We start from the raw sequence: 72,089 nt of genomic DNA on the forward strand, positions 1-72,089 counted from the left end.
AACTTTCATCAAAACAGCAAGTTAACACCTGTCCACTGATTCCCGAACCGTTGCCAAAAGGAACTAAAATGAGTTGCGATTGTTGCTTTTCATAAAGGCAGCATTTCAGAAGCAAAGCTGATGCCCTTCTGCAACGTATAACGAGACCACTGATGTGGTGTTTCAATTTCAGAAGCCTGAGAGAAATGACTGAAACTACATTAGAAGTTGCACCTTCAGTACACATTAAATACACCCTAGAAAAAGAAAACAGCCAAAGGGAGATAGGCAAAACAACTGCTAGTACTGCCCTTCAACAGCCTTTGCTGTCCCCATGGCTCTCCTCCCCTCCCTGCCTACGAGGCGAACGCTGTTGGCTGTACTCTCTTACTGATTCAACCCCAGTGTGAGTGCTGCAGTGCCGAAACATCAATATACAGCTTCCTGCTGCTAAGGCTTTGCTGAACCCACTTCCTGGGACACCTCGGTCCCTACCACCTACACACCCCCCAGGGACACGTCTCAGGAGGTCTGCATGCTTAAAGATACAGCATATACGGTCATACTTGAGTCTTTAACAAGACATGGTTTTTTAGTTGTGTCTTCAGTTTGGGTTGGTACTGTAACAATCACTTTAGTGCATTGTACTTGCTGATAAGCACTTGTGTTTCTAACACACGGACACCTCAATTGGCAAGAATCAGGGAGAATAATAGCTGTAAAATCACAGGTATCCCCACTTTTTAACATGTTAAGTAACATTTATTGAATTCCAGATTATTTAAGTATAGTTATCCTCCATTTCACTCCCTATTTATGTCTCCGATCTTCTTCTAATAGATACTTTGTCTTCTGCAACAGAAAAATATTCTGATGCACTGCTTGTATCAGTAGAGACAATGTTTGACTTAGCTCTTCAGTGTCAGAATCGCTGTCGCTTGGTATTCCTCCTGCCTCGTTTCCTGTAAGCACAGAACCTCCTGAAGATGGATCATTGCACTTGCCAGGAACAGAACAAGCTGCATTCTGAAACTGTTCATCTTCCCTCCTAGGACAGCAAGAGTTGTTTTCAGCAACAGTTTCACTTTCTTCATCTTTTACCTTTATTTCTTGTTTTGTTGCCGTAGTAAGTTGAGTGGAAGATGCATTCTCATATTTAACAGGAAGGACAATTGAACATAAAGGCTGACTACAAGAAGAATTACTATTGGCAAGTGTTTTTGCACTTTCAGTTTTCTTAGGTGAGTTCAAAGGAAAGAATGGCAATTCACATTTTGGATGACTATGTCTAGAAGCAGGCTCAGCACACTCTGAAAATACAGGTTTCCCTAGATTTAGAGGCGTTTTGTCAGGAGATTTCATTTCCTCTGTTTTTTCAGTACTGTTTCGAGACAAAAACATGGAGGAAGTCAGCGAATCAGGGGTATTTCTGACAGGACTTCCAAATGAAAATACTGGTGAAGGCAACTGAAAAGAGTTATTTCTGAAGGAAAAGACACAATTACTGGGGAGAAGGGGGGACTCTGAGACATCATTCACCCCAGCTGCAGTGTTGGTAGCCTGCAGTACTTCAGAAACAGTTGCGAAGGATTCTGAGGCATTGGGGTTTTGTTCCCATGAGACAGATGGTTTCTCTGTATCATGTTCTGCAGTTTCCTTTGCAGAAAGTGTTTTTTCTCTCATGTGAGATGACATATTTTTGTCAGATGGCTTCTCCGATTGGCTAAAAAATGAGGATAATGGTAAAGCCTTAAATGAATTGCTGACTCCTGATTCTGCAAAACAACCCCTTTCTGAATTGCCAAAGGGAAATGAAAAATCTCGCTTATCACTTTCTGCCGAGTCTAAATTAGGACTGGTTGAAGCATCGGAAACTGTTGTTTCGGTTACAGGACCATGTTTTCTAAATTTGCTTTCATCCTGGTTATCAGTTTTATCCACACGAGCACATTTTCCTAGATAAAACTGAGGGAAAACATATTTCTTGTCTTTCTTTTTAAAGGAAAACATACCTGCATCTTTAATAAATCTGGGTAATGTGTTGTTACATGCACTGAAAGCAAAAGGTGAAGCAGAGAGTCTTTCTGCAGAACCATCTAGAAGTTTTGAATCTGAAACAGCTACTGATGCTCCTGGTTTTAAGCTGGATGAAGTGCTAGAATTTGTGTCTGTTTCGCTGGAAACAATAACTGTCGATGCTTGCACTGGCAATTTTTCTTTAATTACTAGGTCTTTACAGTTTTCCGATAAGGCTGGAGTGGTTACTTCCTGGGAACTTCTCTGATGAAATAATTTTAAGTCACAATTTGTTTCAAAAAAGTTCACATTTGTGGATGGGATGCTGCAATTACTGGTTCCAGAAAAGCTTCTCTCGTCAAATCCATCTCCTCTTTGCAGGGTACCCGTTTTTACTTTAGTGTTATTTGCTTTGGTGGGTGAAGAAACAAAAGGAGTTCCTGAGGACCTATCCTTCAAAGCCTCGGCAGTTACAAATTTATACTTTTTATTTGCAGGTAAAGTTTGTATCTTGAACTCATCTGAGAGCTTCTGACGTTCCATATAGTATTTGTAACGTAACTCCTACAATTACAGCAAAGAACCCCATTAAATAAAATGGCATTTGTGGATTCAGAGGTTATAAAACTCACATACAGTCCTAAGACTGAAGAAAAGTTTTTGTATATTCTATAGCATTTACGATGTATTTTTCCATTGCTGCTAGAAGGCAATGGAACACAAGTCATTATGGAAAAAAGTTCTTTAAAAACAATTGAACAAGATGCACATGGAACCCTGATGACAAAGTAGGTTTTGAAATAGGAGAATACAGAAAACTTTATTTAAAGTCAATGTCAAAACCAGATATAACTAAAAATAGTAGCTTTTACATTAAGTGACAAACTCTCAAGTTGTTATGAAAATAACCATCTGAAACCAATTTAGGTGGTGGGGATTTTTTAGGTCATTTGGTTGTTTTTTATTACTAGATACAATAACTATATAAATTGTATTCTCAATGGGAATAGAAAACAGATGTTCCCCAAAATAAGAAAAAGAAAAATAATTCTACATTTACAGGACCTAAGCAACATTTTCATTTAATCATCTGCCATTGGTATTCTCAGAACATACATTATGTGATTCACTGCCAGCCATGCTTCACTAACTAGAATCATTCTGAACAGAACAATACTCACTCAGCCACTCACATGGAATTTCTAGTAAGTAAAAAAAACCTAGTTGTATAACTAGATCATTGGAAACAACACAAAAAAGACTGAATTCAGTTTCATGTCAAATTATCAGGAATTCAGGTAGTCTTAGAAAAGTGAGTTCTATTATCTTCAGAAAACAGAACACAGGCACATGACTTCCTCTTCAAACAGGCAATAGATAAGCTAATTTGGATTAGAAAGCTATAGGCATGACTCAAAGCCACACTTAAAGTACGTTTTTGAAGTCAATAGAAAGATTAAGTTCAGCTTTCTGAAGAAAAAAGAAAGTAAAATCCTGACAGCTTTAACAACCTGGTCAGATTTACATTCTTTAATTGGAAGGGTAACTATCTACTAAGAAAACTGAAAAAGGTTATAAAAGCTTATTTAGAAAGTTGTGTCATAACAAACAGTAACTTAGCCATACTTACAATGGATGGTCAATCATACCTCATGACTCATGTTCTGAAACGCTGACATTTCTGATATTGACATTAAGCGAGTACAGATCCTGCTACCATCTGCTAGCGCCTCCTCCTGTCCTGCTACAGGCTGAAAAATGTTTTGCAGCAGACATTATAGTTCATTTTGATAAGACAAAATAAACAAAATAGCAGAGTGTTGTAGCCCCATCGTCAATAACTTACAAGAAACGTGTTGGGTATATTCTTCTGGTCCTGCCATTGCTTTATGTTATTTTTAAATAGAGTATTTTTTGTTGAGTTCTCATTTCCTCCAGAAGGTAGATCTATTAGAAAGAATACAAGAATACTGCTGGAGAGCATACTAAGTATGGAAAATCCTGAAAGGTTCCTGTGCATCTAAACACAGATGCAAGAACAAAAGTATATTGCCCTAAGTGAAACTGCAGTACTTGCCAAAACTTGTGTGATACAAAGCAGAGCCCTGTATAAGCAGAGCCCTGTATAAGAAGTTTCCTAAATGCCTGCCTGACACAAAACCTAACATTTTCTGCTATGAGGTAAAAGCATTTAATCAGTGTGTAGTTAACATTCATATTGCACTACAACAAATGCCCATCTAGTTTAGCAACGCACTTCTGACAGTGGTTGTACAGAAAAAGTATCTCCTCCCACACAGTTCCAATAATACAGCCTAGGGAGTTTCACGAGCACATTCACAAAATGCATTTAAAAGCCCTTGATGAATTTATCATCCATTAATTTGTTCAGATGCTTTCTGAACACTTGCATTCTTCTGTCATGCAGACTCTTTATCAGCAATTAGTTCCACAGGTTGCAGGTTCCTAGAGTGACTTCCTGAGTTCTGTCCTATATTAAGTCCTTCTTCCCTACCTTTAACGATGCCTACATTAACGGGCATTAACTTCAAAGCCAAGATTTCATTAACCACAGGTTTGATATCCATCTTCTTTTGGGTATACTCTGGTGGTTTTTCATAGCTGGATGCTATATTCATCAGGTCAAGCTGGGTTTTCATTCTGGAAAAGGAAAAGACACCCAAACACTTTCCTTAAGGCTCATGTGCTAACAACTAAATTGTACATGCCCAATACCAAAAAAATTTAAGAAGAAATCACTAAGAGGGAGAAGAAATCAGAAAAATTAAGTCTTCAATAAAATATCAAGTTTCCTGATTTTTTTTTCTTGGAACTTACTACTTAACAATTATACACAACAAAAATTGCAAGAAGTAGTGCCCGTCGTTCAGCAAAAAGATAAAACACCCTCACTTCTCTTAGTGTACTATACCTGGATCTAAATTACACTCTTTCTTCAGAGGGCATTGCTAACGTTAGTCTGAGCCACAACACATTTTGAAGAACTCCATTTCCAATATTCTTTTTTAAACTCTGCTTAAAAAGTGATAAGAAACGTAAGTAAGAATCTTTAGGAAGAGGTATACAGGGTATGCACACTGCAAACACAAAAACAAAGACACTCCAGAATCTCCATGCATGCTCTTAAAGACTTCCGTAAAAGCTCCAGGCACGCTTCAGTGTTCCTGAGTTTAAATAAGATATCTAAAAAATATTGAATCACCAGGCGTCAATGAATCCCTATACTTGGTTTTCGTCAGGGAGCCAATTCAAAACATCGTTTATCTCTAATCCGAGATAGTAGATCACTAAAATTCTTGATACATTTCCTTAAATTTAGAATACGGAGCATCTAAAAATCTGAAAAAACATTATCATATTTTAATTACCAAATACCTTTTTCATTTTAAGTCGCTGTATCTGACCATATCCAAAGTAACTATTTTCTTAGTTTTTCCATCTTAAAATTACACTAGAAAACTAACGAAGCATGAAAAAAAAAATATATACCTTGTATTCAAGCCACAGGCCACCTATAAATAAAAAAAGAATTTGTAAGATGTGAATGAGTTTTCCTCCAACTTTCAAAAGGAGATTATTGCTTTATCAAAATACTTCAGAGACTGAACTCCCTGTCTTCATTTCACAGAACTATAGGAAACAAACCTGTTAACAGTTAAAAAAAAAAAAAAAAGAGCATCCAAATGTAAAAGAAATATAAGTATATCCGGGACAATGATTTATCTTGTAATCTTTTGTGTTAAAGACAAAAAGAACTCCTTCAGAGCCAAAGGCAGGCATTCAAATAATGAATCATGACCCATACGGTTATCGATTGCAGATGTTCAGATATTCGTAAACTTTCAAATGAAAGACCATCTTGTATTTCTTGGTGAGGGAAGCCTCTGCTACCTGCTTTCAAGATGCTATTACACAGAATAAAAAAAGCTGTCTCTTAGTTTTAAATCAGCCAGAAAATGGCAGCATGAAGTGCACTGTGCTGTAGCCAAGGGGCACAGCCCAAAGAATGGGTAATGAAAAGTAAAAAACTGACTGGATTATAGACTAGCTGCTTCCCTATAAAAACCTGGTGATCTCACTGAACTGAAACTTAAAACAACAGCAACAACCATGACCCACCCCACTGAAATGAGCTGTGTACTGCTATGGGGGCAGGCGGGAAGGTGCTAAGTTTAAAGCATACTAGTCACTGGAGTCAGAATGTTTCTTTCAAAAGTTGAGAATTGCTTTTACTTTGGGAAAAGTGAAATTCTTTAACATGTTGTTATCAGAAACTTAGTCAAACTAAGTACTTTCATAGCTTCTCATTTATCTGAAGGCAGCAAAAAGACCCATTGCAGAAAATGGCAATATGCTGTGATTTCTTAGGAAAACGTAAGCCTCAAAGTTGAAGAAAACACAAATTTCAGTAAAGTACTTGGCGTCATATCTACCATCTGCCTAAATTCCATACAACTGCAGCCAGAATGTTTCACGTAAACGAGATGCAAAGGTCTACACTACCTTAGGTAACACTGAAGATTGAGTTTGTGTCTTGGGTTCCTCCAGCACCTGTCTCTAAATCAGAAACAGCGTTTTGCTCTGCAGTTCCCTTAAGCACTATGAGAAAGACTTCCAGGGTCTTGTACACAGAAGCATATACACTATGTAGTACAGTATGTCAGAAGTACCTAAGCTAGCTTCAAAGAGGCTGATTTATCTCCACTGCACAGCTCAGTGCAAAGTTTACAGCAGGTTTTAAAGGCAGTTAATTGCCTTAGCTCAGGTATCCCAACATGGTACTCCACTGCGCAGCACAGACAATTATCGGTTCTGGCTCCAGTCTTTCTTCAAAAAGTATTTTTAACGTCTTACAAGTTTCAAAATGCAACGGAAGTGCTTAATACACAAAGCATTTCAAAATAAATATGAAAAAGCAAACAACTGTGAGACAACTTTGAAGGCAGCACTAGTAAATAAGTCCCTACCCAGTACCAAGGCAGCTTATTTTAACAGCTGCCAAGCAAGTGTTACAGCAACAGCTCTACAGTCAATATTAGTTTCCTTAGTTTTCAGTGACTAAAGTAAGTATCTACCAAATTCACTAAATATCACTGATAAGCTGTGAAGAAAGCTTTTCAGATTTTTCTAAAATGAAAAGCTCTTATTAAAAAAAGTATGAAGTGTTCAATAATTTTAGTCTGTATTTTTTGTTTGTTGAATTTGGTTTTTTGATCTAGTCATTACCATAATTTACAATCTAGCAGGCTCTATATGACATTTGAGGTTCATTATACAACTGACATCAAATAACAACAAAAAGGACATCACCTCCAGGAAACGTTGAGGATCACACTCATGGACCAGCTTTTCACAATCCTTCAAAAAATTCTCAATGGTCTTCTTGTGAGTTTCCTTCATTTTCTTCCAAATCTGAAATTCTTTCTCTTTTTTACTTCTTTGATTTTCAACATCTTGTAGCAATTGCCCTTTCTTCATTTCCAGAGTTTTGAAAATTTCTTCAAATTCCAGTGCAATTATCTCTGCATCATTGTTCAGCACCATCTAGAAGCACAAGAACATAAAAACAGATAAAAATGCAGTAGCAACGTCTACATGGGTGTCGCTTCCCTAAGCAACTTGAGAGCACACACATGCCACAAGAAGCACTAGCATACTCCATGTTGTGATTAACCCATCAGGAGAACAGAAACAAAGACATATATGTGTGTGTGTATATATATATATATTAAAAAAAAAAATCCAGCATCTGTAACTTACATCTGTATCATTCGATTGACTTGAGATTTCATCCACCAGCTTCTCATTTATTACTCGCATTTGTTTCAGACTGCTGAAGAAGGTTAACTGCAAGACAGTTGAAACACTTATGATGACTGTATTGAGAATTGTTCCGTACAACATATTAAACAGAGCCTGCGATTCAAAACATCACCTAGTAACACCTCATGCTTTCCTGGATCAGTACACAAACTTTCTTTTGCTGTTTCTCTCTCTCTCTAAAACTAATGTTTTTAGGCTCACCTTACAATGCATATTGCTAGAATGGCTACAGGGTTACTTTATAGTTAAAACATTGTTTCCCCTCAGCCCTTTTTTTAACCTCTCCCCTCACACACACACACACAGACACATCTATCACAATCTAATTTCTAATGCTTGTTATGCCAGTTTGACAAGCAACTGTGTGATATTTTTATATTAAAAATATTTTAAATGCCTCACACTAATAAAATAGAAAGCTATAACAGAGTTATTTCTGTTGGTTTTAAACTAAGATTATACCTGCTTTTTTCCTCCTTCACCTCAGTACAGTATCACTAAGTTTTATGTAGGCAGTCCAGTGCAAAGACTGTTTTCCTCTGCTTTCCCCAGTGACACGCAATGGTGACGTGAGAGGGAGGAAGGAAACCAGTGCAAAAGCAACTTTTGGCTTAAAGAATAGTCAGTGCTGTACTTAAACTTTTATACCTACGCTCATCATCACTGCCCTGTTCAATCTGTTTCAATCACTGCACAGCAGAACTACTCTATGACATGCCACCCTGCACACAACTTGCAGAGGGCATAAAAAGCTCACTCTACCCAAACGGTAGCTATTTTAGCAAAACCCACAACTACGGCCACTACAACCAGCTAACCAATCATTCGGCCACACAGTTGCTTTCTTCATGCAAACAGGAATGCATTTTGGGTTTACATTTATTAAATTATTATTTATCTAAACCATCGATTTCTAAATATGTAATTATCTATGGTCCAAATTACCTATACCAGCTCAGAGAGCCTACAAAAAAAAAATATCTGTGGGTGCTTTTTTTTTTGTTAGTAGCACTAACATAATCCTGAACGTGGAAAAATTGGATCCAGACATGTAGAAAACTCTTAGCATCAGTGTGGTTTTTTCAGCAAAGACTGCAAGCCTCTACACTTAAAAAACCCAACTCCTCAGGCGGTTTGGTAAGTTGAGTTCAGATCTGTTGAAACTGTAACACCGCCTGGTCCCCTGCATGTGGTGAAGCCCGAGGGCAGCAGGGCAAGACACACTCCGGTAGCCCACCAACAAATCCAGACTCCCGGTCCGAACCAGCACACACCCCACCGCCTCTCGCCTGCCCACCACATGCCGTTCTTCCTTGCGTTTCTGAGGAAAAACCACCCAGGCCCGGTGGGATCCCCTGTGGGACAGCCCAGCCTCCCAGACGGACCCCTGGCGTGGGGAAGAAGCTTACTTTTTCCTCTTGGTACACAGTGTCGATGAGGTTGACGGAGTGGAAGATGCCTTGGTGCTCCTCAGAGACGCACTGCCCGCACCCCGCCCGGCGGCACATCCGGCAGTAAAGCTGCACCGGCCGGCTCGGGTGCTTCTGGCAGCTTCCCCCGAGCGCCAGCGGGGAAAGCAGGCCAGGCCCCTGCCCCTGCTCTGCCTCCACCGCCCTGCCGATCCCCGCCGTGCCGGACCGGTAGAGCTTGACCACCTCCGCCAGGGTGGTGTTGACGGGCAGGGCGGCGGCGCCGCCGCGGGGCAGCGGGCACAGCTTCCTGCACAGCGGGCACGACACTCGGGCGCCGGCCGCGCCACCGCCAGCGCCCGGCCCCGGCCCCCCCCGGGAGAGGCGGGCCTGCCCCTGGCCCCGCTGCTGCTGCTGCTGCAGGCGGGCGGCCTCAGCCGAGGCCAGGCACTCCAGCACGCAGTCCCGGCAGAAGTTGTGCGAGCAGAGGGGCAGCGTCACCGGCTCCTCGAAGAGGGACAGGCACACGGCGCACGTCAGGCTGGCCTCCATCTGCGACGGGCGGGCGGGGCCGCCACTCCTGCCGCCCCGGGCCCGGCTGGCAGGCGGCCCGGCTGGGCGGCCCCGACTCTCCGCGCCACCGAGGGGCTGCGGGCAACGGCGAGAACACCGAGGACCCCGCGAGCTCCAATCGCCGCCTCCAACCGCCAACTTCCCAGGAAGTGGAACCCGGCAGGGGGGGAGGGGCAAGGAGAGACCCGCTGGCGATTGGGGAAAGAGTGAGATTGACACCGCCGCTTTCCAGTCAGGGCAGACGCGTGGGGTGGAGGGGGGGGTGTGGGGGGTGTGGGGGATGTGAGGGTGTGAGGGCTGCGCCGTGGGGGGCGGGGCGAGGAGGTGTCCGTGCGTGACCACCGGCGGCGTGGGGCGGGGCGGAGAGCCTTGGGGCACGCCCCCTGCCCGGCGCGTGAGCGGTTACGCCCTGGGACGCCCTCCGGGCCCTAGCGCCGCCGCCGCCATTTTGGGACGGGTTCTGGGCGGAGTTCACGCTCCGCGTGTTGCGGGGGGGCCTGGGGGCCGCGCCCTGCGGGAAGCGCGGCGTGAGCACGGCGTGAGCACGGCCGGCCTGGCGGCCTCGTTCTGCCGGCACCTGTGCGCGGAGTTACAGCGCGGTAACCCCACGGTGCCGAGGTACGGCTGTTGCTAGCGGTCTCGAACTACAGCTACAAAATCATCGTCTGTAACTTAAGTTTAGGGTTTTGTTAAAGCTGACAAATTGGGACAGTGCTCATCTCATTCTCACCTCTGTTCTTAGTTTATTTTTCCTCCCAGAGCCGTTACTGGCTTGATAATTACATTATTCACCTGAAGTATTTTGAAATGTGTCAAACTCAAGAGGGACTCAGCTGAAATTTTAAGTGTATTCTGAATCAATAGATTTGTAACATGAAGTCAGTATTTGCAAAAAAGCAAGATGCAGTGGAAATAACGTTGTTTTCGCAGGCTGAGGAGACAGGTGTAAACAGCATAAAGCAACGCATACCTGTGTATTTTTATAGTAGTGCTTTATTCAGTCATATTGAGCTGTACTTGCAGAAGGTACCTAATTAAAAAAAATCTAAAATGTCTCTGTCAAGTTGGAAACCTTGTAGCTGCAGGAGAAGAGCCAAGGGCAGTTATTTTAGTGAGTATTGCCGCGTTTTCCGTCACTTGTGTCTGTTTGCATAAGACACCGACAGGAGGTACAAATACGCAGGCTGGCAAGTCTCATGGGCAGGCTACACTCCGTGTGACCGGGGCATTTAAAAGCAGTGCCGTGTTTTCCTGAGGGTCGAGGACTCGAGGCTGGGCTCTGCCGCCTTTCCTCCTTGCGGTCACCAGATGTCGTCAGACTGCGTTTGCCCGTGTTCTGAGGAGCGCTCAGCCTCATTTGGAGGTGCAGGGTTAGCTATTACTAGTCAACTCCCGAATTGCATCGTCTGGGGCACCCTGGAAATACCTCAGTGCTCTGAGGGTCAATATTCAGTTAATGATTAAAACGAGAGAGGTGCAAATGGAATTTAATCCTCTGGAACTTCTCTGCTCAAAGGTATATAATGCTTCATCTTCCAGTGGTTTCCAGAGTGTGGCACTATACCAAGCATGGTTTAGGGTACTTGATTCTAATTTTTTATTTTGTTTCCAACGGAACAAGGGAAATACCATGAAGTATGTGGGCATTGAAATGAAAGAGAATACAAAAGCACTCCTTGGTGAGTGACTGATAATAGACTGGGGCAGATGGTTAATTTGTTGGTAACTAAAACAGTAAAGTTCAAGTGCATAAAATATGAGGTATAAGTGGGAAAGAAAAGAAAAAAATTACTTAAAGGAAAAAATCATGTGGCTAAAAGTACATAAAGCAAAACATTTTTTCTCTCCAGTATGGAAGTGAATAGGTTCTTCCAGAGCGTATTGTCTAACGTTTGGGATGTTGCGAGACTAAGCAATAAACATACACTTACATGGAGTTATTTTACTCCTTGCTTCATTAACTGATGTTAATCACAGAAACAGAAACATTAATTAGAACTAGGGATAAAATCATGTTCCTGCCAACATTTTTTCTGTCTCAAGAAAGATTTAATATTGGCAAGTGTGTAGCACTGATTTTTCTGTTCTTTTATTATGTGGAATAGGAATCTCTTACAGTTAGTGTACTGTGTATAGCTTCAACTTCTATTTAAAATAGATTTATACAGCCTTCAAAGTTCATCTTCTTCTTCCTTAATAATCTTCAGCATCACCAGCACAGATAGCAAGTAAAGCACTCTCATAATGCCCTGAAGCAAAATGCTGCAAGAAAAAATATCAAGATTTCCGTGACTGCACATTTTCTTAATTTTTCTTCTTTTGGTGTGTGTCAAGGACTAGACTGATGTTGTAAGGTTTTGTAAAATATTACAGTGTTTTCATAAGGATTCTAGGCCAAGTTTTGGTGTGTTTTTTTTTTTTTTTTTTTTTTTTTTTTTTTTAATTTAACATATGTTGGGCTTTGGTTGTTTGGGCACCTAGAAACAATCTACCTTTGAAAGGTTAGCTCAAACCTGTTTAATACTTCTCAAGTTCAATACCAAAAAATCATAAGCAATTTCTTACAGTTACTGCACGTTTTACAGCTGGATTATAGCAACATAAAAAAGGTAAAGTGTCATAGCAAGAGTCATTTTTGTACAATTAAACAGTGTCAGAGTTTTGTTTTAAGATACAGAGTACAAGAGGAATAGTTTTTCTGAAGGTTGATGCTACCTAAATGCAAGGATTATTATCTCAGTTTTTCATGAAAATGGTGTCAGCCTAACCTTGCAGGACAGTGTGAAAGAAGGTGGTATTCATTAGTTTAGAAACTATTTGTGCAAACCATTCCTCAGCATATACTGTCCTGTCCTGTTTATATCCTCCTCTTACTGTTGAGGAGGGACAAAATCACATAGAATGTGAGTGAGTTGAGAAGTCACTGCTCACTTACTAAAGTCAGCGTGAGGCACTGAAAAGATATGCTATTGGTTTTAGACTTTTTTTTTTTTTTTTAAACCAAGTGATTATATTTTTCTTGTAGGGCTTGGCACAGTCTGTGTGGGGCCAGTGCTGAATAGATGCAAATGTGCAAAAACTTACTTTAATATCATGAAAGAGTGATTTCCCATATCTCTCTTTGTATCGCTGTCGTATATTCATCAAGTCAATCTCACTCCTGGCAATAAGAATCCTTATAACTGTTTTATTGTGAAACCCGCAGTCCTAAAAAGAAAAGAGAGGAAACTTGACAGTTGAACAATATGTATTTGCCTGTCTGAATAAGCTCATATTAATGTTTAATAGATAAGGCCATTAGTTAGGCTACCCTTAAAGATATCCTAGATTTTAAAGGAGCCTAAGCATTCAAAAGTTTTATCCTACAGAATTTTCACTTGCTGAAATAATAAGATTCATATTACTGAACAACAGATTCCCCACATATCAGTGTTTTAACCATGCACTGAAACTTTTAAAAAGAAAAACCTGATGAACTGCTGTCAGTAGTCTTAGGCATTCAGTTGGTAGGTAGCTCTTGTGACTGTCATTGTGGAGTCCATTCAAAGCATACTGAAGCCAATAATCTTTTGCACAACAACTGCTGCTGAATATGAATTCAGTGAGATTTTAAACCATTGATTTACAATTTGCATAGCTTGTGTTCAGTTCTGTTTTAACTGTTTCTAAATAAATTTTCATATTTTAATTGTGTGGAGAACGGAGACATCTAGTGGCAATAAAAGTAATCAAAAGAGATTTAGGGTTGGGATGACTGATGAGCAATTTAGATTGTTTAAAGCTAAATCGTAATTTTATTGACTAGGCATTGATATTGAAGTCTTATTCTCTAAGAAACAAGTAATGAGATATGTTAAGAAGCTGCATATAGAAAGAAGATTTGATATGTGATTGATGGCTAGATTAAGATCTTTCTTATAAACTATTATGGACTATGATTTCGAGCATTAGAATCCCGAGTGGGTTTTATTATATTGCAATATAAATGGATGTGTAAAAAGCTTTTGGTATAATCTGGACATAACTTGAAAAAATAGGTGTTATTTTAAATTCTTGCATTTCTTTTGAGAATTATCTGTGTTCATTAAAACACTGAGAAAACAGAGTAAAATATTAATTAAAACAATATGCAGATGTTTATTCTTAATCAATAAGAATTTTTTCCTGCATCACATATATCATCTGAGTATAATATAGAAGAAAACTCTCTACATGATATTTCTTAAAATTAAAAATGAGGTTTTAACTTGAAAAGTGGTCTTGGTAACAGGACCTTTGAGAAACTACACTTTTCCTGATAGCTGGTATTTCCTGGTACTTTTGGCAAACATTTTTCTGTCCTGTCAGAATGCTCTTTTGACTACTCAAACAAAATACTGCCTCCTCCTCTCAGCCCCTGGGATTTCCCTTGGGTCTTTGCAGTCACTGTTGCAGGTTTAGCCAAAACAAGGGGACATCAGTAGTGGCAGAATCTGTAAGAGGATACTGGGGCCCTTGTGAAGTGTTGCTGAAAAGTTTTGTTCGGTGGCTAAGATGATACTTCACACTTTACCCATGGCTGGCTTTTATGATCATGTTCTAAAGATTACACTTAAAAGATTATACTGTATTTTTTGTATAACATAATGCCTCATTATTTTCACTAATGAATGAAAACCAAAAGAAAATATTGCCAGTGACCTCTAGTATGAAGAATTTGTAGGTGATTCTTTGCATTTACCCACATTTCTTCTTGGCACTCATTTGTTTTAGTGTGTTGGCACTTACGCACAAAGATAAAAGAATCTGCATATATACATTGAGCCCCACAAGAAAATATGACCATTTTTTTAATGTAATGTTAATTTATGATTTAATTTTTGGTGATATTTATTAAATCTCCAGAGACAAAAATTGCATTTCAAGAAAAGTGCACGTTGAGTTCTGCACAGCAGGGGGAGATACAATCCATAGAAAAGAAAGGTTTTTTGGTTTTAAAAAAAGAGATGAACAATGTTACCGTACAGATATTTTTTTAAGGAATCTAAATATTTAATCTTTCCTGTTAAATCCTAACTGTTGCTGAAATTTATATAGGCACCAACAGTTTTAAAACACTCAACCTTAAAGTTTGAGTGGACTGATTTATAAGTACTTGTTTAAGGATAATCAGGCAAACAAAACCATAGGGAAGCTGCTTTTTATGACACGTGAAGAAGAAAGACTACTTACATGAATTGCATTATAAAGCCTGTAAGCAAAGTAGGAAGGCTTGTCACGAACACAGAGAACTAGGAGAGAAGATTTGCAACAGGTAAACATAAGATTATTATAAGATAATTTCTATTGGCTTTGGGGTCCTTGAAATATAAAGCTGGTAATGCTGTCCATGACTCAGCTTAAAATTCAGCTACCAGTTTTCACAAACATAACTGTATTTATAATTGAAAAAGTCTGGTACTTATTTTGGGTGGGTACTCATTGCTGTTGCATTGAAGGGCTTATTAAATATCAGTGAATACGCTCACATGACATCTTTGTAGAAATATTATCATCCTTATTCTGTAAATGGAAAAAAGGCACATAAAGCTTGGAACTTGTTTATATACCACTGAAGTCCTGAAAACTTTGCCAGTTATTTAAGATGTGTAGAATCAGTTGGTAATGCAGTTATCATTTATCACACGAAATTTGAAGATTTGAAGAAAAGAACAGATACTAGCTCTGCTCAGTCAGGTTCTGGTGCTATTTATGTACATTTTCAGATTTACACAAAACCATGGAAAAGTAGTTTAAATACCCTTTTCTAATTATCTCTGAAAATTTAGTTACGCAGTATAGGGGTGTAAAGTGGATAAAAATATCAGAAAAATAATATTTTTACATTACCTATTGCAACTAGTAGTTCTTGAAAGTATCCATCATAACATTCATTAATGGCATCTACTATGTCTTGCCCAGAGATATTTTGGAACTCCTGGAAAACTTGGGGGGGAAAAAAAAAATCTTGCTTTATTCTAGGTGATTAATAATGATCAACTTGCCTTTTCTTTTCCTGCTTCCCCCCCAGTACTATAACTGTTGAGTTTATTTTTTACCCTGTTTGTTCTCAGTGTTTCATTATGTTTATATCCCCCAGGTAAGGCAATCTAAATGAGTAGCCTGAAACCTGGCTTCCAGGACATTCTCTCTCTGGGTTCTTCAGTATACAGTATAAAATGAATGCATGTCAAAGCCTCTGTTTCACTGGAAGCTTTAATAAATTCTCTATCTAGCAACCTCTGTTTATGAAACTGTTAAGAATGTTGTGTCATTAAGACAACTTCCTTGCTCAGCGTGGCTAAAACTGGCCAGAGATTCACATATTGTGACAAGAAGCCGTGGCGTGACATGTGTAACATGTCAGTATTCAGACATGGATGTTCTCTGGGTAATGCAGGTATCCAGATGTACACACACAAATATGCAGGACATGCTTACTCCTTTAGGAAAGGCGGAAAATTTTCAGCTCACTGCTTACTACAAAACTTATGGAGGACTACATTACAGGCAGGGCCCTCGAATCTGTTACAGAAAGGGAGTAGAGCATAAGCAGGTGTGTTACATGATATGATTATGTTAATCCTATCATCACCAGCCTTACAGAAGTCATGACAGAAGAATTTGTTGATCCATTACAGCAAAGTAGTTCTAAGCTGCTGTTAGAAGTTGGCATAAGCAATACAGCTGGCTGCACAGTGATAAACTTGTCACCAAACAGACTGTTTTTGCACTGCGGAGCAAAAGACATCTCAGAGTTGTCACCAAACAGATAGGACAGGTTTCTTTTCTACAGTGGAAGATCTGGATGATCTCATATAAATTTCTTGCAATCTGTAATTATGTCTGATTATCTATTTTAAATAAAAATGTCCCATTACGTTTCTGAGTTTATGTTTGTTACAAGAGAGCGGATGTGGACCCTGAAGTGCTCCCATCAAAAACTTCTTTGAAACTTCTGGGGAAAAGCTTCAACACAGCAATGTGTTTTCACATACAAACATTTGTTGAAAATACTCCAACTGCCTTTCCCAAGGTGTTTCAACTCATAGCAGAGAGTTACTTTGGAAAAATGAAGAAAATAGTTAAAAATCTGCCTCATCCTATTGTGTTGTGTGTAAACTCAGTGCAGCCATTGCCTATGCCTTTCTTTGGTCATGCATTCTCCTCTCTGTTATTAGGCATTCTGATGTTTGTCTGTTCTATCTGCAGCTGTCTGTAGTCGTCAGGCAAAGTTCAGTTTTGCATTACTTCCAAAATCCCATTAACATCAGTGGGAGTCTGAGAGCTCCAACAGTTCACGCTTAGGTTTCAGGCTAATACCCTGCTGCACACTGAGCTTCTTGGTATGTAAACCGTGGTTTTATTAGCAAGTCAGATTTTTCCTTTCCACTCTATGTTCAAACAGCTGAACCGCTGGCTTACCCATCCACAACTGCTGGTAGCTCTTGTTGCAGAGAATCATTTGCAGCATGTTTTTGTGTTCACCGGTTTTCCGCTGACATGCTTCCCAAAGAATCTAATACACCAGAAAAAGGAAAAAAAAAGCGAAAGATTTTAAGGAAGTCCTAAATCACTTTTCAATGTTTCTATTTGTTCTTTTTGTTGTGTTTGAGAAACTCACATCTGACTATATTTACCATTGCATCCTGAGCAGCTGTAGAAGGATCTGCATATACTTCCATCCTTGTTCCCTGGGGGAAAAAAGGGTACATTTTCTTCAGAAGTTAAATAGGAATATAAAGTTGTCTGTTTATGAAGCCATGTTTAATTTCTTGAGATAACACATGTGAGCTTTTAGATTGGATCCATGTATTCAGTAGTTGAATTTACAACTGTAGAAAATATCTTCAGTTGTGATGATATGTCTTCGTTTCCTCTAAGAAGAGGAACTCTGGAATGACAAATGGTCTTAGAGGAAAAAATGGGGGAAGTAGATAAACCTATTCCATTTTTAGTCCAATTTTAAATAGGCGGTGGTAAGGTAAAAGCTATTTCCAGTATTATGGATGTTACATTGCTTACTATAGTGTATAACTATGAGGGGAAAAAAAGGATAGGAGTGACATTTGCCGTTCACTGATTGTTTTTTATCAATATGCATATTACCGGAAGAATCTTTTCTCAATTTTTTTTTCCCCCTGCAAAAACCATAGGAGCAAGAACATTAAATAATGGAGATTTCGCTTGCTCATAAACATTGCCTAAAATTAAGATTCAAGACTAGGAAATTGTTTGACAACTTTGATACAGAAACCACAGAATAATTCCTCTCATTTTATCATACATTTAATAGCTTTTCAGTTACACAAATCCAGCTGATATGCTTTAGTAAACACGCTATGATCTGAATTATATAGTTGTTAGAAAAAGAGAAGAGCACACAACTTTTGGAATTGCTTTTTTTAACTGTAATTGTCTTGTAAGGAAACAAATCAGCCTTGGTTGCAGAACTCTTTAACAGTCTCAAGCTGCATGTAATCACTGCCTTAATGATACATGTTTGAAGCAATTTACTTTAGTTTAAAATTTAGTTATTTTACTCGATATGTGAAGGGGAGGATTAAAATTATATATTGGCTGTCAACTTTTGGAATGACTGATTTGTAGCTCCTGTTAAAAATGTTAATTTATATTTTAATTAAATCGTAAGAATTTCACGCAGTGGAATTCATGCAGTGGAAAGATCAGTTATGTGAAGAAAATTGTGCTGGAATGACTGCATAAAGTTACATACATGAGAAAATACAAGAAAAAAGTCAGACAAGCGAACAATAAAATAAGTTAGATAGTACTGTACATGAGTCAAATGCCCACTTTCCCCAGTAACATTCAACAGTTACTCTTGGTGTAGTTTGGTTGGAGAATCCCACAATATGTGTAATTATTTTTTAAATTGTAGAAAATGATCATATTTCAATTAATACCCCAAAAAAGAAATTATAATAAAAATGTTTGTCTCATACTAGAATATTAATTAGCCTGGATTTGTAACTCTGTTAATTTATTTAGGAAGGACTGTAACATATAACTTCTAATCTACCTCTGTTTAGACATGAAAACCGTAAATATCACACTATAGCAATTGGATAGTTTGCTCTCCATATGTGAAGCACATTTACATCCATCTGTAGTCAGATGTGTGTATCATCAGTCCCAAGATTTAATAGAAATTGAAGAAAAGGGTGTCTGAAGAAAGCATTAAAGGATGCGTTGGAAATGTTGCTATAGAATAATCTTCTGTAAATTGCATAGTACTAGAACTACAAAGGATATATTTTAATGAAATATCACTGAGTTTTAGTATAAGATTGTATCCAAACATGGATGATTCAACTAACAATCTTCAGAGGTATGCAGTATGACTGCGTAAGTTGGAATTCCCTGCAACATTTCTCTATCATGAGAAAAATAGCAATTAGATATTGTTAGCTAAGAAGTTGCTGATTTCAGGCCTCTTTATCAATAGCTGTGGTTTAAGAAAATAAGGACTAATAATGTAGTCTCAAATAATTTATTTTAATTTTTTTCTTTTGAAGACCAAAATGTATCCCATGGTTTTAATAAAGATGAGAAGTGTTGCTTAACCTGTAGCTCTTCATTTTTAAGCAGAGAAGAATTTTCATTATTATGGGAAAAAAATCCCACATTAGAAAAAAATATTTCCCGTTTATAGGTTCTACCTTTGAAATATCTGCTCTTTATCTCTGTACCTCAGTGAAGGCTGCTGCTGTTTCAAATCTTAGTAAGAACTTTTTCCCCAGACACACATACATAAACCCACAAATACACTTGATGTATGCTGTTGTCTTCTGGCAGTCCTTTTGTCATTATTTGTTACTCCGATTTACAAAAGATTTTTAAGATAATGAGCACAGTGACTACAATGAAAATGAGAACTCGTGACCTGACAAGGACAACCAACTTTGTTGCATAAAACTACAAAGAGGTAAAAATGCAAAAGTTGGTGCATGATAGTGACAATTCATTTGCTTGCATGCAAACGTACTGTGATTTAGCATATGCAGTAGCACAAAGAACATAATGTTTAAAACAGAAAGATTTAATACTTTCTTTCTCAGTCAAATGTGAATATATCTCAATTTTTACATAATGCCTAGAATGGATTATGAACCATATATTCTAACAATGAAACTTTAAAAATTAAAATCTCATTCGAATATGCAAGGAGATTCCTTTTGAGATGAGACAGATTGAGCAGAGGGTCAGCAGCTGAATATCCAGGGGCTTACTCAATAGGATAGTCTGTTCACCTTTGTCTCCATCTGAAAGCCAAAGTCAAAGTCAAAGTAGATGAAGGAATTCAAGTTTTCTTCTTCTTCTGCTTCACTCCCCCACCTTGTTCAAAAGTGTAGCCCTGTTGAATAGCTTTAACCACAGTCACCTTAAAATTTAAGACTTCTCAAATAGTATCAAAAATTGTTACGAATTTTTTTAGAAATGTAAGTCATATTACTTGTTTTTACAGTACCTGAGCGAGGTTCATGAGCGTATCTCTGAAGTGACCTGAAGTCTCAGAATCGATATCTTGTTGAAGATCATTATTATATTCTAGGTTAAACCAAAAATGTATAATCTGAATCACAAATTAACATACTCTGAGTAGTACTAATAAAGATTAGCAAACAAAGGATGAATAAATAGGGTGCAAATACTTGTCCACCCTTTTCTAGGGTGATTATTCCACAGTAACCCGTGCAGGGTCTACACAGACCTACCCATGGGGCTGGAAGGTCTGTCTGGGCCCTGCTGGGGGGCTCTGCCCTGCCAAGGTCCTGAGCCACTGCCCCAGACTGCCTGTTCACTGATTTGCAGGCGCAGCCCCACCACTGCTGCTGTTGTGTGGTGGTGGGACACTCGGAAATGCCCCATCAAGGCAGGTGAGTGGAGCGTCCAGCCCGAGTAAGCACTTTCTGAAGGAAAACATCTTAAAGTGTGCAAAAGTTTCTGCAAATCCCTAAATGTGTCTTCCAGGTATTTCAAATGTCATAGGCAGCAATACATCTCAAAAATACTATGATGTTTTTTCAACTTTAAACATTTTGCTTCACCCTTTTGTATATAGTTATAGGAGAGGAGGGGAAAGGGAACCAGTTGGTATTGAGAATTAATTTTTGTAATTCATTTCCTACATGTGTGCTAATACATCCAGAGCACATAGAGTACAACTGCTACTGTGCGCTCTTAAAAACATTACGCATTAAGTAGGCTTCTTTCATCTGGAAGATCTCCGTATTTGATCTTGAGGCTAATATGTCAATTAGACATTTTTCTTCTGTGTCTACTCCCTGTGTGGAAAGAGGCAAATATGAAAAGATGTTGTTAGTAGAACCCACAGCTTTTAGAAGAAAGCAATGCTGTGCTTATCAGAAGTAACAAAAGAATAGTAGTCTCTGCTGGAGCAATGCAGAGTGTACTTTTGCCTAGTCTACCTGTTTAAATGGAAAATTACTAAATTAATAGTAGAACACTGTATTTCAAATATATTCCTACTTAATCTGAATTTCAACATGTACATTAACAAGTGGAGAATGAAGCAAGACTCGTGCTGACAGAAACATAATGGGAAGAATTTTAGAGCTTTAGTAAAAATTTAGGATTTGCTGAAAGAAATCAGATGCAAAGATTGAGCATACAACCTCAGCAAGTGTTCAGGCAATCTGAAGTAGATATGAGCACAACTATTATGTTATGCTTCTATCTTCTTTTTTTTTTTTTTTTTTTAAATTTATTTAGGAATGTTACAGTCTGTAGTATCTACCGTAGAATTTGGTATTTAAGGGAAGCATCATGGCCATGCATGCTGTGCTGCAAATCACTGTATTTTCCCACAGGATTTGGATTAATTTTGTAAAGCTGAATTGATGTAAGATACGCTGCATATGCCACTTTTGATATGCACATGATAGCGTTGTAAGTATTCTGTATTTGGGCTAATGGGAGAACATGACATTGATTCTGAGCCTGGAGACACCTGTGGCCTCTTTTATACTTTGGCTAATGAATCCAGATCAAGACAGAATAGTAGAAGACATTTTTATTTGAGCCACATTTAGAAAAAAATATAACTTTGGCAATCTTGTCAATAATGTTAATAAAAGTCATGCTTCCAGTGCTACCAATGATATTTCACAATCCTTTTAATTCCAACTGTAGTTAAAGCTATATCAGTTGTTCTAAAAAGTGCATTGGTTTAAGCGTCTGAAGGACAAGAAAAAACAGTGTTCGTGTTTTTTTTTTTTTTTTTTGAGGGGATTCTCAAAATATGTAAGATGGATCACCTTGCTCAGAGTGGTATAATCTGTGTCTTATTTGTGACAGCAGACAGTAGCAAATATTCGTGGAAAGAAAAAGAAAAGAGTGTTGAGCTCTAATATGCCTTCCAGTCTTCCAGGAATTGGCAATTTAGGAATTTCCTGAGAAGGAATTTGCCAAGGATTATTATTTTCAACAGCCGATAGTGGACCTATTGAAGTCCTTTATGAACTGATTTGTGCTTTTGGCCTCCACAATGCCCTGCAGGAATGAATTTCACCATTTAATTACATGATCTTTGAAAAAATCCTTTTTTTTTTTCCCAAAAACTTCAGTTGTTTAAGGAGCACAGGCTTAGATCCTGGGAAGAAAAGAAGATATTTTCTTCAAAATGTGTAATCAGTTCAATTTGAGTGAAGTGATCATTGCTTTGTCACAGGGTAATTTGTATTTACGTAAAGACATGTTCTGCTAAAGAAGTATTGCTCTCTTCAGAGGTGGAAGCTTAGTGCATTGCACTGGCTGTTCAAATGAATTTTGTTTGTAACATACATAAATGCTTTCAGGATCAGGGCCTTACATTTCCCTGTATAACTATTTCTTCATTTACCAGGTTTACCATGGTTTGTATGGATTGTATTCGTTACATGACAAGGATATTATTTATGCTGGTTTTAGCATACCAATGAATAAACTTCATATAACACTGTATTTCTGATGACCCAGTGTATTAACTTTCTGCAGTTTATCAAGCATTTAAATATCAAAAAAATGAATTTAACATATGTTCAGTACTGTAATTAGCGACTGCGACTCTAAGCAATTCTGCATTTGACAAGTACCTTCAAGGCATGCCAGAGCTCATGGGCATCATAGGAGGCAGGTGGATACATCAAGCCAACCATAACTTCTTTGAAGTGATGAGAGAGATTCTCTTTTAGGTCCATTATTAGATCCTTGAAAAGAAAAAGCAAATGCATAGACAGGATTATTTCAGTAGTCACACTTTATGAAGACAGCTTAAAAAAAGTATTAGTGGTTTTCTCTGTAAGTGAATAAAGATGAACTAACTGTCAAAGATGAATTCTGGCTAATAGTAAGAAAAATATTCTTTTAAATAGTACCTGCTTCTTCTAACAGTATGGGTGAGATGACAATAGACACACAAGCCAGTAGACCACATAGGATTGTTGATTTTCAGTTCATTAGAATACAGAAGAAAATTCAGGGATTTAAGTGCAACTACTACTTAAAGGCTTGGAAGCCTGAATACCGTGGCAGAGCATCTGCAGCTTCCCTTGGCATATTCCCTGTGCAAATGTGTGGGAGCTAAGGATCTTTGGAAGTCAAATCCCATAGAATACAGGCAATTTTTTGTGCTGTTTTCAGTGTTACTCACTGTTAAAAAATCATCCATATTGCTCCCAGTACATAAAGATACCTGCTTTGGATTACTGGAAGGTTATGTACTTCAATTTGTGTATATATTACATTCAAATTGAATTCACTACTTTTGACAGAAGCTGGATTAATAAAAAGAAACCCCTCTCTTCCTCTGCATGTGTCTTAGTACTCACTTGCCAGGTAGCTGAGTAATGGATGAGAGTTTACTTCCCACTCTCCCCTTTCCCGGTAGCATCCTTCAAAACACTGCAAATGCCAACAGCTTGTTATATTATTGTTCTTTCTGATTAAGAGGGTACTTGTGCACTCATCTTTTTTTATGTTTTGTGTATAGCACTAGGCAGCTGTCAGATCTGTTCTGACCTAAGTCTGAATTTAAAGGAGTACCAGAAAGAGTTCCCAAGGTATAAACTGTTGTGTTTCAGAGCTGCATCTTTTTGAGGCCTGTATTTTGGTTTTGATACATGCCTGAATATAATTAAATTAGTAGCTAGAGTAGCAATGAAGGAGGACATAGACATATTAAAAATTAAATTTATGATGAAGAAATATACGCAGTCTTCAGTGAATACACATTAGATGCATTTGACAACCACTAAATCACACGTGGAATAGACAACATGCCTGTGGGAAAATGGATTAATAATACAAATGGATACTAATTAAAAAGTACTCCTGCAATCAGAACTAAGGGAAGTATTGAAAAATAAGAAAAGACAACTCTAAATTGTCATTATTAGCATTTTCTATTCATCTCTGCTATAAGAAATCCTTGAAGGCTAATTGTATGAAGGAATCTTAAAGCTTGTCTCTATGTCTGAATCATGCACCAGTTCGGGGTTTATTTTTTTTTTTTTGTCTATTTCTCCTTCTAATATGTCACACTTTACACTTGTCAAGTGAATGGGCATAGTGGCTGCCATATTGAACAGACTGAATTGAATTTAAGAGAGTGGAGGATTGGACTGACAGGTTTACCATAGATTGAAAAGGCTAAAATTGTTACTGCCTAGCTGGATGTCTCTTCTGTTTACCACTCATAAGCTGGGACTGCCGAATGGCACATTTGTCCAATGCAATATATCTGTGAATATAGATTACAGCCAGTGAAATTCTATCAGTGATGTGTGCTATAGTATCTTCTGAAGTGTAAACTGCAGCAGTTCAGGGCAAGACACATCCCATCCTGTTCAGCAGTCCCTACTGAAGATAGCAAACTTTTGAGGGCTCAGTCAAATGACTGTGTGGAGCACTGACCAGATTAGCCATTTCAGTATATCTGCTGTCACAGGTGAGACAAAAAAAGTAAGCATTCCTGTTTCTTCTCTGAACTATATTGGAGCTAATTTGTACTGAACCCCGTTTCCTCATGGCAAAAGGTGGAACTAGGTAGGTTTTTTTGGAAAGCTGTCAACAATATCTTGATATATCTTTTGCTGTAAAGTATACCCACTGCTTAACGAATTCATTTAAATTAAAATTGTGGGTGTATATACAAGATGTTTCATGAGTTTCAGAATTTTCCGTAGACCATTGCTGGAATATAAAAATAGTTTGCTTGCCTTTCCCTTCTATTATTATTCATAGCTTTAGAGATTGAAATTCTTAAAAATGAGATCTGAGGTTTTCTTTGGCTTTTTTAGTTCTAGATCTTTAGGTCTGTGGCCACTGGCTTCATAGCACTTCAGGCTGACTGAATATGATTGACAGAGGCATAAATTTAAAGGTGTGATGTGTTTTCATAGGGATTTATTTATTTGTTTATATTTTTATTTTGGATTTGAAAAGAAAATTCAGATGGATCAGTTGTGAGCAAGTCAATAATTGTTGTCTGTTAATACTAAATATGGCAAATCATAACTCCATTCCTGAAGGACATTTGGCAATTCTTTATTGAGATATCATTCGTGTTATGTCTAGGTCATCTTCATGTATCAGAGGGCAGAAATTAAAAATATAAAAATGATATGGAGCTTTTAAATGTTTTCCCTTGTTAAAATGATAGGTCCAGTTGAAACACTCTAGATAAAACATTAAAAAAACCCAGCCAGCTGCTATGGACAGAGTAGAGAAGGAGCACTGTCCAGTGATCAAGGAGATAAATGAAGACTTCAAAAGAATGGGCTTGGGTGCTTTACTATCAGAGGTACCTTTGGGTAGCTTGACATGCTTTAATGTTCTATAAGTAAAACTCGGTGGGGAATGTTGCATGGATAAACACTGAACTTGTGTGGTTTGCATGTGTAATGGTAATGGTAACCTAACAAATACCTCATAATAGATAAACACTTTTAATCATTCAGATCCACTGATTTCAATCACTGTCACAGTCTTTGGAAGGTAAGGATACCTGTGATGCAGTTATTGTTCTTTTATGGTTTATTTAAAACATCCTCATCCATTTGAGGCTGCATCTAAAATATTACAAATATTGTGTATTTGTTTTTTTATAAAAGTTCAAATAAAGCCAGTGATCTCCGATAGTGAGAACATAAAATCAACCCACTACACTGATTAAATCCAGCTCTTCTCTTTCCCGCAGTTCTAGGAGAGTAGGGTGTGTTTCAGCATATTTAGAGGTCAATGGTTGTGAGGTATTTTGGTATACAGGTGGCACAAAGGCAGCCTCTGGAAAACAGCTTGGCTACCCAAAGAAGAAAATAAACTGTTCTACTGGTTAACAGACTGGTGATGTAACAGACTTCCACATCGGCAGTTAATGTGGAGTTTTTGAATGAACCATTTCTAGTTAACTCTAATTAGGGCTGATGGCTGTGTGGTAGGATTTCTGTGAACGCACTGTCTTCATTCATGCTGATCAATTCAATGGCAAGCATGCACTGACCTTCAAGGCATTTTCCAGTGAGCTGTTGTGTTTTCAGGCTTCAGGAAAAGAAGAAAACAGGATTTTGTTTAAAATGTTTGGATGGCTTCTATTAGGGAAAGGGCGTGTCTGGCCAATTTAATCACAGCATTTTTCTTTAGCTTTCCCATAGTATCTAGTTTCATAGAGCACTTTTTGTCACTAGATTTCACAGCGATTTTACAAAAGGTGTTGCTGTTATTTTTGCTGTTATATGGCTGGGGTAACTGAGGAAAATGCAGGCATTGCAGCTTTCCCAAAGTCATTTGGTTGGCAATAGTAAACCTGGAAATACAATGAGGATATCTATCTCTGTGTATGTTTAAGAACTCGTATAACAAAAATTACCTTGTTATAAACAATAAATATGGATAAAATGCTCTTTTTTAAAAAAAAGCTAACTTTTTGTGTCTTAAAATTTTTGAAACACATTTCAAAGATTCATAAATTTAACATTAAGCAGCTCAGATGAGTATTGTGCTTAGCATATGGATGGGATTATGTGGTATGAGGTCTGAGAATGTCAGTACTTGAGATAAGAACATCAACCAGTGCATAAGGTACAACTACTTGTAACTGTTGGTATGGCGGTTTTCTTTGGTGTTTCAAGCCAATACAATATTGTTTTATTAGGTATTTGAGAGACTTGAAAAAAGTAATGGAGAAACCCCCAAAAGCACATAGAGGAAGAAATAAGTCTATCCAAGCATTCTGGTTTGGTCAGTAGAGGAGGAGAATGAACTATGGAAGAAACTTTGCATGTCCCTTTTTTTACTTTATGTGTAGCAGACATACTTCTACCGCTATATAAATGACAATTTGGAACCATCAGAGGTACTGACAGTTACATGAGCAAAGTTGTGTGCCAGTCTGTTGGTGCCAGACAGCTGCCTGCCAGGCTTTTGGTTCTAGTGACTGACCTGAGAGAAGGGCTGACCAAGAGCACTGGAGACAAGAGAGACAGAAACAGTGAAAGCACAAAATGCCTGTCATACCCTGCCATACATGTCTCTGTACGCCTCAGCAATCATAAGCCTCTGTGAATTGCAACGCTGTGTTAGGATATCAATCAACACATCTTTTTCACAACCTGTAAAGGAAACACGACACAAACTCTAAGTTAAAAAAGTGTTGTTATTTATTTACATTTGTGATTGTTCATGTTTTTTCAAGAACATTAACCTGATTTCTTGGAAAATATAAATCAACAGATTGATATCCCACTGGTATTTACTGACATTAGTTTTATTTACCGTGATTATGTACCTTTCACTTGCTGGTGTAATACCAGCAAAAAGTGAAATAGTCTGTTACTATCAGATGTGTCATCATCCCTCTCAAACTCAATGGAGTAAAGCATCAATAAAACAGATAGAGGTTTTCATCTATTCAGAGCTAGGCACAATAACAGAATTTGTGGCTGAGCCTGGGAAATCACACTCGTATGCCCTGTTGATATTGATTAAATTGTCATTTCAGGATTAGGGTTCTCTTTTATGGGGATGACAAATTATGGTCAGACCATTTGTTGAAAAACTGAAAAATATGTATTTTCAGAGGAACTGTATAAAATAAGTTATGAAGTTTTTTAAAAATGTAATATTTTAACCAATTTCCAGTGGTATTTTGTTGAAGGTTACTAGTTTGATGGCTAGAGCATACTGCTAATCTTCTATAATGAATCAGTATTTACTGCTTATGAAAAGGAAGATAATGATTAACATATGCTGAATATTATTTTATAACTTTAGATATTTTTTTCCATTCCAAAAGTTTGCTCTTGGTAATTTTAGATGGCTGAGCATTTTAATGACATTCCAACATAAATGTATCTCCAAGTGTAAATCAATTTACTTGATCACTCTTGCAGCAGAGATGAATCAGGCTGGAAAGCATGGGGATCAGCTAGCATCTGAATGGAGTAGTCCCTCAAGTTTCTACCAGTCATTGTTATGTAGGCATATATATGTGTGTGTGTATGTGTTACAGGTACACCTTCTGTACCTATAACAGCTTTGTTAGGCAGATTTTATCATATAATCTATAACTGATGGGTTTCATTTTGACAAAAATGTAATTGGACATTAATTTATTTATTTTTTAAGCTGGCAGAGGAAATCTGTATTTGCTTATTATGCACCAGGTTAATTATCTTTCTGCTGGATGATCTAGCCACAATTACACCAGCTTTTTAGCCAGACAGTGATTTAACATCAGTCTGATGTCTGATTCAAGTCCATCAAACTCACAAAATGGCAGTATTACTGAAACTCTGTGCAGAAGGATTTCTTTTCACTTTTCAGAAAATAATTATCACTAGGAATCTGTACAAGTTATATAGTCTCGACAGTAAAAATTAAGAAGGATTCAGGAAATATTAAAAACCTAAATAACTTTATTAATTTATGTGATACCACTGTTATCAGTGGGACAACATACGTGACTGAACTGCCTCACAAGAACAAATGTGTGCAAGATTTGGGGTCAGGATGTCAGGGTGTCAGTGCCTGTAAAGGCTATGGAGACTTAAACTCCTCTGAAGCAGAACTTTCTATTTTGCCAGTAGTCCCTGAAATTAGAACTTTGTCCCATATGCTTTGATAGGTAAATAAAAGTAAGGTTAATGCTCTTGTATTTACAGTATTAAATGAAGGGAATGATCTCTGCATTGTCATGTTAACAACATTGCATTAAAAGTAGTGAAGTAGTGTTTGAAGTTTAGCAAAATGTTTAAAACTTCTCATTTGTAGTGAACATAATAAAGATATTTCAGATTCCCCTTGATCAATAATACTCATTTTGGTTCATTTGACATCAAGTCTGAGTCCTTACATTTCCATTAAAGAAACTGAAAATAGAATGCAAGATTTGGTACTGTACAACCTTGTGAAAAGCCCAAGGGGAATAAAAATTCTGATACAGAAAACAATTTTAACATAAGAAAAATGTTTCAAATATTATAAAAAATAATCAATATTCTGACCCTCAACAATACCAACAATGTTCAACAGGAAAACACAAAAATCTGAACAGAGAGAAATGCTTTGGTGTACAAAAAGTTTTTTGTACGTAGACTGAAAGCAAAAATTGCTCCAGAGTGAAAGATAAAAAATACTTTAAACTTTCTACTCCATTTATTTGTATTTGTTAATGACTGATTAAAAGACTTAACACTCCCTGATAATAGTTAATAGTTGAAGTTACAATTAAAAACCTTTCCTTTGTTGGCCTTCACTGTGGTGACATAACACAGAATTCTGTGTTCTTTTTCTTATTTTCCGAAGGGAAACATTCATTACTATAAGTGTTGGTATAGATTTTAGATTAATCTTAATCATCTCTTAGTTCCTGTAACTAATACATGATTTATCTGGACATCACCAGTGTGTCTTACAGTGATACCTTGAAGAATCAACAGATACGTGGTGACACTTTTAATTTTATGAGCCTAATGAAAGCTTCTGAAAAAAAAAAAAAAAAAAAAAAAAAAGTGTTAGGATCAGTCAAGATACTCACTGATTCCCTGTAGGGCTCCTCCTAGCAACTGGGCATCCATAATAGGGTTAAAATTTGGAGCGGGAAAAATCGTTCCTTGTATCTGCTAAAGGAGAAAGCAGCCTTTAATTGAGGTGTTTTACTTCTATAACACTGCATATATAATTCTGTTGAAAACCAACAATCATAACATTAAATTGTTTTTGCTTCATGGGGAACACGATGAGAAGTTTTTAATTTATGAAACAGAACTTTAACTTGCAGTAAGACCTAGGAAGACAGACCATACTTGAGGAAGTTGCCCCTAGCATGAATTAAGCCTAAAAAGAACCCCCCCAAAAACCTAATTAATTTTCTTTTGCATTAAAATGTAACCACATTTTTATGTCTATCTCTTTCCCAACCTTTTTCTGAAAATATTATTTTATCTTTCAAAGTTAATCCATGATATCCCTGATAGTCTTCAATATCTATTTCTCATGGTGTTGCTAATTTGAAAGGACTAGTGAGAAAATGATGAAAGAGATACATAGGTTGCTTACAAACCTAATGATTTTTTAAAGAAATTATGCTGCTAAGTGTGAGATAGCTTTCTGATCTGTAGAAGGCAACACTGTTTTTTTTTGAGTTTCTTTGTAGCTGATTAGATTACTGTCAGTTCATTCTCAGTGATACTTTATTGCATGTATTTTTTCTTATTCTTTTTAAGAAATCTGTGAATAATAAACAGAACTGATGTACTCATTTTAATAGTACAGAAGAAAATAACAGGTTGAAAGCTACTTAGCTGTGTCCTCTGGTTAACCTCTTTAGTTCCTCTGAGGATTCTACCTACTTTTCCAGAAGTACAAAATATAAAGGTTGTCTATTATGATGATTCCTGGTCTCAGTCAATATATCTGATTAAAATGACATTTTAAACTTGAAATTTACATTTCAAGGAAAAAAATGGGATATATTTTATAAATAAAAACATGGTATTTTTATGAATACCTCCTAGAATCAGGAGTTACACTGATTACACTAATTAATTTGTTTGTTTGCTTGCTTTACATATACTTGAAAGCATTTTATATGTTGTGCCTTCAGCAGTAATGACATACACATACAGATTTTGTGTATGGCTGCATGCTTCCATGGCTTACAATTTTAGCAAGTAGTGGATATTTTAGATGAGAAGGAAGACAAAATTTTTCAATATGTTTGATCATTACTTTAGACCTGCGAAGAAAAGGAGAGGCAACAAATTGTCAGTGGCTAAGTCAGGAAAAGAATGCATGGTCAGAAAATTAAGATTTTTGATGGAGTTACTTTAAAAAGTACTAATAGGGCAACATGCCTTTACTCCAAAAAGAAAGTACTCACCAGTAGAAAAATATCCTTCCACAGTTTGTTCATCATTTAAATACAAGGTCCTACTTTTACAACTGACCATAAAATACATGGTACGTTTTTACTCATTAAAACAATCAGGAAAATAATGAGAAAAAAAATCTTTTGGAGATGTGGAGGTAATTACTGGCCAAAGAGAAGACAATGAGACCATGGCAATCTTTGTAGTTTGGTACATGTTTTTGTATCTAAAATGAATTGCAGACTCATCCTTAAGATATGCTCTGTCCCATCTTCCTTTGTCAGTGTGGGAGTTGTCTGTGTACCCTGGGCCTCACTCGTTGCTTGACATGTCTCTGGGGTAGGGCTCTGCAGATATTAGCCTCAGAAATTGAGACTTTGTATCCTCATGACATCCTAGTTACTGCCAGTACACATACTTCTTCAAACGTCGTCCACCAGAAGTTTCCTAGGCATGTGCCGTTTGCAGTAGTGCGGAGTTCGAGTGCCGTTTGGGCAGGCGCTAGATGAGGCTCCATTTTTCCCCCCTTGCTAGCTTGTCAGATAATGCTGACCTTAGTTCAATCATTCTCCGCAGCTCAGGAGACAGAAATGCTGGAGCTCTGTGGACAGTCTGCTGGACAAACCACCCCAAAGCTTACTAATAAACAAAATCACTATGGTAAGAAGTTCCAGAAGACACTGTTAGAATGCAGAAGCAAAAATACATATTGATATGTGCTATGAGGTAGGAAAAAATAAAATTTAGCTTTCTGGCTCTGTAATTCATGCTTCCTAAAATGTCTGCCACATAAAAAAGCTCATCAATCTTGAGAGGAAAAACAAAACATATCCAAATCCAACGCATCATCAAATATTCTGTGAGGGTTGCCAAAACAGATTTTGATGCAAATAATAATAAAGAATAGTGGGATGCAAATAGATGCAAGTAACAGATACAAGATTCAAAGACTTTGAACCTGCATTTTAAACCAAAGGTAGAAATCATAAGCATGTCTGGCATTCAGTTTAAGTGCTCTGTGAGCCTGTCGTAGCCCTCGCTGGTCAGAAGGGTGGCGGTGGGTAGGAAAGGAAATGCAGGACATGTGCATTTATTCAAATCTATTTTAAAATACCAGTGCTGGCTCTTCATCTCTGCATCAGCTTTGAACAGGTTCAATTCCCATAAAGATTTGTTATCTCAAGGTATTTCCTTTCACACATTCAGGTTTGTGTCTCCACCACCCTGAAGGTGGTGAGACACTGGAACAGGTTGCCTAAGGAAGTTGTGGATGCTTCATCCCTGGCAGTAATCAAGGCCGGGCTGGATGGAACCTTGAGCAACTTGGTCCAGTGGGAGGTGTCCCTGCCATGGCAGGGGGGTTGGAAGTAGATGATCTTTGAGCTCCCTTCCAGCCCAAACCATTCTATAATTCTATGAAATATGTCAAAATAACACTCACCTTGAAAAAGCTAGGACTCTGCTTCCACAGCCTAGGCCCCAGGGTGCAAAATCATGTTCCCCCCCTCAAATTATACAACAGTTTGCATGCCTAAACAAGCCTAGGAAATGCACACCTAGCAGCAGTGTTCATTACTGCACAAACTGAGGGAGCAGAGCAGTAGAGGCATTTGGTAACTGAATGAAATTACAACAGATTGAATTTTGATCAAGGAGCAGGCAACTACATGGGAATAGGTTGTTCCTTCCTATTGTCTTTGGTTAGAGAATTTCTTCTGCCCTCTTTAGAAGCAGGGCGTTTTCAGGGTTGTTTGAACACCTGAGTGTAGTTACATGTACTACTATTTTGCTTCATTCCTTTCCATTGAAGTCAGCTGTGACTGACCAATAAACCCCTGTAATAGAAGAAGGCTCAGAGGCGCTGGGCAATGGCATTGTGCCTGTGAGGCTCAGGGAATAATGTGGGTTGTGACTGACCACAACTGTTGTGAAGAAAGCTGATTTTATCTCAACACAAAGGGGACTGAGGGCAGACTTCCTTTTACATAAACAGTTATCAACAGTTGGGTGGAGGAATTGGTTGTGTAAATGTTTACACATTTTGTCATTAAAAGGGTGTGAATATCTCCCTGAGTTAGCCAGACCAGCAGGAGGGGAGTGAATAAGTATCTCAGCCCAACACAAAGTATAAATACAAAACAAGGAGCAAAATAATTTGGAAGAGAGCAGTGGGCTTCACCTGGCTTCAACTCCACGTATTCCTTCCTGGTGACTGGGGGTGGCCATCATTGTAACAGAGAGCATATAATAGACACCAGTATTGGGGATCTCATCAACATTTCTTTTCTGTTTTCAGTACATTTTGTACTACTCTGCTAGATTGAAAATCCTGTGTAAAATCTTCAGATAAGTAAATTTGATATTATACATTAAAACTTCTATGGGTGGAATATCTAAAAGAAACTGGTGAGAGAGTATTTGACTCTCACATCAGAACAGCCAGTTTTGAGTCTATGGCCATTTCTGTTTTGCTTACACATCTTTTTCTCCCGTAAGGTCTGGAAAGCATAGGGAGATTAATGCTATGATCTTGTGACTTTTCTTCCACTTGCCTTAAGATGGTCACTACAGGGATGCTAAGTCCTTCCTCTATTGAGATTTTTCTTACTTCATGTTTATTTTTAAAAATACATTTAACTCTTCCAAATATTCACCAGAAGATCCTGAACATCAAGGGAAAATTATGTGAAAGAAAAAGCTATGTACATAGAGAAGAAAGAAACCTTTAAATGTCCAACAGGGGTCTGAGTAATTCAAGCAACAGCTCCCCATTGATCAGGATGAATTATCAGGAAGGCCAGAACACTGGTACTATCATCAGATTCCAACAGATTTGAGGAGTGATCACACTCCTTCTGAAGATTAGTTGAAAATATTTTACAGGACCAGAGACACATCATACATTAAAGTGAATAAAATCCTGCGGAATCACTACTGCTTCCTCTGCAAAATAGAAAACATGAAGTAGCAACTGCTTTGAGACAGAGCATCTAGAATTACTGTGACCATCTTAAAAAAAAAAAGAGGGGGAGGGCAGAACCCAATCTCTGCTTTTATCAGAAGCCACCCTAGATAGAAACAATGTAAAAAAATTACCTATGTGCCCAAAAGCAGCAGTAGTAAACTGTGACGAAAATGAGCACAGAGCATGTTATGCACATTGAGCACTAGACCGCTACAGAATAAAGACCAAAGAATTCAGGAGAATGTGATCAGCAGAACAGTGGCTTAAGGGCAGGGGGGAAGGCCAGGATTCCACTAACAGCATCTTCCCCTTTCTTAAGAAATAGTTTGACAATCAAAGTAATTATTGTTTAATTGTAATCCAGTACTTCTAGGTTATGACTTATAATGTTAATAGTTAAATTCCAGCCTTTCATCTACAGACTGAATAAGTTTCTTTGATTTGTAAAAAGCAGGCTGTTTCAAAGTTAAACTTTTCTGGTCAGAACTCTAAATGTTAATTCAGCTTTAGTCTGCTGAAATTGGCTTTATCAGTGAAACTTCAAATAGGAAAATCTACTAAAATACCCAAATACACCTATATATACTTAATAATTAAGCTATTTTAAGACACACACCAGCTTTATATTACAGAGTCAGGGACTATTTCCATTGTCTGGATGGAAGGCAGACGAGGCGCTTACTGCTTTCTCTGATGCTGGGTTTAATATACCTGAGTTTCCCTCTGTAGGAAAGTCACATTTTAATGATTTATCTGTAACCACCTACTGTATACTTAATACTAAAATTCAAGGCAATATTCTCTCTTCAGACTAAACCCAAGTATGCTCTGTGTCTGCCTTCTTCAGATAAAAGTGATTCAGAGTTCAATGGAGAACAAACCTGAAGATGAGAGAGCTTTTGGGGGACCCAACAGCAGCTCTGTGGTAGCTATGGGAAAAGCATCAAGAACATGGAGCCAAGCTCTTTACAGAGGTGCATGAAGAATGAAAGACAACAGTCATACAACAAAGCAGGGAGTGTTCTGGCTGGATGTGAAGAAGACATTTTTTACTGTGAGGATAAGCAAGAGTAGAAGAAGTTGCCTGAAGAGGTTGTGGAGTCTCTGTTCTCAGAAGTTTTAGAAACTGAACTGGGCAAATCTCTAGCCACTGTGGTCTGAATTGGGTGTTGACCCTGTTTTGATAAGGAGGCTGGGCTAGATGACCTACCAGTCCTCCATTCAATCTAATCATTCTATAACATTTTCAAAGCCAAAAATTAACAGGAATTTCTCCAATAACATTTTAAAAATAAGTAAACATTATCAAAACCCCGTTGGTCTCAGTTACATGGGATAGAGTGACAAAGAAACTTGCATTATGCTCTGGGTTCAATCCTGTAAGGTGTACACTAATTCCAGGCATATACTTCGAAGAATTCTAAACTTTTTGCAGGATCAGGCACAAAACTGGCCATTTGCGTTGGTGATCACTGGTGTCCACTGTACAAAATGTGACTATTTGAGTTATCATGCTGGTAAGAATTCATGTGCAGTTTATTAATGCATTTTCATTTTCTGAAAGGGAGACTAGTGAAGGTATAATGAGCATGGAGCCTAGGAGATTTACCTGTTAGGAGGGACAGACTTTGATACTTGCACATAAAACAAAGTTGTTTTTTATGGCTATTAAGTGAGCCTAAATATAGTGTCTACATAGAAGCTACAGCAAGCCAGTTTATCTTTCACAAATCAATCACATAAAAAATATTTCTTCCCTAGATGGGTTTTATTTATAATAATCTAGGGTGTATCACATAGTGAGTAAGGTGTTCACTATTTCACTAGCATCTGAGTGCAGTTACGCCTTTCCAAAGGGACATTAGCATACATTGAAACTGCAGCGCTGAACTTCTAAGTGTCTGAAACCAGATCAGAGTCAGCACAGACAGCTCATTATTCAGCTCTTTCATGGTAAATACAGTCATTCATTTAAAAAAAAAAAAAAAAAAAAAAAAAAGGGAAGGAGTTTTCTAAATGTTGCCTTAAGGAAATACTGATCTAAAAATCATAAAGAAGAAATATGGGCTAGGTCCTTGGTTGGTGTGAATGTACATATCTTTGTCAAAGTCAGTAAAGCTTTGTTTTACACAAGATGGTGATTAACTCCTCTCACCCTGATATCCTTCAAATATCCTCTTTACTAATATACTGCATGTTCCCACAATCTTCATAATGAAACTTGTGAAAACTCATGCATTTTTCTGTGGCTCTTCCCAGATTTGCATATGTTTAGATATATTCATTAGGTACAGTGGACAGGATATAGTAACACTAAACTTTTCCTTCAAGTTGTCTGCACTCAGAAATATCCATCCTCACAAGTGCATACATAGGTGTTTTGCTGCCTATACAACGTCACATTGAATTACTTGGTTTGGGTGCAAGAATGTGGATTTTGTGGATATTAGGACAGTGTGTTGTTTTGAAATACATTTGTTTTGTGATATAAGTTGTTCTGCGAGTACTGCAGCTAGTACAACTGGTTTCTTCCAGATTGTTTTGACTCTGTAGTCCTACTTACTTCCTCTAGCGACAACCGCAGTAGTTAATTTTCCCTCCTTGTTCCTTGAATCTCCATCTACTTTCACAACCCATCAGGTCCTTTCCAAGTCAACCACTGGCTAAGTAAAAGATGGTTTGTCCTGTGACTGTCTCCAAAGTATACGTATACTGCTTGGCTAATGCTAGGCCAATAGAATAAATGACTGTTGACTTTCAGCTGCTGTATTTTTTGAAAAAGAATTTGTTTCCCTCACTTCTGTTGATCAGTGTTTTCACAAAACTTCTGGAGAGATTGCCATTCTTCTGCCAAATATGATATAAATTCACTACCAGGTTCAAAGTAACTGGTAGGGACAGATGGATGGACAAATACACAGAAATACGGCCAAATTTTCTGAAGAATCCAGGGGGGAAATGCCTGGTATGGTTACTGAAAGAACATGAAGAATTCCACAATTTAAAAGGCTGTTTCAATTTTGATACCAACATGCTAGCACCTTGCATCTCATATGCACCATTTTGCTGGAATACTCTTTGCAACCATAGTATTCACCATGGCAGGGCTTTCTGCATTAGAAAGAAACTGCTTTCAAGGAGCAGCTGAGGAGAGTTATTTCTGAGAGCAATTTTGCCTTTTTAAAGGTTGGTTTAGACCAGATGCTGTATGTGAGCATGCAGAAATGGTTTGCATACTGTCTTTCTTCTGCAGCATCCTAACAAAAAGGATCTCTATTATTCAGAAGGAAGAAAATCAACAATATTTTGCTTTTTTCCCAGCAAGTATCCAAGCACCTAAAGGTAAGGCCAACAAATCTCCAGAGGTGATTCAGTAATTTATGACTTTAAGGATTTTGATCCTCTATCTGAGGTCAAGATACCTCATCTACAAAAACAGAGATCTGTTTCTACAGAGGTGGTCTATGTGGGCACTTTATACATACCTCTGTGTGTTTGCACATGTGCATTTAGCTCTTTTGAAAGGAACTGATTCCCCAGCAGCTGGGCAGATAGAGCAGGTTTGTGTGGTGTTAGAGGAATGAGTCAAAGCAACAAAAGAGATTGGAAAGGGACTGTAAAATCTGTAGTAAGTCTGAAAAATGATACTTGCACTCTACCTTCCTTCTGTGCGAGAGCAAGGAAGTTACAGCTTTTCCTGACCAAAGCCATAAGCAGTTCAATAAAAGTATCAGTAAAAGCTGAGGCTGCTTTTATCAAATTATGATGTGTAAAGTTCAGCCAATTCAGTCTTGTGATGGAAAAAGCAATCTAAAGTATGAACAACCTTCTAATAATATTTGTTCAGTAAGTCATTCTGCTGATAACAAACAAAGTCAGACTCCTTAGTCTGAATGTCTCCCGTAGGGAATATCTACTAAAATAAGATGCTTGCTTTATTAGCTAACTACATGCTGTGAGCTAGCTATACTTCTGCAAAGATATCTTTTGTGTGCAACTTTATTAAATAAAAAAATTGTGAGTATTTTTATTTACTTTGAGTTTGTTTTGTGTGTTACACTTCATTTGAATAATATATGATACAGTAATGGAAGGGGTACTTTTAAACATAGAGAATTCTTTCTCCAAAGCCTCCCATCTTTCCATTTCTAAAAGAAGTAGAGGGAATAGAGATGGTATTCACACCATTTATTTTGGAGTATTTTGGTGCAATTCAGAGGGTCAAAATTAAGAACTTAAGTTCCCTCTCTGCTCAAGCAGTCCTAAAGGCTGACTAATGGGGAATGATTACATTAAATTAAGCCTAAAATAGCTAGTGTAAACTTCTCCCACAGTTGAGAATTAATGTGCAATCTATTGGATTTTTTTGATAATACTATGGAACTGTTGCAATATTGTCACAAATATAATAATTACCAATTGTAATGACTTAAAAGCAAAATGATTTCTTCTATAAGTTATTTTATAATGTAGTACCAGCAATATCAGGCAGCATAATATATGCAGATGCAATGTTGATGTTTTAAATACAATTGGTCTCAACAAATCAGCAGAAGAAAAGAAACTGAACATCCTGATTTCTTGAACTGAAATTGATCTACTAGCTTTGTCAGATGGAGTTATTCTTCCTGTCTTCCTTTAATTATCAGGAATAAATTAATAATATATTAATTAAAAGAGAAAATAAGAAACAGGGAAGAAAATCCCTTCTCAATTCTTAACTGGTCTAGTAAAGAATGCAAGATCCCCCCCAAAAAACTAAACACATTAGTAAAACCTGTTCAATACCTATTACTTTAGAAAAACAAATATGTGCAATATAAATTTATAGGAAAAAATACTTTACTGATGAGATTAGAATAATCAGTACAATCATACTTTCAAATAAAATAAATAAGGAAAAAATGTTCAGCCTTTAGAAAATTCTGTATCAATCGGTAAATTTATTTGGAATGCACATGCAAAAAGCATTTGAGAGGAATGAATCATTATTCTTATTAATAATAATTAAAAGAATGTGAAAGTCCTTAGTGAACATAATTATCAGTATGCCAGCTGCAGAAAGCAATTTCATATTTTGCTGTCATGAAAAAATAACTGAAGTAGCTTTCAGAATGGAGATTTAAAATTGCAGTATGAACTTTTATTTTCTCGAAGAGCGCTAATGAAAACGTTTAATACATGCTACAATTTATTGATGGGGTACAATAATTAATAGCTTTTTCTGTGTTATGGCCCTTGTAGAGGCAGCATTTCTTTGCTTTAAAATATTTTTCACATTGTGAACTATAGCAAATGTTTCTAAATGATAAAGCTATTGAGTTACTTTATGCACTTACAGACCGTCTTGTGAAAATATAAGCCCACTAAAATAGTGCCATGAATTGGTATCTTCTGAACAATTCATATTTTTATTTTTAATACAATTAGGTGATAGTATGCTATTTTGTGTCTTGTGTAACAGCTAAGTGCAAGTGTACAAAACTCACAAAGAGAATCTTGTAAAGGACAAAAGAAAAATTATTTTGTCTTGAAAGGTCTAAAATTATGAGTGAGGAACTGATAATTCTTTATATTTTAATCTTCAATTCAGACACTTCATATATACTGTAAGTAACCCCAGAATTAGACCCAAATCACAGATAAGTTAACTTCACCTGAGATTAATTTCTACCAGTGGAGGGAAATGGGTCCCAACGTGTGCGACTACAACTCAAAACCAATGAAAAGTTTTGAAAGATTTCAGAGAACAGATCATTATACTTACATAATCTCCACAATACATTTTGATACAAGTCTTCAAGGTCCTTTGAGATGAAAACAGCAGCTTTCCTGGAATAAAACTAACAGTTCAGTAAACTAAATTATTATAGTTAACTATAATTTTGTTTTGGAGAACTGATGGAAACCATCCAATTAAACTGGTGCCAAGCACATTAGGTTCCAAGGTAGCAACGAAGCAGGAACACTGCTTGATACTCTACGTCCTCAGGTTTTATAGATTCACCGTATACTTAGTCATTAATCATATATGAATAAGTATGATTATGCCATAAGTAAACAGAGTAATTAGCACTACACCCTCTGTTCTGCTGTGTTGATTTTAAGAATCAGAATTCAGCTAGTCACAGAATGAAATACTCACCTACAGAAGGTGCTTGTGTTAATGATTTACTTTTCAGATTGAGCCTGGTCTAGCTCCTTTTTTCCCTTGTGCTGAAATTGCTCAGCTCATCACTTGTTCTAATAAGTATTTGTACCGGCCATGTGTAGGAGGATGCTTTATAGTCCTTACGTGTTACCTGGAGTAATGAAGGCAGATCCTTGGGCCTCAGTGGAATTGTGTAGATGAGGGTCTTTTCACGCAAGTTACAATTTGCAAAATCCTGCAAAGAGCTGATCAAAAATCCACATTGTTCTATTCAAAGACATGTATAGAATCTGAACTATCCAACTGACAGCAAAATCAGATTTTTCATAGCTACTACCATGTATTTTTCCTGTTAATGATAACCATTATTGTGATAAACTGTTGAGAAAATACAAAGTTTTCTCAAAAAAAAAAAAAAAAAAAAAAAAAAAAAAAAAAAAAGGAATATAAAATAGAGGTGGAGAATCAGTTTGTGTATCCTCTAGTACAACCTGAATGGAAGGCATAGGCTACCATTATCCTGATTCGGTATCAGTATAGAGAGGTAATTTTTCTGCAATAGTTGGACAGGAATAGTAGCTCAAACTTGGAATTAAATTACTTCAAATTTCTTTGGTTTTCTTAATGTATCTATCACATACTTTGTAGTACTTATTGAAAGCTGTATGTTTTTTCTTACAATTGAGGATGACTTTGGAAAGAATCAAAAAGATACTTTATTTTGTAGCCTTAATTTCTTAGCAGCTCTTCTAATGCTTAAAACCTGTCTCCAGGGTGTAAATAAGTAGACAAAAATTGTTATATATGAAATAATAATACTGGGCATATAATGTAAAGAAAGCACTTAACTGATTACTGAAGCAGATTTTGATTTTAATGAATATTTCTGAGAAAAGCTGTGAGAAGGTCTAGAGAAACTGGGAGACAAAGTGTTCAGCAGAAGAGGATTTTTCAACCTCCTTTTCCCTGTGAATGTCCTTTGGCTGTCCTTTCGTGTTATCTCCCCTCCAAGGCAAGAGGCAGGGCTGACAACAAGGAAATGCAAAATATATTTGTCAATGCAATGCTCAGCAAAATGGACCCAATGTTTGTGTGCCATAGTGAACATGTTAAACCTAATCTCACCTTTACATTTTCTTCAAGACTCAGTAGGTCAGAGGTGTGAATCGTTTCTAGGGGAGGAGCTTATCCTATCTTTTGGGAGAAAACCAAAGAAGTTGTGTTGCAAGTGGTTTTGGCAATCTCACAATCAAAAAAAATATGGACTACTTGGAGACACTGCAGAAGACATCAGACATAATTACTTATACAGAAAAACAAGAAACAGTTTGTTTAGACTAAAGAAAAGTGAAGGAGACTTTAACAGTTCAACAGAGTAGAAGATATTGCAAGGGGAACTGAAAAAAATAATTTATGCTGTTCAAGTGGACTGGACAGATGAAAGGGTCTTTTTCTGTTTCTCCCTGTATTTAATCTTTGCAACCTCACCCAGTTATAGGGTGAGATTCTTATTAGTGTTCTGGGCAGGTAGTTGCTTTCCTTCCTCTTTTTTCTTGCTAAAAAGTTCCCTGTTTCTGTTCCTTCTTAATATTCTCCTCTCTCACTTTGTTACTTTCCTTTCTGGAGAGACTTAATTCTTTTCTGTAGAAGTGAAGAGAGGTCAGTTCGTCTTCTTCAGGTCCTTCCAGACAGTGGAACTTCTCACCTGTGCTAAATGTTCTTCCTCAAACTTCCCCTGTCCTGCTCATTGATGTGCTTAGTTTTAAACATTGCAACTGATTATTTCCATGTTGTTCTAATGGAAATCTTGACTAAAAATAATGAGACATCATTAATTTCTAATTAGACATCCATATACTTCTAAGAAAGAATGCTTTGATTGAAATGAGAAGTAAAAATGAGTTAATATGAAATCATTCTATTTGTTTTCCCTGAAAATTAGGTTCTAGGATATCAGTTACGTATAAATTAAGAACCAAATTCACATGACTGGTATAGTAAACTTCAGTTATTGCTCTGGAGTCTCTTCAGATAACTGAAATGAGGACGCTAAGAAACATATTTGTACTGCTGTTTTTGTCCAGTATTACTGCAGTGGCAAGCAGTAATTGTGTTAAAAGCATGGGACTTTTTACTCTGTGCTGCCGAGCATATGGTTTATGTGGTGGAAAATCTGAATATAACTGGAGCTAGTAGAATTGCTACCCCTCACCAGAGTAGAGAATGCATGAGCACACGACGGAGGTCAAGAAGTAGTTCTGGAAAGGTAATCTCTAGCTCTAGTGTAAAAGTAGCAGTCTTGTCTGTTTGAAAAATGTGGCAATGGGAATTACACTCACTACAGGAGCTTACAATTGTGTAGAATCTTACTCACCATGATTAAATGAATTATTTGCTGGTAAATACCTTAACACAGTGAATCTCTGTAGGATCTATGAATCAAATTTAACTTTCACAACTCCCAAGTCTTTATTTATATTACAAAAGAAATTTGGGTACTTATCTACCTGTCAATTCCCCTTAGGGTTGCCAGAGCCAAGTTCTGCCCTCTTTCTGAGAAGAGCTCTGAGCACAATATGTATATGTCGGAGGTAGTACCAAATACTGAGGACTGTGGAGCTGGTAATCTGTGCCTTGGAAGGGTGACTGCCAGCTGTCAGTTGGGATATAGCCTGTGACAGAAGGCTGACCACATGAAGCGATGGAGGCTCTTAAAGAAGAGAACAGGGTTTGAATGAGACAGTGGGTAATGAAAGGTGTAGTGGGCATAGCTTTCTAGAAACAGCAGGAGCATTATTACTTAGTGAGCGCAAAATTCTGTTTTAACCATTGTGTCAATGTAATTTAGAATTGCAGTTTCTGGTGGTTTCATCAATAGAAGGAGGTGAAAAAAGTCTTGAGCCTACAGAGCACTTCTCAGCCCCAAGCGTCCCTGTTTTGGACACCGGGTGATGATGCTAGGCTTGCACTGATGTTTTTGCCTTTCTGGAATTGCCCTAGCTCAGAGTCCTGTGCTGTAAAGTACTCTTACGTGGTAAAATAATTGTAATGAAGTAGTAGTTGCCCAGGGTTCTACTTTGGCAACAGCTAATAGATTCTTCCTTAAAATATTCGCATACTGGCCACCCAATACAAAACACCAACACATTTGTGGCAAAGCTTTAATCCTCCAAATTACCAACTTTACCCCTATTGGAGATGCCTTCATTTTTAAGTATCAGTTGATAGAGTATTTAAAGCTAGAGTAGGTAGAGAACACCTTTCTTTAATTTCTCCAAGTGCTTACTGTTTCCTGCAAAAAATTGCAGGCTTTTTCCACATTACAAACCGTAAAGCCCCACAGCGCACGTTTTGTGACATCCTTTTGTGCCATCACAAGCCATGAGATAGCTGCAAGTCTCCTGAGCTGGGGGGTAGAGCCAACCCCATTGTAGCCACCATTTGCACTTTTGGCATTCCAGAGGGAGCTGCTGAAAGTGGAGGTCCAATGGATCTTCTCTTTCCTCTTCCCTTTTCCTTCTTCCCAACCTGCCATGCCAATACAGAGATAAGGCCAACAAGCATGTTCAGCCCTTTGAATCTCAGATGATGTGCTACAGGGAAGATTTATTTGAAAGGAGTTAGGTATTGCATCAGCAGCTTCTTAGGCAATATTTATTCTCTGGGGCAGATGTGCTCCCTAGCATCCCTGGTCTTCCTGGTCCCCTGATTGTCCGTACTGGGTGGGTACTCATTTAAACTGAAGGAGCTGAAGGAGCAAAAGATGTTTGATTTTTGTTCCATTATGAAGCTGGGAGCTGGGCATGGACATGAGAATTTGTGAGATGTCAATGTTACACAGGCTCAGCTGCCTAAAGTGGCAACCAGGTAGCTAAGACTTTTTGTAGTTTGGGCTCTGAAGTTTATGGAGTAAATCACAAGTTAGACTTTGGAAAGTTCAATATTTTTTTTATTTTAAATAGACATTTTAATCTACAAAAGGTCCTGTGTGGTATTACATGTGGACGAGCCATGCAAGGCTGGGAAGGGAAAGGAACTGAAGGGAAGTTAAAGAACTGAAAAGAGGCTCCAGATTTTTATGACTTGTAAACGCAGAGAGGATCTAGATGACATCTCTTGGGACAAGCGTAGTTTGTCTAAGAAAGAACAATCTTTCAGCATATCAAAAGCACAGATCCCTGATTTCAGAGAAAGTACTAAAATTAATGAAGAAGAAGAATTTAAAGAAATTTCACATACACATGAAATAATCTGTTTCTATGAGAAGTCATTAAAGACTTTTTGAGTGCCATGGTAGTTTGTGTGCACTAGATTGCAGTTCTGGTGGATGAGATCCCCCTCTAGCTCTACTGCCTCACAACACGCCCCCCATTTGGTCCCTCGAATGTTTTCTTTCTATTTGCTCCTCTGAAATGTGCAAGCTTCATTTAATCTACTGTTAGGCAAGGGTGGGTGAACATGAATATATATAGTTGTCAGTGTATTTATGATTTTAGACTATTTTTCTGGATAGATATTTTGTTTTTAATGGGATGAATATAGAAATTTCTTTTGTGCTTTTTATCTTACACTATAGACTCTTTCTGCCACTGTAATTGCAGTCATTTATAGCGTTTTAATAGCTCTTTCACGTTTAAACTCTTTAGGTTATTTTTAAAACTATGGCAGATATGTACCCCTGGTTTCCTAGGGTTCTGATTGCTTTGTTTGGGGAACTGCTTGGAGCATGCTGTTCTCAACAAGAAGTCTTGGTTTCTTCTCACAAAAGAATATATCGTTATGTATTATTTAGATGTATTACTTAGATATGTTTTCCTAATTTCATGCTATGTTCTCCTATAAAATTATTCTTGTTTTATGGTACAGTGCTAGTGTTTGTGGTAACTTGTGTGTTTTAAGGGTGCGAAAACTTTCTACAAATTTGTATTTAGGAATGCAAGCAGTTGATGTGAATTCATTTTAAGGAAGATGTCACACTCTTTGGACTTCACTTCTGCTGACAAGTTTACACGTGTTTCAAAAGTTCCTATAACTGTTTTCCTAAACCTTGAGAAAGTATTAAAGCAAACATCTGTATGCATGTGGTATTTTTAACACCTGTGTTAATGAAGGACTCAACACTTACATCCTCAAAGCTTGGTAGCTAAATGAAAAATTACTATGTTTCCAGCCAAGAAAAACTTTTCATTAAAAACCTATTAAAGCTGTATAGAAGTATTTCAGCAGAACTTCTGACACTTTTGGAATGGCTGTGTTTAAATCACCATGGATGCATTTTTAAAAGTTGCACAGTTTAAATATAAAATCGGAATGAATGCACTAAAAAAACCCACAACAATGACAGTGGCTAACCTAATACTGCAAGAAAATTCACATTATTTCAAAATATTTTTCTTTAACTACCATGGAAGGAATTTTTCACTATAACAAAATTTCCCAATTATTTGCTTAAAAAAAAAGGAAAAGGAGGCAGCGAAGCATAATTAGTAGAGTTAGCGTGTAACTATGTAGCTTTAATGGCAATGTGTGAAAGCCAGTAGGATAAGTATCTGACCTTGGTATTGTTTTCCTACAGACGTTTCACTTTCTCTGTGTGAACCTTTCTGGGAAGCAGATAGTCTATGCCAAACAAGAAAAATGCATATTTCTTGAGTCTCATTACCACGGCAACAGGTAACTGGTATTAAGAATTATTTCACTTATAAACTGAGCTGATTTTTATCCTTCTTCACAGAAGATGTGTTGTTTACAGAAGTTAGTTTAAAATGTTTAGTCACGGACAGCACGGTAAGCTGTGCAATGCAGATGGAGGGAAATGTCATTGTAATTGTTTTTACTATTTTAAATACAATACATATTTATCAAACAAATGCGTAGCACTTATATTGCCTCAGAGGCTGAGTATACAATAAAACCATTCTGCTTTGTATAATTTATTATTCCTTTATTTGGAAGTTGGCCTTTTTTTTGTCGTTTTGCATTTGATAGTTTATGTCTAATCCTGTTTCCCTTGTTTATTTCTCAACTATTTTATTTCCCAAGATCACAGTGAAACTGAGCAAATGATTAATGAGTGAAAAGGATAGACATTCAAATGAGCAAATTAAAGGCAAGATCTTTTCACAACTGTAGTTATTTACAGGTTGTATCTCATGCTGAGCTGTACTCTGCATATTTTACCACTGTTTAGTAAATTATCCTGAAATTTGGGAAAGTTTTTATAAACTTCAGGCTTTGTTGAAGCTTAAAGGGTTGTTTACTTGAGTAAAAACTGTGTGATTAACTTCATAATTCCTGTTTCCTATCAATGTCTCGCTTCAGAGAAGTATCTACTAACTGTTCATGTCTGTAGCACCTTATACTCAATGATTATGTTTAACATTTTGATTTATTGTATGTTGTCCCCAGAAAACTAATGCTATTTTCCAAATGAAGGACATAGTGATTAAGTGATTTTTATAATGTCACCTAGGAAGCTGGTAGCAGAGCTGGCAGCAGGTGTCAAGGCTTTCAGACCTTTTAGTAAAACCACTGTCCAACGGTTAGCACAGATTCCCATTTACAGGAAGACTCAGAAATGCTGGTCTAGTGAAAACAGTCTTGTATGGTGATGAGTTGACTGAAGTATATCCCATTAAGGCTGTCTCAGGGGAATGAAACTAATGATCAGGCATAAACACCACATAGTCTAGTTTGTGTAAACTAGACTAGCTTTGATTTGTTTCTGAGTGGGAGGGCTTATTAACTCAGGCTGAACACAGCGCCAACATCTCTGTACTGCTTTCGGGATATGCAGTTATACATACCCACTGTGGGTATGTGCTATGTTGGGGATCTCTGTGCCACACTCTGTTGTTTTTTTTGTCTAGCTGTGGTTCAAATGACTGTCTGCCGTCCATTCAAGTAGGTGTACACATGTCTACGCTTAAGTCCTATGGTGGCATCTCTCTGAATTACACTTCATGTATACTAATGTAAACAGCAGAATACATGTGAGGTTCTTAAAAATATGATTGCCATGGAAATTGAAATTAACTATGTTGTGAAAAAGCAGATGAAAGGACTTGCATAGGAATTTAAAAAGAAGTTTAGTAAATAGAACTGTATTTTGAGGCATGAGGAGCCCTTGCAAGGGTCCATATAATAAAAGGCATTGTATGTGCTTCTTTCACCCTTAAATTGCATGAAAATGCTTTCTTTTAACTCTGCTCTAGGAGTACTTCTCTTAACAATTTCTCTCTAGTCATTTCTCTTTGATAGCTCAGAAGGCTAAACTAATTAGCATTTATAAGAAAAAACCTAAGCTTTAAATATGTTCACCATAGGAAGGAAATATTTATATTGACTAAGACAGACTTCTGCTGACCTAGAAAAATTGACTGTAGTGCAGCACTATAGGAGCTATTTCTTTATTTTGACTTTTAAAAATTAATGTCAGGCTGTTCGAAAGGTGGTTGGGCAGGAGAATAAGGGTATTTTGTGGAGAGAATTAATTCATGTCTGAGGCAAGTGTAAACTTACAGAATATAGTAGAGCTACGGTATATTCAGGGAGTTACATGGTGAGGTAGTGGAAATATGGGTGAGTGGAAATGAGTCCTCCTGAGAGTTGTTTTCTTACGCTTAAACAGAATTTTCTGAATACTACTTAAAACATTCTCCTGCATGTTTTGCATAGTGTTCAAAAATGCCTGGTTTTATTAATTTCAACAACCACTTTTTCAAGAGAGTCATAACAGAGGAAGAAGGTATTCCTTTGAGAAAACAGACACAGAAAGGAAAAAAAAAGAAGGTGCCATAAACTACATAGTTATCCCAGTAGTAAGGTTCCTAAAGCTGCTGCCTAAAATGTGATTGCAGAATGAAAAGGAAACAGTCACCAAATTTCTTCAGTACTAATTTGCTTAGACGGCAGAAATGTTTCACGGCATTCTTGGTACAATGGTGTTCCAGTTTAAAATTAATATGGTTCTCTGGAAATAGAGCTATATAAAGATGAACTCTCAGTTCTGATTAACCCAATATTTTTTTACTAACTTTATTAGTTTTATGGCAGATAAATCATATAGACAGGTAATTTATCCAAAAACATTTTCAAAATAAATCAAATAATTATACACATAGAATTTACTGCAAGCACTTCAAGAATTTGATACATTTTATGAAGAACATTTAAGGATTACTTTATTTATACAATACAATGCTCACTATGCACCCATAGACAGCACATTACTTTTTTAATGAAATATATATAAATAAAGTAGAAAATATTGTGAATTTAGGCCATTTGTTAAGCCCAACTGTGTTTGGATGATGTAGCTGTAGCTTTCTACATTGATGCCTGGTTGAAATATAAGCCCCGTCATGTGTTGTAAGTTATACCAAACCCAGCATATACAAGGAATCAGTGGTTATAGACCACTGATTTACACAGATGCTTGTAGAAAACATAGTGAATGTATGATTTCTTGTATGCTAAGCTGTCAAATTACAGCACTGTTTCCATTATGCAAGCACTTGATCTTGCAGAGGATGGAACATTTCTCTACTGCATGCTTGTACTGATAATGGATGTTGCTCAACTCCCATGCAAGCTCTCAGAAAGAAGCAAAGTGGCTGTGGGTGTGTACGTGGGGCAACTACAATTTATCTGGAGAGCATAGCTTATTTGTGAGCGTTTGTTTATTTGGAGGAACTTTTGCTTGTTGTAATGACATGCCTAAATCCGTTAGCACGTTTCCTACCATAAAGACTGAGAAATACAATTAGCAAGTTGTTTACAGCAGAGCTGCAACTGCTGTGACTAACATGTTATTGATAGGGTGAATCAACTTCTGTGAAAATTGTTTTCCAAAGATGAGTTTAATAAAGGTTTTATATGATGCTATAACTTAGCCTTGATTAGGTACAATGTAACACTCAATATTATTGCTTCACTGTCAAATTACTTCACATAAAAGTGACATGATATTTTGCCTACATTATTCCAGACATTTAAGCCTGTTCTTACCACTTTTGATCCTGAGCAGTTCTGCTAGCCTTAGAGCCTAGAAGCTGCTTGATGCTAAGCACTATTGAAATTGCATTTATTTGGATTCCTGAATCTGAAGGAAGGAATGATAATAACTTCTGTACTTAAGGTAGAGCAATTTTCTGCTTGGGAGTGAAGTCAAAAGGACATAAGTGAAATGTGGTGCATGTGGCAGAATAAAGAGTAAAATTAATACTGCCTCTTTAATAGCCTAACACCAGTTGTCTGTTTTTGAAAATCTTTGCCAATGCTGATAGTCACAACTCATGCATAAACAGGAGCTGATTTTATCTGTCTTGTGCATTTTGTGTGTGTGTGGGTTCTCCTTGTCGCCCTAGTAACCGGAGTAAAGTTGGCACTAGCATATGCACCTTAATCTGAAAAAATGATATTATTTATGTCTACAATGCCTAAAGTGGAAAGCTTAGAGACATAGCTGATAACATAAGCCTAGTTTTCTAAAGTTGGCCATAAAAATTAAGTCATCTTAAACCCCTCCCCAGTGTTGAGAACGTGGCTCTTTTTTGTTATAATTTGGGGTTATGATTTCTATATTTTGGTCATAATTTTCAGCATTGTGAGAAAGAATTGATAAAACCTCCAAAAAGACTTTGGGATGCCTGGTTTGTTTTCTTAGATATGCAATCAATGGGCTGGGGCCCTATGGGAAAGTTAACTTGCCTATCTGTGCCTCCATAGTCCCTCTGTAAGTGATTTCTCAAAAATGATACCTTTTATAAAGTTACTTAGATGCTGTTCATGAAAAGCACTAAGTAAGAACCGATATGCACATATGGCTTTGTCTTGTGTGCAATGTATTATCCTGTGAGTATAAATAACTTACAAAGCAGGAGGCAGGAAGGACTACGGTAGGCTGAAAATAAACAGTATGAACTCGATTTCCAATATCTCCATGGCAAAGAAGATGAAAGTCCTGTTTCTTTTATTGTTGCGAGACAAAGGAAAACTCCATTTATGATCAGTCTGATCTCCATATTGAAAGATCACCATTAATTTTCATACACATTCAAAGGCAATGTAACTTCCAGTCTACAGAATTTATGTACATCCAAACAAAATTTTCCTTGTCCTCTGTATATATCTTATTTTTAAGCCTGAGGATGTATAAAACCATACAGATTTTTCATTGTGTAGAAACTTGTCAGCTTGGATTATGCTTCCTTCTCATTGTTTCCAAGCTCATTACATTTACCAAACCAGCTTATATCTCCCTGCAATATTTAGGTACTCAAATGAACATCTCTCCACAGAGAGCAGCCATTGCTACATGATGCTGGAAAAACCCATTTGTCAGATCTATTTAATCAATATTTTATAGTTGTTTATTTACATTTACTCTCTTTTAAGAGTTTTTTAAAAAAACACACAAATCCTTTTGTTTCTCTATCAATAAGAGACCTACCCCATAACAGTCTTTGCCTTTTGTTGACATTGTGCAAAATCTCTGATTAACATTCCCATCAGTAAGCTCAGCAACATTCAGTCCAAGTTCTGCAAAATCTGTCACCAAAACTCTGGTCAGTGAACCTTTTTTCTCTATTCTGCTTTTTTGTCTTTTCTATTGCATACTGCTTCAAAATGTTGTACAGATGACTCATGTAAACATTGCAGCCATTTGCCTTGAATACTACAGTCTAGGTCTTTGATTCAATATCCATGCTCTGACATTTTCCTTGTCACTGACTGATCGACTGAAAATTTCAGAGAAGAAGCTATAATTTGAATGCAGCCTTGTGTTTACACTCATGAGAGCTGCTTATCTTTGAACCTTAACTACCCAAAACTTTGATTACAGATGTCTCCGTGTTTCTCTGGCCCTAGCATAAGAGTCATGCATTAACTTCCTTTGGCAAAGTACAAAGCCAAGCAGGACACAAAGGACTATCTTTGTATCCTTCAACAATACTCCTGCTTTTCACATACAGTGGGATTAGTTGTTCTGGTCGAAGATGAAACAAATTGTGAGAAGACTGAGAGCCTCTGGACCGTTGTGCCAGTGGCTAAGGTTGGAGCTGATAGCAACAAGTGTAGACACAGGAATGTTACTGGCTGAATGAATCTGCTGCAGTACTACCAAGCAGAAGCATTCAGAAACATTCAGCTGGTATAAATATTGTTAGATTTTAGAAGAACAAAACTAAGCTAGTATTAATCTTGGTTTTGGCAGTTCCTCTAACATATAAGGACTGAGAATGAAATTTTGAGCTACGTGAGGGCTTTGAATAAATCACATTGCTGTTGAGGTGCTTGCCTTAGCCACTTTCCCAGGTGCCCTTGCATAATAGGTATGATGCTCTGCAAGTGGAACCGAACAATGAGGAGGATGATGGCTCATCTAGCTTGGATGTGTGACTGGTGTTAAGTTGGCCTAAGTCCTGTCTCAAGACTGCTTCCATAAAGAAAAAAAGATGGATCATTGTTGTAGGAGACTACCTTCTGAAGGGAACAGAAGGCCCAACATGCAGGCTGGACCTGCTTCTTTGGGAAGCCTGCTGCCTGTCTGGGGCTGGGGTTAAAGGTGTGAAGACAATGCTTCCTAACCTGGTATGGCCCTCAGATTATTATGCATTATTTGTTTTTCAGGTAGGCAGTGATGAAGTTGCAACAAGAAGTCCAAGGGCAATCAAGGTCCTTAGGATGAGTGGTTAAGGGATCAGGAGCACAATTGGTAGTGGTCTCCTCTATCCTTCCAGTTGCAGAGAATGATGGGGGAAGAAACAGGAAGAGCCAGAAGATCAATACCTGGCTCTGAGCCTGGTGTCACCAGCAGAATTTTGGGTTTTTTGATCCTGAGCCAGTTTACATGACACTAGGCCTGCTGGCAACAGGCAGGGTACACCTGTCTCAAAGGAGGAAAAGGATCTTTGCACAGGACTTATTGACAGAGCTTTAGTCTAGATTTGAAGTGGGAAAGGGATAAAACCAGGGTCACTAGAGGTAAACATGGTAGCAGCATGCCAGTATTTGAGGGGTGGTGTGCTAGCGAGGTCCTTTGGTCTGCCATCTCAGTGGAGGTGGGGGATGGAGATCCACATGGCAGCAAAGACACGAGAGTTATTGATGTGTCAGAAACCACGGAAGCAGCTGAAGATGGTCACATAGAAACTAGGGCTTCTTTCCCCCAAAATGTCATGGAATCAGTAGCCCAACTGAAGTGCATTTACCCTAATGCACACAACACAATTAACAAACAGGAGGAGCTGGAAGCCGTTGTGCAGCAGGAAATCTATGATACTTTTCAGTTAAGTCTCCTCTAACTAATGGCACTTTCTGAAACAGAAGCATGTTTTTCCAGACAGTGACTGCTCCTGGCAGTGCTAAGGCCTGATGTTTATAGTTTGTACCAAGGGATGGTGTGCAGAGAGGCCCGTGCTTGTACTTGTTCTTATAGCGACCAAGGTCACTGCTAAACCTTTACTCCGTGTTGGGGTGCCGGGAGTGAAAAGGGTCACAAGGATGAAAAAGGTCACATCTGCAGGGAGGAGCAAACTGGACAGGTGACCCAAACCTGACCAACAGAATATTCCATCCCCTATACGTCATATTCAGTATAAAGCTGAGAGATCACGAGGGTCAATTCTTCGATGGCCGATGTCTGAGGAGGACTCTGTCTGTTCTTCTGACGTCGATCCCAATCCCTGCATCCCTGAATCCAGTGCCTGAGTCCAGCTCCTGCATCCCGTCCCTGTCTGCTGCTGAGTCCAGCCTGGGACTGCCCCAGTGGCAGCCCTGCAGCGTGATGGTGACGTATCATCATCAGGGTGGGGGGAGTTTGGTTCGGTATTGATTTTGTGTTTATTTGTACATATTGTATATATTTCATTATTTCCTTATTCTTATTATTATCTTTTTTAAATTGTTATTATTTCATTAAAGCTGTTTTTAGTTTTATTTTCCAAACGGTAAAGTCTCTCTCTCCCTTGTTCTCTCTCCTTTTCCCTTTTGGGAGGGGAGAGGGGTTAATAGAGAGCGTCTGTCATTTGTTAGTGACCGGCCCAGCCTCAAACCGTGACAAGTACTTAATCCCTTCTTTGCCTCAGTCTAATATCAAGACCAGTTGTTGTTAGGGTATCCATCCCCCTGAGCTGGAAGACAGAGAAGAGGTGCAGAATGAAGCCCCCATAATCCAAGTGGAAATGTTTAGTGACCTGCTACACCACTTAGACACACAAAGTCTGTGGGGCCAGATGGAATCTACTCAAGGGTACCGAGGGAGCTGGCGGATGTGCTCACCAAGTTACTTTCCATCACTTACCAGCAGTCCTGGCTAAATGGGGAGGTCCCAGTTGGTTGGAGGTTAGGTAATGTGATGCCCATCTACAAGAAGGGCAGGAAGGGGGATCTGAGAAATTAGACGCCTGTCGGTCTGCCCTCGGTGCCGGGGAAGGTTATGGAGCAGATCATCTTGAGTGTTGTCATGTGGCATGTACAGGACAACCAGGTGATCAGGCCCAGTCAGCATGGGTTTATGAAAGGCAGGTCCTGCTTGACTAGCCTGATCTCCTTTTATTGCAAGGCGACCCAGTTAGATGAGGGAAAGGCTGTAGATGTTGTCTACCCAAACTTTAGTAAAGCCATTGACACTGTTTCCCACAGCATTCTTCTGGAGAAACTGGCTGCTTGTGGCTTGGATGGGTATACACTTTGCTGGGTAAAAACCTGGCTGGATGGCCAGGCCCAAAGAGTTGTAGTGAATGGAGTTCAATCCAGTTGGCGGCTGATCACAAGTGGTGTTCCCCAGGGCTCAGTATTGGGGCCAGTTCCGTTAGACATCTTTATCAACGACCTGGATAACGGGACTGAGTGTTTCCTCAATAAGTTTGCAAATGACACCAAGTTGGGCGGGAGTGTTGATCTGCTCAAGGGTAGGAAGGGTCTGCAGAGGGATCTGGACAGGCTGGATTGATGGGCCGAGGCCAATTGTATGAGGTTCATCAAGGCCAAGTGCTGGGTCCTGCACCTGGATAACAACAACCCCATGCAACGCTACAGGCCTGGGGATTAGTGGCTGGAAAGCTGCCCAGGAGAAAAGGACCTGGGGGTACTGGTCGACAGCCTGCTGAACGTAAGCCAGCAGTGTGCCCAGCATCCTGGCCTGTATCAGAAATAGTGTGGCCAGCACGAGTGATTGTCCCCCTGTACTTGGCACTGGTGAGGCCGCACCTCCAATACTGTGTTTGGTTTTGAGCCCCTCACTGCAAGAAAGTCATTGAAGCACTGGAGAGTGTCCAAAGAAGGGCAACGAAGCTGGTGAAGGGCCTGGAGAACAGGTCTTATGAGGAGCGGCTTGGGGAACTGGGGTTGTTTAGCTTGGAGAAAAGGAGGCTGAGGGGAGACCTTATCGCTCGCTACAGCAACCTGAAAGGAGGCTATAGCAAGGTGGGTGTCGATCTCTTCTCCCAAGTAACAAGCGATAGGACAGGAGGAAATAGCCTCAAGTAGTGCCAGGGGAGGTTTAGATCAGACATTAGGAAGAATTTCTTTACTGAAAGCGTTGTCAAGCATTGGAACAGGTTGCCCAGGGAAGTGGTTGAGTCACCATCCCTGGAAGTATTTAAAAGATGTGCAGATGTGGTGCTTTGGGACATGGTTTAGTGGTGGACTCGGTAATGTTAGGTTCACAGTCGGACTTGATGACCTTAAAGGTCTTTTCCACCCTAAATAATTTTATGATTCTCTGATGGTGACGGAAACATAGCAGAACAGGTAATATAGCTTTGAAAGTTATTTGGGAAGAAGTCACGGAGCAGAAAATGTAGTGTGGGCAATTAAAATTCACTTCATACTTACATGGTAATTGAAAAAGACCTACATGGTAGGTGTAGGGCAGCACAGTGAAAAAATGAATTCATTTTTGTTTTGCTGAACCAGCACTTCAGTTATCATTTTACTTAACCATATTTCTGAATATTTTAGGTGCTGCCTGTTGGATCGTATAAACTGTTAATTCTGGCAAAGAAGGGTTTGACACAAATGTTAATAATCCCACGAGGAAACCATTTGAAAAAAAATGTTGATTGATCTTAATTAACAATTTACAGTTGGTCTTTACCTACCAGCATAATGGATTTGATCTTCCTAAGTCTTATATTAGGCACCATGGCTCCTTATGACTCCTCCTGATGTGTATCGTAAGAAAAAAGTAACTGAAGATGTTAGGAATTCTGTGAAACAGGCTGCTGATAGAGAATCACATTTCCTGAAGTCCTCCTGTCATAGAGGATCCACTAACTTTCCTCTAAGATTTAAAAATTGCTGACTCTTCTGCTGATTTTTTTTCAGGCTAACATCTGTTCTCTTGATTCTGGCTTTTGAATAGGTATTTCTTCTCAGGACATTCACATTTCTAAACTGCTCAACAGAGAGTCACTTCTGTTTCCTTGTAAGGAAGGCTACAGACATGAGGTAGAGATGGCAATCCTGTTCCATATAGAGTTGAAGCCAGGTTATTAATAAAAAAAGTCAGTATCTGGGCAATCTTTCTTCTTTCACTAATGATTCACAGGTTTTTCAAGAAATGATGTTGGATAGACATCTGTATTGTATCAGAACTTCAGAAGGAAAAAAATGTGTTTAAACAAACACCACTGAAGGTAGTCTATAGCCAAGGCTGCTACTTACACCCAGCTTACCTGGTGCCATTGAAGTGACCTGTGCCTGCCTGGCACAGCTCTTAACTTGCCTTGGTGGGAGGAATACCTGTGTTTGATAACGCTTCTCCTTGTAAGTGCGGTAAGTGCACTGAACATTAATATGACATCGACTGGTTATCATATGGTGTGAGCTTCTCTCGCTCCCCTCCTCCCTCTCATTAGGAGAACATTTTTTCAAAAAGATGTAGCAGGCGTTATGTACCTTCAGCCAGGCGTTCACATCGCTACGGCTCCCCATTCGGATTGGTGCATTTGGGCATCTTTAGCTGGCGCAGAAAAGCCCTGTGTGTGGCATATATATACAGCTCAAAAGTGTAAAGCAGTCTGAGTCAAGGTGATGCAGCTGTGTTTTGTCAGAGGTGGGCCTTGAATTTGTTAAGCAGCTAACCACCAGGTTGAGAAGTGGTGGGGAGCTGACAGCAAGGGTTGCAAGAGAGGAGTTACAGCACAGACCCTTCTATGCTCTCAGCCTAGTCTGGATGTGGGATAATCCAACAGCAATCTAGTATGTCTAATGCTGTTTGAGAAGTAGCGTATAGTCTATTAATCAGATCACTGAGAATAAATTATGTTATTAGACGAGGTTTAACCGTGAAAGAAGGGTTTTATTTTATCCTATTCATTAAAGGATGAAAACTTTTCTGTGGTGAAAATGGGTATGGAAGGATAGCACACACAATCATATTTCAGAATATATTTTTCAAATATATTTGTTTGCTTTAATTTGGTTTTAGTTGTTATTTATTTACTTCAGTGTTTTCCTCTTCAGGAGGATGACAGCCTAAATGCACCATTATAACCAAGGCTGACATTGCTTGTGAAATTCTCCTCATCTTCCCTGTTTCTTTGCCAAAGAACTTTCTGCTGATCTTCCACTCCCTTTACCTGGCAGGGTGTGAGAAATGCAGAGAAAAAACGTCTTTGTGAGTCCTGCTATCTCTTGGTCAGTTTGGAAATCATGAGCTTCCTTTCCAACACTTAAAGGATTTTTATTTTGTTTCCCCCAGCAATGATTAGGCAAAGGGTAATCACAGGATGACAGAATTTTACTATTCAGTTGTTAGTTCATCCCCTCATGGTGAAAACTTAATTACCTCTTCTGCTGTGTCTCAATTAGCATGCATCTTTCAGCTTACCTGGCTTCTTCTGTCACAACTCTCTGAAGATACAAGGGTAAAACTTCATAATCCCTTTACCTGACTCACTTATTCTTCTATAAGCTTCTTAAAAAGACAAGTATGTTGTCACAGATAATTAAACAGGGAAAGATGGTGTTGAAATCCATGTACAATTAACTTCACTGTGGCCCTTTCTGAGGACCCTGTCATGGTAACAGATTTGGTCCTAAACAAAAGACAAAGTTAGCTCAAAGCCATTTGCTTCAAGTAAGCACTTACAGAACTGTACATATCACTTCTTCGAGGATTAATTTAGGTACTCAGTTTCATAGAATTCTTTCAGTATTGGATTACAAGTATAACATATGCATCTACAATGCATGAATAAATAGCTTACATGAATTTCTCGTTTTTATATTACACACTGCCCCATACCTTAGACTGGACACTTCTTTCTTTGATGTTGGGCACTCTTGGGTTTTCAAGGCTCCTGTTAAAAATTGTTGATATTTAAAATCTTCAATATGTGTTTCTGATCAAGGTTTAAATGTATACGTAAGACTTTATGGGGTTTTGCTCCCTGTCTTGTTCCTCTGAAATGTTGGTTAGCATCAAATTTATGCAGGGTTCAGTGTGGAAATACTGTCAATCCCCAGCACAGAGCAGCTGTGCAGCCACACCTATTCTGTTTGGTGTTACCAGGAATACAGAGAAGAGAACCTGCCTCTGAAGAGGTGATACTGACCAGCCCCTAACTTTCTCTTGGCAAGGGGAACATGAGCTCAGGGCAAATTTTTCTCCTTGCAAATTCTAGAGAACAAGCAGAAGAGTAGTTCTTTTTTTTTTTTTTTTTTTTTTAAAGTTAGTATTTTAAGTGCAGTGATTGAGACTAGACAGCAAAGTAGTCATGTTGTAGCTTCGTAAAATCCAGCTATATGCAAACATTGAAGAAGAGGTGCCACGTAGGAAGAAGTGAGTGAAAACTGCTCTAAGTACTTCACTGTATTTAATCCAGTACATTACTGAGGGCAGCATTGTTTTAAAAGAAGGTTTGTGCTAGGAATTGTCTGCATTGGAATTGTAAATAATTTTTTAATTTTTGTCACTTGCCTACTTCTAACTTGATTAATACTGAAATTGCTCGTTTCTCACTGCAGTTTTAGAATATGTGGCAGGTGAGTTTAGGTCCATTTTCATTTACCACAACACTTTCGAAATAAGCAAAATGAGTGTCTTTGAATAATTACTGATGCAAATTCAAACTGTTTTTAAGATTACTATAAAATACTCAGGGAAGGAGGGAGGGAGGTAAGGAGGGAGGATATAGTCAGCCAGGTAAATTTAGATAAATTCTACAGGAGAGATATGATGGCACATGACTCTTGCTGTCTACCATTGACTGAAATGTGACTGAATGTTTCGCTTTCAAACAAGACCTCTTGTTTCTCTCCCTATAAGCTCTTAGAGGGAAATCATGTTTACAGTTTGCAAGATCACCTTAATTTCCATGACAACTACTTTGGAAGTCAAATGTACAGGATTAGTAATTCTTACAATGTCAAGCAAAAGAAGAACAGAAAGAAAATATTGTTTATGAAAGATAAGTGACTTTAAAGATTTTTCATAAACAACTGCTTGTTTTGATCATGACTGTAAAAACATGTCAGACTAATTGTGTTTCTAAGACAGTTTTCTGGCTCTGAGAGTGGCCAATAGTGGGTGCTTGGAAAAGAGTGTAAAAGCAGGCCAACAATGTAGCAGGTTTTGTCTTGGCAAATTTTTTATGGATTTTTTTCCATATATTTTTTGTGCTGTTTGCTTTTTTTTTTCAAATCCAACCATAATGGCTGACTTAAAGAAAAAAAAAAGAATGAAAAAAATAGATATATGTGTATTTATGTAGCTTGTGCATCCAGTTCTTTGTAGAAACATGCAGTATTTCTTTAGATGTTTTGGGAGGTTTTGGTCAAGTTAGGTCTCATGGGAGTCAGAGAAAGACAAATGTGGGACTGGGGATCAGATGGAGCTTTGGGAGGCTGGCATGGAGGACTACGAAAAGACTTGTAGGAGTTCTGAGGGTCTGCAGGAAGAACACAAGGGTATCAGTGAAGCTCAGAAGTGATGTGAGAACAGGCTAGCGGGTCATGGTGGATTGCTGGAGATTGCTGGTGAAGGGGGATTCTTGGTAATGAAGGTGAGCTGGCAGTGCTCAGAGGATCTTCAAAGACTGAGGAAATGTTTCCTTCTCCTGCTTTCAGGCTGGCCTGTTCCTCTCCCAGTCCCCTGTGATAAAAAAGCACTATACCTGCACTTGCACTGACCTCCATTGCCGTAGGAGGATGCTTGCATCTACCTGCAGCAGCCCTTGTGTCCTTTGGGTGGCGGCTCAGGAGGGGAGCGGCCTTCCATAAGGAAGTGGGCCCTGGGCAGATGTGCTTCTGATGTGGCCAGGATTGGGCTGGGACTGGGGTAGTGGCTCTTGCTGCTGTGGAAGGCTGTTTCTCAAAATAGTAGCTGACTCTGGATACAACTTCCTGACACTCATCCAGAGACTGTAGAAGGAGGGAGGCCAGTTTGGCTGTATAGATGCTACTCTTAACAGCCGATCCCTATTTCTTTGGTATAGGTGAGCAGCTAAGTGTTAAGTTTGCTAAGCTATGCTTGGCTTGCTTTTGCTCTGGGTGGCATAAGTTTCCTCTGGAAACGTAGATCTCTATTGCTTGATCTGATCCGTATTAGCGAATAGTAATAGCACAGTAAATACGACTACTTTTTACAAGTCTTTATTTACTGCAGGCCAAAAAAAAAAAAGAAAAGAATAAAAGAAAAGAATTGTAAACTGCTGCAGATTTTGCTTATGAGCATATTGTCCAGAATAGGGCAGAAGCAAAACTAGATTAAAGTATGTTGCTATGTATATAGTTTTTATATAGTTTTCTGGTGCTGTGCGTTAGTCATTGCATAATATTAGCTTAATAAGAGACTCAGTAGGCACTGACAGATTTTAAACAAAGTATATGATGTCCTCAAGATCTAAATATCTAAGTAAGAAGTAAAAATGTTGGGTTTTATTAGCAGAATGTGTTTACTGTTAAGGATAAAAGGGTCCCTATCTGGTTGCTGCATTATTTAGCTAAGACAAAAATGGGAATGAGGATAAAAACACCCTATCTGCCATATTCCATGGCAGGCATAGTCTGTGATGCCCATAAAAGGTATCAAGAGCTGTTTTGTGTAAAATAGATCATGTGTGACTGATAATCACACAGTTCCTGTGCTTTTTTACACTGCATTGGAAAGCTGTGAAAACTCGGTATCACTGATAAAAAGCATGTATTTATTAGGAGAAAATGACAAAACTTTTGGTATAATCTTTGCTTATGTTGTAGTGGTAGCAGTGTATCTACTTGTGTAAATGTAGTGCTTTTGGTACTGTATTAACAAGTAGGAGGTCTAGCAGGGGCCATGTGAAAACAAGAAGGAGGTTTACTTGTACAGAATTTTTGAAATACATGGAAAACACTGAATGTTTGTGAAAATCAGTCCTCTTTGTCCTATCAGTTACTTGTATGGACTGAAGTGACCAACTTAAAGCGCCATTAAGTCTTGCTTACCTAATTATTTGGCATTAACTAACTTGCATGTTTCACTGGTTACTTAATGATCTATAAAATGATGACATTGACATATTCTTTAGGTGTTACGTGATGTGTTTTGTACTTCTACAACATCGGTTTATTATCAATGTTTACAGTTTCTAACTTGCTGCAGTTCTACTCTGTTACCGTTTGTAAGAGCTACAAAGATATATAATAAAGTCCATAACTAGAAAAGTGTTATTTGGCTTGGGTTTACGAATATTGTGCACAGCTTTTGCTTTCTTGTTGTTAGATACTTGCACTGCATTTGAGCTCATTCTGGTCCATTAAGCCTCATTAGCACATATGCTACTGCTGTCTACACTCATGTATAAATTCCCCAGGAGCTAATGGTTAATGGTGCAACTGATTTTGTAGAAGTGGAAGAGTCACCTTTGCAACAGAAGTCCTCTACGGGCCAGGTATAGCCAGCTGACTGTGCCACACAAGAAAAAAAATCTAACATAAAGGAATCTGGCAAGTAAAGCTCTTGTTTCTTGGTTAGGAGGAACTGCTTATTAGCAATAGTAATGACTAATGTAATGGGGCTAGGGGAATGAAGATGGGAAAGGAAACAACAAATTTTACAAGGAAACATGCATATAATTTGTAACATTGAAGAGCAGTATGCTTTTATTTTTGTGCTTGTGTGTGGGAGGAGGTGGCCAAACAAAATTCATCATAAAGGTAGCACTCAAATACTTTTTCTCTTTGGAAGGTCTAGAAAGAATTATTTCCAGTATCTGTAGAGTCCTGTGACAGAGTGTATTTGAAATGCATTGTCTGCCCCAGGATAACTAAAAATTTTGTGCAACTATAATTTGTTTTCAGCGTTTTGACATTACAGGCACCTATTATGACCTAACCCTGTGCCAGAAGTAAGAGTTTAGATCATTAAGCATCTGACCTATAGCCCACTGAAATTAGAGGTAAAGTCCCTGCTCTTCTGGCCTTGTCTTCAGTAACCACAGAAGACCTTGTGATCAAGTCCTTGTATCCCTTGCACTGATTCAGACCTACTATATACTTCCCAGAATTTTCTGTAATTTTCACTGAATTCTGTTTCCTGATATTGACCTTCATTTGCTCTGTTTGTTCAAAACCTAATTTAGCGTGTTTAAGCAATAACACTGGGGCCCTGGGCAATTTCTGGGGATTAATGACTGATTGAAAGGGTTGATGGCCTGAGGCAAGACTCCGGGCCATTAACTTCATCCAAAGAAAATTTCTCAGGAAATGTTTTAGACTGAAGTTGTTGTTGCTTGGCACTCTGCGGCTGTGCCTGAATTGAGAGAGGGTCACTCTATGGGAAAAGCAATTACCTATAAAGTCTGAATTGGTTTGTTAAAAGGCACTATTACAATTTTGTTTTATAGCAGCTGTAAAAGACCTGAACTAAAATGGGGATAAGGCAGGAAAATTGAAGGATTTGTTCTGCAGTGTGCTGTGCAAAAACAAGGCAGTGGACAGTTCCTCTCAAGAAGCTTTTATTATCTTTTAAAAAAATTAGTAATGTATTGTAGAGCTTCATAAAGCAGGTGATTGTAGTTTATCTTACAGTTTTGAATATTACATTATTTAAAAGTATTAAAAAATAGATCTTTAAATCAGAATTGCCTTCTGTAAGTATTTGATACCCATAACCTTTTAAAATTACATTCCCAGGTCCTTAAATATTAGCAGAGAGATAGTCAAATGCATGGGAATTAGAGATATTGCTTGTGTGTGTAGATCTCCTAATCAAGGTAGGCATGTGTCACAGGCACTGAATTTATTCCCATACAACTGCTTGAAGTAAGGTTGTGTCCTTACCCCAGTTCATGGGTGGGAGTCAGGTTGTTCGAATGACCGGTAAAGGTAAAACAGCTCCCTGCCAAGCATGCAGAATATTCATCCTTGGAGCTTTCCAAAACTTGGCTGGGTGAGACCCTGAGCAACCTGCTCTAACTTCAGAAGTGGTCCTGCTTTGAGCAGGGGCTTGGACTAGATGATTTCCAAAGGTATCTTTCAACCTGCATTATTCCATGATTCTTGGCTTCTACGTATGCATGGCAAAGGCAGGAGTTGAAATTTAATCCTGCTGGTCCGACAAGACCTTGAAGAAAATAAGCTTCACTATTTGTGCATACAGATTGATAACCTGTTTGCTGCTTATCCAAATCAAAACTGCAGCTGACAGCCTTTGCCAGGTGTTCAAGAACCATCAAAGTGCCAGTTATTGTGCATCTTTTCCCCATTAGGTTAACACACACTCAGGGAGATGGAGAAATGTATTACACCAATATTTTGAGTTTTCTGCTCTTTGAATTTGAATTTCTGAAATCTTGTCCTTTCAGACTTCGAAATACAGCATCAGCATTTCTAGGGACACTTTTATTTTCTTACCTTATTGAATAGGAAAAGGAATTTATTAAACATCAAGCTTATGGAAGGCTTTTTCCCCTGACAGCACAGACTTCATTCAAAGAATTATGGATACTTTTTCTTGTATTATTTTAAGAGTCTTAAAACTCCTTAATGATATATGTGAACAGTAGACAACATAGAGCTGCTCCACACACCATCTGAATATTTTTAGAGCTAAATCACTGCAATGAATTAAAAAAGTGGATACAAATGTCTTTGGGAAATGATTCAAAGCTATTGAATTAATCTTTATTTTTGACCCAAAGAATGCTTTGAGGTGCCTGCTTAAGTAGGAAAGCTCTTACTAGCTTCTCTGTTGAAGAGTTCTTCAACATTCAGCAGATGAGTCTATTTCTGAATGATTATGCAGTGGAGGATGAGGGGCATTCAGTGATGGATGTCTCTTGCATTCCTTTGTTGGTTTCAGCTGTAGTAATGTCTGTCACATCAAGCTGCAAGATATATTTCCATATGTGATCTACTGAAAAGCAGACAAATTACATATATGTATGTGAATTAGAACATTGTTTTGTGTCTGTTTCTCTCCAAACATCACCTGCATGTATTTTGCTGTCAGCATGGGACACAAAGGAAGCTGAAAATATTTAGCTACATTTTACCATAAACAACAAATGGAGATTTGAGAGCCCCACTGCCTTTCTGTCTGATATACCTGATGATTCTGCTTTACACTCTTACATTTTCTCCTAAATCTTCTGAAATCTTATTTTATTTTCTTACCACCCTGGTATCTGCAGGTTTAATTCTGCAGGTGTGCACACCAGGTGTGGAAGCCCTGGCCCTGCTGGGATGTAAAATGGTATCTGTGTTTTGCAGAGATCATGCTTGGTTTTATTGTATAGATATTGAATGAAGATATATCCGTTTCTCTTGAGAGGTACCATTTCCTATTTTCACTGCTTCTCTGACTACTCTCACAAGGAACTAAGCCTATGTTGTCATTGTATCTGCGTAACAGCACATAACATAATGAGTTTTGACTGTATTGCTTGAAGAGGAGGTTTCTTTTTCTAGTTTCATTTATTCCAGGCGATGGCAGTAAAGGACCTTTGCTCTTTCAGAATATGTTATGAAGTACAGGAAGCTTTCAGACTCCTACCCCACCTCCAAGGGAAGAGACTCCTTCCTTGCAGCTTGTTATGACATCCATCATGAGATGGAAAACCAGCATGGATTGAATTGTTGGCTGATTGTTTTTTTTTCCTCATTCTTAATAAATAATAAATACAGTATCTATTTTTCACTTGCCTTTCTCCATATGGAACTCTCATACTGTATATGCTAGTATATACAGTATTCAATGTATTCAATGCATTCCTTACAGTGCAAGTTGCAATGTTTGGTTTTGGTCTTAAGATATTTAAAACTGCCCCTGGAAGTTTATCATAGATTGTGTGTTAAGGGACAGAGAGTGTCCCAATAAAGCTGTTTATCTGGGATTTGTCACTCAGGCAGATGGTAACATAGCAATATTATGTCAAAAATGTTTTCAAAATGAGAAGCCTTGCAGTGAGCCTGGAGTGTACCTGCTGGAACTGGAACAAATCAGCCGTTCACAACTAATGTTTTATTGATGGTCTAAAGGAATAGAGTTAAAAAAGAGCCTAGACCAGGAAACACCAATGAATTCAGCATGGCATTGAAACTTCCTTTCTTAAGCTTATATTTAATGAACATAGGGCAGGATAGAAAAGTGACTAGCATCCCACTTCTCAAGTAAGACAGGGATGCATGTCAATAGAGGATGTGTTTCACCTGTGGTTTGATTATACTGAATAGTGCTCTTATGCCATCAGTGTGAGGAGGAACGAGCCAAGTGTTTCCTTCATGGCAAAACAAGGGTTGGGAGCATCTGCTGAAATTGTTGCTGCTGTAGATTAACTTCAGGGGGGATACTTGGTTCTATGGAAAGGTAAGGTTTTATCCACGTCAAACTGTGTAGCTTAAGGCCAGCAGTGCTGTAATGACAAGACAACAGTCTCATGTTTTAATTCAGATTTGAAGTTTTTTTTCAGATTAATTCAGATTTTTTTTCAGAATGTTAATTCAGAGCTTTTGAAGCAAGTCTCCTGGTTCTGTCTGCTTACTAAGTTTTGGTTTGCATTGCAGAGCGGTTTCCCAAAGTGTGAACTGGATTGATTTCAGACGAAGCTTAACTGGAAAATGTGTTCCAGGAATGCATCTAATACACTCTAGTCACAACAGAGTGGGACCACAGTTAGCACAAAGGGAAAAACTGAGATATTTTCAGTGTGGCTGTCGGGTCCTCAGGACCAACAATTTTGCCTCCTACAGATCTGTTATTGTTGGGCTGCTTTGCTTGCTAATGCAGACCCAGCTTGTGGTTCCCTCTGGCAATGGAGATGTTCACACAACACATGGTGTCAGTGGCTGCGCTGCATGTGTCCCTTGGTTCAGAGGCAAAGTTAACTCCACTTCATCACTATTAACCAATGAACTTTGACTAGGGGCTGATAAATGTACTAACCTAGGCAGATATATCCCTGTAAAGTTTCACAGTTCTAACTATGGCATACCTCTACAGTTTTTGCATTTTGATGGAAGCTACACAGCTGTTGTCCTTTTCCATGAATTAGGCTTGGTCTTGCTGGAACAGGTTGGTTTTCCTCCCATGATTCTAAAGCAGCGTGTTTCCAGAAATTTACTTTTTGGAAACTTTCTTTCTGTTTATGCAGAGCCTGTGTTGGACCAAACTTGTGTTCAAAAAACTCTTCCTTTCTCGGTCTTTATATGTGCCTTCTGTGTTTCAGCTCAGACATTATTTTACTGGGCTAAATAAGCTAAAGTAATGTAATGTCCCTTAATAAAGTGGGTTTTGCATTTTTCTGGTCCCTCTGTCTCCCACTGTGTTCTGCAGCATGGAGAAATAAGAAGAGCTCAGTGTATTGCATAAGGCCTCAGAAACTCCTTGCACAACAGAACTTGTGTTAGTTCTCTTTACCGGTAATATTTCATCTACTCTGCCTTGGTTCACATTTTTCTTCTGCAGAGTCCCTTCTCAGAGTTGGTGTGCAGCCAGCAGACACTGAATTAGTCCACTAAGGTCTCTCCTTTCTTATGTACAACTGATGCTATTTATTCTTATAGTGGAAGGTGATGTAGGAAGCTGCTAGCTTCCCTTGCTTGCATTTGGTAGTGTCAGATCTCATTCAGTTTGTACTATTTCAGTTTTCTAGTAGTCTTTTTTATTTTTCCCCAGCATATTCCTGCTTTCACTTGTATTCCTGTCAACTTTGTGCCACTAGACAACTTCTTTAGTACCTATCTACTCCTTGAGCCAAGGCCATGAGTGGAAGTATTAAGTAAGCCTGTTTCCTAAACAAGCCCACTAGGAATTCCAGTAGCAACATTTTTCTAGGCTGACAATTTGCATTTCAGCTCAGTTGATTGACATGGCTGATGTAGCCACCTTGACCTTGTGCAGTGAATAGGGCTAGTATGTGTGTCACAGAACTTCAAAAAAAATATTGCAAAAAAAAGTGAAATCTCTTCTTTATCAAGAGATTCGTTACCAATGCAAGCTGTCATGGAGCAGCAGGGGCTGGCTGCTCCCTAAGGGGTGGGAAGCTGAGTGTGATTGTGTGGCCAGCTGGGGCCCTGGCCCTTGCCATCCAAATGAGGCAAGCAGGGCAGACCCAGAGCTCATGGACACATTCAAGCAGGAGTTGAGACCACCTGGTGGGTTTGGAGTGATAAGATAGGCCTGAGGTCAGGTTGTGAAGCCAGTCCACAGGTCAGGGTCTGGACCCATGGAGTGTGTGGTGGAGCTGGGGGCTGGTACTCCTCTGGGACTGCCACCCGGGGCAGAGACAAAGTGGGCTCTGGGGACTGTGGTGCGGGAGCTGGCCCCAGAAAAAATTTGGCCAGGGCCATTAAAGCCTGCAAGTGTCAGGTCTCTGGCATACGTTGAATTGCTGATCAGGCTTCCTGGTAATTAAAGGTGTGAAAAGTAACATTGTTTACACAATGTGAGGTCCTCTCTCTGTGGAAAAGTTTCCTGGATCACATGCCTGTAGATGAGGAGAGTACTGGGGGCCATGTTCTCTAGCTATAACTTTATATGGCACAAAATCATTCTTCCTAGTGCAGTCTTCTCCATCCCTATTCTCTTCCGAGATGGGGAAAGGAGATAAAGAATTACAAACTGATTTCTTGTTCTGTGTGTATTAAGGGTTAAAGGGATCTGTGTACATCTGTTTTTTAATTTGCAATGTAAGATTTCCTCAGTAGCTGTATTCCTAGGCTGTACGTATGTATACTTACACAAGTAAGTTAAGCATGCTCAGGAATGTTTCCAAGCACTGAAACCAACTAACTGACATGGAATAGCCTGCGCTGCTACTTTTAAACTTTCTTAGCCTTCAAAACAGGAGGCTATCAGCTACTATAGAACTGCAGATTTCATAGTGGTCCCCATTCTGTGCTAACGTCTGAACTGTTTCCAGGCCAGGAATCATTTTGAAGATTGCTAGTTAATGCCAGGACTATATTTAACAGTTTAGAAGGTAAATGGTTTGGGCTGCTTTTATTTTACAGGTATATATAGGCATTTAGTAACTCTCAACTTCTCAAGGTCATGGACAGGACAGTTGCATATAAACTGAGGAAGAAAATCAGGCAACAAACTCTTAAGTGCTTGGAATGTCATTTAAGTGCTTGGGAAAATATTCAGTTTCTTCACCTGAAATTTTCATAGTATACAGTACTGATGTAGGTTACACTGATAAAAGGTGAGGTGAAAAGAATGCCATACTGCTGAAATGGAAATTAGATCTACAGACAGACACTCCTCCAGTGCAAAGGCTGTTAATGAGGAATACCCATTAAATAACTGCCTAGCTTATATGTTCTTGTCTTTTAAGCGTTGTTTAAAGCTCCCTGATGTTGAAGGGCTCTATATGGAATTGAATAGGTTGGAGATTTGGTAGACGACTATGTAGATCTTCAGTTACAGATCTAAACACACAAACTGTGATCATTTTCTGTTCAGCATGTAATAATATAGCAAGACAAGTCAAATATTGTCTTTTGAAATTGTTTGCTTTGAGGTCAGTGGGATGCAAGATCTTCAGCTGCAGGAAGTTAATTCTTTTGAATTAATAGAAGAAGCTGGAAAACTGGTTACCATAAAAGTCAAAGCTTGAATGTTTTTATAGTGCTAGCTGACATGATATTTTTCTTTGTCTAGAGGGATGATTGGCTGGTCAAAGGAAACTGAAAACTGTATAGATTTCAATAAAGCATTTGTCATAATGCCACATGGAAAAGCAGTAGGTAGATTAAGATGGGGACTAAGATAAAATGTGGGAGCTATTTATGGAACAGATTAAGCAGAAAGTGAGCTATACCTAATTACTAAATTGAGATATTTTATTACTAAATTACTAGAATAAAAGGAGATTTCAAGTGGTGTTCTTCTTGGGGGTTGGGAATGATTATATTTAATAATTTCATAAGTGATTGAGGCACAAAAAGTGTACTTTTAAAATGTACTGCTGAATATACATTTGCAATGTGCTGATAGACCCTCAAGAAAACATGGAAGGCAAGAATACAAGAAGCTGGATAGGTCTGAGAACAAAATAACCAAAGTGTGATTAATTTAACAATAAATCTAAAAGTACAAAAGACAAGGCAAGCACTTAAGAATTAATAATAAGGATTAGAAGTAAGACTGTCGGTTCTGTTTATTCACGTTCAGGAGAGATGGAGTTTAACTGGAATGAGTGAAAAGAAAGGTTAACGGTATTATGGGAAAATAAGAGTTCGTTTCAATGGGACAATTAAAAAATGCTTCCCAGCTTGGCAAAATAAAGACTGAAAAGTGTGATGACAGTCACTGAATATTTTAGAATGGAATATTTTGTGGGTGTCCAGTTTGCCATCATGGGTAGTGAAGATCATTTTCAGGTAATGAATAGTGTAGCAGTGGAACAAACATGTACAAATGGTGCATAAATATATTTAGGCAAAATATAGCTAATTGGAGTAGCAATAGTAGTATGTTTTCTGACATACTAGTGACTAACACTTTGGCCTCTGAGGGTTGTTCTAATCTTATGCTCTTATTAACTTGTTTAACAATGAAATGGTATGCCCTAACAGAGAACACAGAATCACAGAATGCTAGAGGTTGGAAGGGATCTCTGGAGATTTAGTCCAACCCCCCTGCTAAAGCAGGTTCATCTACAACAGGTTGCCCAGGACCGTGTCCAGGTAGGTTTTGAATGTCTCCAGAGAAGGAGACTCCATAACCCCGCGGGGCAGCCTGTTCCAGTGCTTTGTTACCCTCAAAGTCAAGATGTTTTTCCTCATGTTGAGGTGGAACCTCCTGTGCTCCATTTTGTGCCCGTTGCCCCTTGTCCTGTCACTGGCCACCACTGAAAAGAGCCTGGCCCTGTCCTCTTGACACCTGCCCTTAGATATTCATAAGTGTTGATAAGGTCCTCTCTCAGTCTTCTCCAGGCTAAAGAGCCCCAGGTCTCATAAGAGAGATGCTCCGGTCCCCTCATCATCTTCATAGCCCTCCACTGGACTCTGTCCAATAGTTCCTTGTCTCTCTTGAACTGGGGAGCCCAGAACTGCATACAGCATTCCAGATATGGCCTCAGCAGGGCAGAGTAGAGGGGGAGGATAAACTCCCTTGACCTGCTGGCCACATTCTTCTTAATGCACCCCGGGATACCATTTACCTTCTTGGCCGCAAGGGCACATTGCTGGCTGATGGTCCACTTGCTGCCCACTAGGACTCCCAGGTCCTTCTCAGCAGAGCTGCTCTCCAGCAGGTTGACCCCCAGCCTGTACTGGCACATGGGGTTATTCCTCCCCAGGTGCAGGACCCTACAGTTGCCCTTGCTGAACCTCATTAGGTTCCTCTCTGCTCAACTCTCCAGCCTGTCCAGGAATCACTGAATGGCAGCATGGCCTTCTGCTGTGTCAGCCACTCCTCCCAGTTTTCTATCATCAGCAAACTTGCTGACGGTGCACTCTGTCCCTTCATCCAGGTCTTTGATGAATATGGTGAAGACTGGACCCAGTAATGACCCCTGGAGAACACTGCTAGCTGCAGGCCTTCAACTAGACCCTGCATGTCTGATTACAACCCTCTGAGCTCTGCCATTCAGCCAGTTCTCAATCCACCTCACTGTCCACCCATCTATCCCACACTCCCTAAGCTTACCTATGAGGATGTGATGGGAGAGACAGTGTCAAAAGCCTTGCTGAAGTAGAGGTAGACAACACCCACTGCTTTCCCCTCATCTACCCAGCCAGTCACATCATCATAGAAGGCTACCAGACTGGTCAGGCATGATTTCCCCTTGGTGTATCCATGTTGACTATTCCCGATAACCTTCTTTTCCTCCACATGCTTAGCTCATTCTGGATGTTGTCTCTGTTCCATTACCTTTCCAGGGATGGAGGTGAGGCTGACTGACCTGCAGTTACCCAGATCCCCCTCCTTGCCCTTTTTGGCTTTGACTCCACCTTCTCTGTATCCTCTGTCACCAGGGCACCCACCTCATTCAGCAGTGGGTCCACATTTTCCCTAGTCCTCATTTTACTACTGGTGTACTTGAAGAAGCCCTTCTTGTCCTTGATATCTCTTTCCAGATTTAATTCTAAATGGGCCTTAGCTATCCTTGTTGCATCCCTGCATACTCTGACATGTTCCTATATTCCTCCCAAGTGGCCAGTCCCTTCTTCCACATTCTGTAAACTCCCTTCTTCCAGTGGAGCTTTTCCAGAATCTCCTTGCTCATCCATGCAGGTCTCCTGCCTCCTTTGCTTGATTTCTTACTCATAGGGATGCACCGACCTTGAGCTTGGAGGAGGTGGTGCTTGAATATTAACCAGCTCTGTTAGGACCCACTGCTTTCTAGACCCCTAACCCAGGGGATTCCTCCACATAGGTCTCTGAAGAGGCCAAAGTTAGCTCTCCAGAAGTCCAGGGTTGTAATCCTACTTATTGCCGTCCTTCTTCCACGCAGGATCCTGAACTCCACCATCTCATGGTCACTGCAGCCAAGGCTGCCCCCAACCTTCACACCCCTAACCAGTCCTTCTTTGTTTGTTAATCAAGGTCCATCAGCACCCCGCTCCTCATTGGCTTCTCCACCACTTGTGTCTGGGAACCTCCTGGACTGTGGGTGCCTAGCTGTGTTGCCTTTCCAGCAAATATCAGGGTGGTTGAAGTCCCGCATGAGAACCAGGGCCTGTGAATGTGAGGCTACTTTCATCTGTCTGTAGAAGGCCTCATTGACTTCCTCATCCTGATCAGGTGGCCTGTAGCAAACACCCACAACAGCGTCACCCATATCATCCTGCCCCTTATTTCTTACACATAAGCTCTTGACTTGTTCTATATCCCCCCCTAGGCAGAGCTTGATACATTTCAGTTGCTCTCTCACAGAAAGAGCAACTCCATCACCTTGCCTTGCTGGCGTGTCTTTACTAAAAAGTACGTAGCCATCCATGACAGCATTCCAGTCACGCGAGCTGTCCCACCATGTCTCTATAATTGCAATGAGATCGTGGCCCTGTGACTGCACACATATCTCTTGTTCTTCTTGTTTCCATTCTTCTTCTACCTTCTTCCATGAAGAAGAACAGAATACAATGTTCTCAAAATTAGAGATACAGTCCTATTTGTACACAACAAAGCTAGAGAAGAATTTGGGATAGTAAGCAAAACATTTGAATAATCCCTTTTCCTTTTTTAGTAATTATTACGGTTAATTAAGTTATATACAGAAATACAACTACTCTGCAGAAGATGACCTTTTCTTAGCAAATCCAAAGTTTCTTTTTTTTTTTTTTAAACCTCTGTGTAGCTA

The 72,089-nt window shown here is 38.6% G+C and overlaps 2 protein-coding genes across 2 annotated transcripts; both read right to left on the minus strand.

The window, feature by feature from the left end:
- Window positions 1-755: 755 nt before the first annotated feature.
- On the minus strand, window positions 756-9,800 carry LOC104352584 (uncharacterized). Its single transcript, XM_009958962.2, has 8 exons — window positions 9,249-9,800; window positions 7,777-7,863; window positions 7,327-7,560; window positions 5,506-5,528; window positions 4,511-4,656; window positions 3,842-3,942; window positions 3,645-3,746; window positions 756-2,559 (listed from the first exon to the last, which is right to left on the minus strand). Exons 1-8 carry the CDS (start codon window positions 9,798-9,800, stop codon window positions 790-792), a joined length of 3,015 nt encoding a protein of 1,004 aa, XP_009957264.2. The 3' UTR covers window positions 756-789.
- A 2,214-nt stretch (window positions 9,801-12,014) lies between these two features.
- Window positions 12,015-39,972, minus strand: ANXA10 (annexin A10). Its single transcript, XM_009952685.2, has 12 exons — window positions 39,964-39,972; window positions 29,899-29,980; window positions 27,378-27,472; window positions 22,958-23,071; window positions 21,058-21,148; window positions 20,332-20,411; window positions 17,480-17,533; window positions 17,265-17,358; window positions 15,690-15,785; window positions 15,033-15,091; window positions 12,906-13,028; window positions 12,015-12,083 (listed from the first exon to the last, which is right to left on the minus strand). The coding sequence occupies exons 2-12, from the start codon at window positions 29,936-29,938 to the stop codon at window positions 12,015-12,017; spliced, it is 915 nt and encodes a 304-aa protein (XP_009950987.2). The 5' UTR covers window positions 29,939-29,980; window positions 39,964-39,972.
- Window positions 39,973-72,089: the final 32,117 nt, after the last annotated feature.

Source organism: Leptosomus discolor, chromosome 4 (genome assembly GCF_034619465.1).
Source record: "Leptosomus discolor isolate bLepDis1 chromosome 4, bLepDis1.hap2, whole genome shotgun sequence".
NCBI lineage: Eukaryota > Metazoa > Chordata > Aves > Leptosomiformes > Leptosomidae > Leptosomus > Leptosomus discolor.

Coding starts and splice junctions, on each gene's coding strand:
- LOC104352584 (XM_009958962.2), bottom strand. CDS start 9,800: ATGGAGGCCAGCCTGACGTGCGCCGTGTGCCTGTCCCTCTTCGAGGAG. Junction 5,529..7,326: donor ATCCTCAACGTTTCCTGGAG/GTGATGTCCTTT, acceptor TTTTATTTATAG/GTGGCCTGTGGCTTGAATAC. Junction 4,657..5,505: donor GCCTGTGGCTTGAATACAAG/GTATATATTTTT, acceptor TTCCTTTTCCAG/AATGAAAACCCAGCTTGACC.
- ANXA10 (XM_009952685.2), bottom strand. CDS start 29,938: ATGGATGCCCAGTTGCTAGGAGGAGCCCTACAGGGAATCA. Junction 21,149..22,957: donor AGCTCTGGCATGCCTTGAAG/GTACTTGTCAAA, acceptor CTTTCCACACAG/GGAGTAGACACAGAAGAAAA. Junction 15,786..17,264: donor CTACCAGCAGTTGTGGATGG/GTAAGCCAGCGG, acceptor TTCCCCCCCAAG/TTTTCCAGGAGTTCCAAAAT.